At 33.7% G+C, this 72,089-nt stretch overlaps 4 protein-coding genes across 5 annotated transcripts; 3 read left to right on the forward strand and 1 right to left on the reverse strand.

The window, feature by feature from the left end:
- Positions 1 to 1,786: 1,786 nt before the first annotated feature.
- On the forward strand, positions 1,787 to 2,596 carry LOC124934655. The gene has a single exon (XM_047475178.1). The coding sequence runs from the start codon at positions 1,787 to 1,789 to the stop codon at positions 2,594 to 2,596; it is 810 nt and encodes a 269-aa protein (XP_047331134.1).
- Positions 2,597 to 30,571: 27,975 nt separating this feature from the next.
- Positions 30,572 to 32,893, forward strand: LOC124921940 (cell division control protein 45 homolog). The gene has a single exon (XM_047462646.1). It carries the CDS (start codon positions 30,806 to 30,808, stop codon positions 32,606 to 32,608), a length of 1,803 nt encoding a protein of 600 aa, XP_047318602.1. The 5' UTR covers positions 30,572 to 30,805; the 3' UTR covers positions 32,609 to 32,893.
- A 1,140-nt stretch (positions 32,894 to 34,033) lies between these two features.
- Positions 34,034 to 35,097, forward strand: LOC124922800 (E3 ubiquitin-protein ligase RNF8-like). Its single transcript, XM_047463506.1, has 2 exons — positions 34,034 to 34,071; positions 34,150 to 35,097. Exon 2 carries the CDS (start codon positions 34,315 to 34,317, stop codon positions 34,960 to 34,962), a length of 648 nt encoding a protein of 215 aa, XP_047319462.1. The 5' UTR covers positions 34,034 to 34,071; positions 34,150 to 34,314; the 3' UTR covers positions 34,963 to 35,097.
- Positions 35,098 to 41,495: 6,398 nt separating this feature from the next.
- Positions 41,496 to 43,885, reverse strand: LOC124921941 (protein XRI1-like). 2 transcript variants are annotated; one of them, XM_047462648.1, is made up of 7 exons: positions 43,678 to 43,885; positions 43,214 to 43,323; positions 42,992 to 43,125; positions 42,819 to 42,882; positions 42,634 to 42,730; positions 42,447 to 42,541; positions 41,496 to 42,255 (listed from the first exon to the last, which is right to left on the reverse strand). In XM_047462648.1, the coding sequence occupies exons 1-7, from the start codon at positions 43,695 to 43,697 to the stop codon at positions 41,972 to 41,974; spliced, it is 804 nt and encodes a 267-aa protein (XP_047318604.1). In that variant the 5' UTR covers positions 43,698 to 43,885; the 3' UTR covers positions 41,496 to 41,971. The 2 variants fall into 2 exon arrangements, with proteins under 2 accessions (XP_047318604.1, XP_047318603.1); XM_047462647.1 differs by having other exon boundaries at positions 42,992 to 43,131.
- Between the last annotated feature and the right edge of the window lie 28,204 nt (positions 43,886 to 72,089).

The following is a 72,089-nucleotide window of genomic DNA, read 5'->3' on the forward strand; positions in this document are numbered from 1 at the left end:
CAATGTAATTATTATTATTATGAAGAAGGTTCTTTTGGAAACAGGGCTCAGTTACGTTTTAACGTTTGGAAATGGAACTAGATTAACGTCTGTCTTCCAATTCTTTTATCTTCAAAACTTCTTTTATCCTCCAAATATTTTATCTTCAAAACTTTTAATTAATTTATAACTTGGTTACATTAAGAATACTTTATATTCCTCGTTAATCAATAGAGACAAGACATGTCTTCTTGAGATTCTTGAAAAATCGACGGGACTGGACATTTTTCTTGAGATTTTTGAAGAATCGATTGGAGTGGACATTTTTCTTGAGATTATCGTTAACCTCCCCAAATTTATCACCCTTGCCTATTATTAATAGACTGAACTAGAGGACTCTGTTTAAGAATTTGTTCAAAAATTGATGATGAGTTTAAGACTCTTTAAAAGAAAGAATTTGATATCTGATTTAATTTATTCTTCCGATCATCGTAAAAGTGATTTCTTAGAGTGAACTGTGATGCTATAGAAAATTACTCATTTTTAAAATTTCTTAGTTAGGTTTAGCCTTTATGAACTGTGAAGTTATAGCAGCATAATCATTATTGACTAATTGGTAACAATTAGACAAAGAAAAAAACAATAAGTCATTATTAATACCCACATACATACATACATATATATATATATATATATATATATATATATATATATATATATATATATATATATATATATATTTTTTTTTTAGTTTAAACAATAAGATCCCAAGCTTCTAAAAGAGTTCTTTATATTAGGCATAATTCCAAATGAATTTAATTGAACCTCCATGTATCGACTTTATGATTATAGGCTTTGAAGCTGAAATTGAAACTGAATCACATGCATTCTATATATTGTTTAAATTATATTAGAATGCCAATGAACAACAATTTTAATCCCAGAGTTCTCATTTCTCATGTGGATTGAAAATCCAATAAAGAAAGAAGTGAGATGTTTTTACGACTATGTGGCGTGGAAGGAAAATTTAAGTGACAATAGCCTTCACTCATTGGTTACAACGTGAGTGTGGGTTTATGGGCCCATTTGGGTGTTTATCATGGCCACAAAATCCTAAAAAAAACAAGTGACATTCAAAAAAGAAAGTGTGGAAACATTGAGTATATCTAAAAAAAACAGTTCTAAAATTAGCGGCATAAATTTGAATAGTCAACGAAATAGCATAATAGCTCCAAATTCCGAGTGGAAAGAGGGTGTAAGGAAAGCTTTATTCTTGATTTACTATATTTGTTAGACATTATTGTATTATTATTATAATAGTTCATAAAACTATTTAGATTATTTTATATAGTTTAATACTCCTTCTATCCCTTTCTTAGCTACTCAGGTGCCCAAATGGAACAAGAATTAAGAAAACTGAACATAAGCTAATAAATGAACACTGCAGTACAGACTTAAATTGATTTGATGGCATCTAGTGGAGCAAACAGTTCGCTACAGTACATAATTTAGCAACTAACATCAGTTTTAATTAACATTTTAGTCTGAAACTACAAATTTCCCTCCAAATGTCCAAAACATTTCCCTCCAAATGTCCAAAACATTTCTCTCCAATACATAAATTACAGATCATTGAAATTTCCCACCTAAATTATATTTATATAAACAGATGCCTACATTCAGCATTCATTACAAAAGGCAAAAACACATTTTGGAGTTTCAGATTACATATTACAGCATTCAATTCTCTTCACTATCTTTCTTTGCATTCAATTTCTCATCATTAACTCCAAGTTCCTGCACAAATATGACAAACAAAAAAACAAATTTAAGTGATTGTGTAAGGAACAATATTGTTCAGTTTATTTTAAGCCACTACAAGGAAGGCTCTTTGAAGTTGGGTACACTTACAAAGGCAGCAACACAATTTGGAGTTCACAGAAGAACCATCACCACAATTTGGACTCAAGCTAAAGAACAAATGGAGATGGGGTTGCCAGTTTACCTCACTAATCAAAAGCAAGGTTTAGTAAGGCAAAAACACAAACTGTTTGACCCTGAGTTGTTCAAAACAATCATGTTGAAAAGAAGATCAACCATTAGAAGGGCTGCACAAGCCCTAGGTGTTGGGAAATCAACATTTTGGAGGTGGAAACAGGCAAAACAGATCAGAACACACAGTAATGCAATTAAAATCTCACTTACCAGTGCACAGAAGTTATTGAGACTACAATTCTGCCTGCAGTCTATAGCAGTTGACACAACAATCAATAAGTTCAGATTTAAATCCATGGCACACATTGTCCACATAGATGAGAAGTGGTTTTATCTTACAAAGACTGCCCAGAATTTCTACTTATCACCTGATGAACCAGACCCTTACATGTCATGTCAAAACAAGAATTATATCATAAAGGTGATGTTTTTATGTGCTGTGTGTAGGACAATCTATGATTCACAAGGTTTATGTATTTTTTATGGAAAAATAGGGATGTATCCCTTCATTGAACAAGTTCCAGCCCAGAGGTCAAGTGTTAATAGGGCAGCAGGGACATTGGAGACTAAAGCAATTACCTCTATTACAAGAGAAGTTATGAAGGACTATATGATCTGTTAGATAAATTCATACCGGTTCGAATAAACCTAACTTAAATAAACCTTCCATGCAGGAACAAGGAACCGGACCGGATGAATAAGAGAACCAACTGAAGAAACCGAACCGGTCAAAACATCATACCGATCAAGAGTATTCGGAGCATGACCAAACAAAGGAAGGATCGGCCAAAGCTCAAAACCGGAACCATCAAACAGCCGATCAATCCACAAGACAAGTATAACCGGAAGAAGTCCGGTTACTTCACTATCAAAAGACATTCGGCCAAGTCAAGTGGCCGACCTGTACAAGAAGACATTTCGGGTATCTATTGAGAATGATACCAAAGGAACAGACTGAATACTTCCATATCCATGCAAGTCTGAGAAAAGACTGTAGGCTGCAGAAAAACCGTACTACCGAATCCTTCTACTTCGGGATAAGCCAGAAAGAAAATCTTCAAAGTACAGACAACTGTCCAAACAGACAGTGCCTACATTGAGTAAAAGACAAACCCAGCAGGTTTGCTTTACAGACCGGCAGGTCTGAAACAGGATACCAGGTCTGAGATTGACCGTCAGGTCTGAGGAGACGACCGGCAGGTCTGAGACACTGAATCACTGCACCGCTGACCAGCCAATCAGATTCAAGGCAGTGAAATATGACCGTTGGCATATTTCACCTATAAAAGGAGGCAGTTGCAGAAGAGTAAATGCGGGACATACATTGGGATAACAAGAGCTAAAAGCATTTACTACAATAACAGTGTGATATTCTAGAAAGCCTAAGTGTTGAAAGTTAAAGTGTGTTCTACAATTTCGGTGTAAATTGTAAGAGTGTTATCGAGCAGAGAATAAGTCTCGATCGGCTTGTATTTGTATTCCTTAGTGAATATCCTTCTCGCGGTTTCGAGAGGAAGGGGTGACGTAGGAGTTTTATCTCCGAACATCCATAAAACCTTTTGTGTTATTTACTTTCTGTTGGCTTCATTACATAACCGACTAACCTAACCATACCGAACATCCAGATTGCCAAAACCGACCCACCATCTCCAAATCTTCATCATCCGAAACCGACCGTGCCTATCATACAAGTGTACCGCTTCAACCTGAAAGCAAACCTCTTCCGCGCTTGAACCTAGTTCAAGGGTTTGTGACAGGTTGTGTAGTATTGAAACCCCGGTGTTAATCTCTAACCGGATTAACCACCACCCTACGAGTGAGAACCGCTAACCGGTCCAACCCCCGGTCCACCAGCGGCGACCTAGATCCTAACAATTGGTATCAGAGCAGTTAGTTTCAATACTCAAGCAAACATGTATCAGGATAGGCCTCCAATGCTAGAAGGTGATGACTTTGCCAACTGGAAGGCACGCATGCACCTGCATCTAGTCACCTTGGATGATGAAATGGAATCCGTTCTAACCGAAGGACCGATAGTCATTGATAAAGACAGAAAAGAATGGACGGCTGAAGATAGGAGAAGGAACAATCTGGATAACCATGCAAGAAACCGGATCTCCAACAGCGTAGACAGAAACACATACTGCAAGATCAGAGATTGCAAAACTGCGAAGGAGACATGGAACACGGTCATCCAGATCTTTGAAGGAAATGAAAGAACAAGGGAGAACAAAATAATGATGGCTACACAGAAGTTCGAAAGCATCAAAATGAAACCAGGAGAAACTATGAAGGAATACAGTGACCGGTTCACTGGTGTGTTAGATGAACTAGCAACTCTGGGCAAAAAGTATGAGAACAAAGAGGTAGTTATGAAGGCTTTGAGATCTCTTCCAAGTGCCTGGGATATAAAGACAATGGTAATGAGGGAATCAAAGAGCCTACGTAAGATGAAACTATACGATGTATTCGAAGATCTAAAGGCATACGAGTTCGAAATGAAATCTAGAACCGAAGAGGAAGTCTCGGCCTCAACATCAACCAGAGCACTAATCACATCTACAGAACCGACTGTACCTGCTCCTGTACCTACACCTGCACCGATACCGGCTCCTGCACCTGCACCTATCAGAACAGCCGAACAGTTTACAGAGGACGCCATGGCAATGCTTGCACAGAAGTTTGGGAGATTCATGAAAAGGAGCCAACCAACAAACAACTACTATGGTGACAAATCCAATGTAAGATGCTACAACTGTAACTGTATGGGACATTTTAAGTGGGAATGCAGGAAACCAAGAAGGGATACCCAGAAACCGGACTATCAAAATGACAGAAATAATTATCAACAAGCCGGTGAGGGAAGTGAGGTACCGAAAGCACTGATAGCCGACGATGGAGGAAGTCTATGGGCTCGTAGTGACAGTGACGATGAACTCACGTGCCTCATGGCCAATGAGGAACAGGTATTTGACTCTCCCTATGATGAATTTACTAAAAATGAGTTATATGAAGCATTGAATGACATGGTAGAAGAATATAAGAACCTATTGACCATGTTACCTAAACACCTCAACATCAAGCCCGATCCCATAGTACCTATTCCCATAGAACCAGAGGTACCTATCATCACCGAACCGGAAGTCATACAACCTGATGATACCCACACTCTAGAAACCGAGTTAGATCTTAAAATCAAACAACCCAGTGAACCGACTAGAGAACTAACCGAGGAAGAAAATGCCCGATTTCAATATACGATGGCAGCCTATAAGAGATCTAGCGATATAGTAAAGGATATGAATAAACACTATAGGCATCCTCGCTGTAAGCGTGGTCTAGGATACACAGGGAATAGCTCCAAAGACCGAAAACCCATAGAGAAAGCAAGGCTTACAAAAGGAAACCTTCCCTTTATAAAATTTCTTAAGAGCACCTGGACAGCCGAAGAAGAGGAAACCGCATATTATAGGGAAGAGAAGCTAAAATACGATTATGTTGGCCCAACCGATTCATGGCTTGACCTTGAGAAAAGGAAAGCAGAAATCCTCAAATATAAGAAAGATTTTCCTGAGCCACGTAGGTCAAACTATAGATCACCGAATCAAAGACCATCTCCATTTAGGTCATCTGAAGGAAAACCGAAATACACGAGACCGAGTGCCAAAAGGACAGTTAAAACCCTAGCAAAGAAAACTGTCCGGTTCATCAAGGTTTGGATACCTAAGGGACTAATCGCATGTGGACCCAAGTAAATGTGGGTACCAAACAGTTGTAAATATGTACATTTTGCAGGATCCAAAGAAACGGCTAGGAAACTCCGAATGGTTCTTGGACAGCGGTTGCTCCAGGCACATGACCGGAAACAGCAATCTGCTAATCGACATCAGATCAGTAACCGGTGCTCTAATTACCTTCGGTGACAACTCAAAGGGTAAAACTGTGGGCAAGGGTAAGATTGTCCATGGAAACCTAACTATTGATAATGTACTTCTAGTTGAAAACCTACGTTTTAATCTACTTAGCATTAGTCAGATGTGTGATGCTGGATACACGGTAGAATTCCTTAAACATGCTTGCTTAGTTAAGGACTCTCAAGGTATTGTACTACTAACCGGAAATAGGATAGGTAACATTTATAAGGTAGACTGGAAAACAAGAATAGAATATCCTATATGCATGATAGCTAAGACTGATCAAACCTGGCTATGGCATAAGAGACTAAACCATCTAAACATGAAAACCTTAAACTACATTCGTGGCAAAAAGCTAGTTGAAGGTATTCCCGATATAGTATTTAACCAGGATAAGGTCTGTTCAGCATGCCAGATGGGTAAACAAACTAGGTCATCTTTTAAAAGTAATGGAAATATTCAATCTAGCCGATGTCTAGATCTTCTTCACATGGATTTATTTGGACCGATTCAGGTCATTAGCCTAGGCGGTATGCTTTACACCATGGTAGTTATTGATGATTATTCTAGATATACATGGGTGATATTTCTACCATCTAAACGTGAAACTGTATCAAACCTGATCACACTTCTTAAGCGGTTGCAAAATGAAAAATCAACTCGTATCAATAGCATTCGAAGTGATCGAGGTACCGAATTTACTAATAGTACATTAACTGCATATCTTGATGAATCCGGCATTAGACACGAGTTGTCTAGCGCTAGGACTCCTCAACAAAATGGCCTGGCCGAGAGAAGAAACCGGACTCTCAAGGAAGCCGCACGGTCCATGATAGCCGACTCCGGCATTGCTCAGAAATTCTGGGCTGAGGCTATCAACACTGCATGCCATACACAAAACCGGTCTTTAATAAACAGATTTCACAACAAAACACCATATGAGGTTTATTTTAACAGAGTTCCTAAACTCAAGTACCTCAGGATTTTCGGTTGTAAATGTTATATTCACATAAATGGTAAATCCCAACTCACCGCTTTTGATGCAAAGACCGATACCGGCATCATGCTTGGATACTCGGCAGTAAGTAAAGCATATAGAGTATATAATAATAGAACTGCAACCATGGAGGAAACAATTCACGTTGTTTTCGATGAATCGGTTGAAAGCAATACTGCTTCATGCTTTGATCTACACAACAGATTGGAAAATAATGATATCCATTCTGATAGTGAGGATGAGACTCCGGTCTTCAGGCGATTTGTCCATGACCAAATGGGTATCATTGATACCCAGCCGGATCAAGCTGTTCCACAACAGGAAGCTGACACTTCGGTCCAATCCGAGGAAGTCGGTCGGTCTGACAATCTCGGTCAACCTACCGACATGTCTAGCCTTGGTCAAGTTACCGGTAATTTGGTAGACACCCCTGAACTGAATCTCAGAAGAAATAGTAAACATCCTCCTGAGCAAATTATAGGTGACCCTTCAGAACCTGTTCGAACTAGGAGTCAACTTCTGGAAGGATATTTTAACTCAGCTTTCATATCCCAGATTGAACCGAAAAGAATAGATGAAGCATTGTCAGATCCGGATTGGATCTTGGGAATGCAAGAAGAGCTAAACCAGTTCGAGAGTAGTAAAGTCTGGTACTTAGTTCCCAGACCGAAAGATCAATCGGTCATAGGAACAAGATGGGTATTCAGAAACAAACTCAATGAGGACGGTTTGGTCACGAGGAACAAAGCCAGATTAGTGGCTCAAGGTTACAAACAGGAAGAAGGCATTGATTTTGAAGAGTCATTTGCTCCTGTAGCCAGGATTGAAGCCATTAGGATTTTTCTTGCATTTGCTGCTTTCAAAAACTTCAAAGTTTTTCAAATGGATGTTAAAAGTGCATTTCTGAACGGTGATCTACGTGAAGAAGTGTACGTTGAACAGCCACCCGGCTTCAAAAATGCTGCATTTCCAAACCATGTATACCGGCTCAACAAAGCTTTATACGGTCTAAAGCAAGCACCTAGGGCCTGGTATGATACGCTAACCGCATTTTTATTAGAGCATGATTTCACCATCGGTTCGGTGGATAAAACCTTGTTTAAGTTTGAAAAGAAGGAACATATCCTACTTGTTCAAATTTATGTAGATGATATTATTTTCGGTTCCACCGATCCAAAGCTCTGTGACAAGTTCTCAAAAATGATGACTGACAAATTTGAAATGAGTATGATGGGAGAATTAAGTTTCTTCCTAGGTCTTCAGGTTAAACAACTCAAGGAAGGAACATTCATCAGTCAACCTAAATATACCAAGGAGCTTCTGAAGAAATTCGGTATGGACACATGCTCCTCGGCGGCCACTCCAATGAGTTCATCCATTAAACTGGACAGAGATGATGAAGGTCAATCAGTAGATCAGATTGCATACCGGGGCATGATCGGCTCCCTATTGTATCTGACAGCAAGTAGACCGGACATCCTGTTTGCAGTTGGTGTGTGTGGGAGATTCCAAGCAAATCCAAAGCAATCCCATTACACAGCCGCAAAGAGGATACTGAAGTATCTAAAGGGCACACCTGATGTCGGTCTGTGGTACCCAAAAGACTCATCATTTAATCTGACAAGCTATTCAGACGCAGATTATGCAGGATGCAAGATCGACAGGAAAAGCACCAGTGGAACATGTCAGTTCCTAGGTGACCGACTGGTGTCATGGCACAGCAAGAAACAGACATCGGTGGCTACATCAACCGCAGAGGCTGAATACTTGGCGGCCGGAAGCTGCTGCTCTCAACTCCTCTGGATCCAACAGCAGCTGAAGGACTTCGGTATCATAGCCGAAGAGTCACCGATCTTCTGTGACAACACAAGTGCCATTGCGATCACCTACAACCCGGTTCTCCACTCCAGAACCAAGCACATCGACATAAGACATCATTTCATCCGAGAGCATGTCACGTTGAAGCATATCCGGCTGGAATACGTACCGACCGATCAACAAGTGGCCGATATCTTCACGAAGCCGCTGCAGGAAGCTAAGTTTTCTCAATTTAGACTTACTCTCGGCTTAACCGACATTAGCCAAATCCTTCCAAAGGATAATTAAAGGGAAATCGGTTCAGACAGACAAACCGATAATTCTTCCTAAGAAGTTGAACTTTGAATCTTCGGGGTGTTTGCGGAAGAACCGCCCAGTCTATCAGAGAAAGTAAACCGACCGGCTACTTGGTGCATGCACCAAATAACCGCATCGGGATGAACAACTGATGTCTGACCGGCTCGGAAGCACGCTACCCCAGATTATTTGAATTTCAAACAGAAGAGGAATAGTTATCAGAGGTTAAAGGTATCTGTTCTGCATCATTGCCTTTTCAGAGTAAACCTGGTCGCGCCTAAAAAGACGTGAAGATCTTTTGATATCTTTCACAGTCCAGGCCTATGACCGACACCTAAACCTGCAAAACTGCCTATTTTATGCAAAGACTCTTATCCTGCGGTTAATACATATCATCTCATTTAATGCCCGGACAATAGGTTAGCCCCAAAACCAGTATTTAAAGGAAGCACTCACTCACCAAAACACTCACAAACAAAACACTATCTCTATCACTAAGGCAAAAATGTCTCTCTTCCCAAACATTCTCCAAGTCGACTTTGAATCTTGCTCCGATACCGATCATTATGAGGTGTATCGGATGATCAAACAACTGGAAGATACCGGCCTCCAGCATTTTCTGGATGCCAGGCAAACAATCTACCCTGAATCAGTGTTGGAATTTTACTACAACGCCAGGGTATACCGGGGAACACCCCACTTCGATACCCACATCCAATCAAAGGTTGGGGGTATTCTCTTTGACTTCACCGAGCAGGACTTCGCTCGGTGCTTCGATCTGCCCAAACAAGGGCTAACAGACCTAAACCCTCCGGCCGATATTAAGGCCGAGGTCTCTCTCTCCCTTGCCCGGTCAGATGAGCCTGTTGATGACCATGGCTCTAAATCTCTTTTGAGGGCTGAGTATCAGCTTCTCAATGACATAATAGGAAGAGGCATCTTTGGAAAAGATGTCACCAACACATACTGCGCGGCAACGTTCAACATGATGGCGGCCATCATCACCAGAACGCCGGTGAACTGGTCTAGGGTACTGTTTGACGTCCTTATTTGGATAATCGGCACCCGGTCAGTGGCCTTTGTTCCCCAGATAAGTCGACTTTTTGAGGAACTTGGAGTTCCAACCTGTCCCGGCGAAGGTTTGAACCATGGTCAGGTGTTCACCAGAGAAGTAATCGACTCATTCTACGATCGGTTTGAAAGAGAATGGAGGAGGAGAAACTTCAATCCCCCTCGTGATGCTAATTCCCGCGCTCGCTAAGTCACGCCTTCCTACATCCGGTCGTTTTGCAGCATGTACCGGATGTATCATTAACCAACTCAAATTTGATCATATCGGCTTCACCCATGTCTCCTTCGGTTTTATTTGTGCTTTTTCTTGACTTCATCATTTATGTATGTCATTTTCGGTATTGTCTCTACCATTTTCGGTTTCTATCTAATCAATATCGTTTATGTGTTAAATGCATTTAATGAGACAATCCCAATTAATGAGATAACTCCCAACCACCCACACATTTAATTTCCAACTAATCCAGTTACTCTCCAACAAATACTTACCTCGAGCTTTGCAAACCTGCCGCTTCCCCATGCACCTTGAAAAGGGAAAGATTCTTTTCCTTAATAAAACAAAACTGACCATCAATGCTCAGATTTTCCCTCCAAAACCGATCATATATAAGTAGCCATCCTCCTCTCATTTTATCACATCCAAAATCACTTGTATTCCTCTTGAATCTCTCTCTCTATACCATAATCATGCCAAGCCGAACTTTGGGAAACTTTCTAAGTGTCGACTTCAACTCATGTATGGCAGAATGGGACTATGACCATCCAAAGAAACACATGTTTGAAAGCCTTATCGTTACCGGTCTTCAAACCTTCCTTGACGAATCCGGTCCCATACTAACTGAGGATGTCAAGGAATTCTTCAGAAATGCCTGCAACTGGGGCGATCGCATTGTCACCACTGTAAGGAATCATACCTTCCGGCTTGATGAAGCCGAATTTGCCACCCTCTTCAATCTGCCCAAAGAAGGGTTCTCTGATTTCCCAACCATGGAGGGACTTGATGAATACTACTATGGGTTACGCTGCTCTGCCACCCTTGATCCGGTGGAAACTCATGGGTTAAAAACCCGCCTCGGTCGTAGTACTCAGCTACTTCTTGAGATTGTCACTCGGTCCATTCTGTGCCAATCTCCAAATCAGCGGTATTCAAAGAATACCTACAACATCATGACCCACATCTACCACCACACGCCCATCAATTGGTCAGCGGTCCTCTTTCAAAACTTGAGGAATATGGTGCGGACCAAGAAAGGTCTCGGCTTTGCACCTCACATCAGCAAGTTGATTCTCAAGTACCGGCCAGATTTTGGACCGGGCACACCGGCATCCCCCTCAAACACTCTTGATGCAGATGCGGTGGTGGAAAAGTATTCCAGAATGGTGCTTACTGCTTAAATGTCTATCTTTCGGTTTTCATTCTAATAAAATATCGTTTCAGTTTCAATGACCGTTTCTCTTTATTCTTTGCACATCTATCTAAGTAATCGGCTTAACCTCATTCTTATCCGGTATCATAAACTCTACTTAAAATTGTTAAACACCAATCAATCAAAATATCTGAATAGAACTAGAAACCGATCAATCATTCGGTCACATAGAAAAGAATGTGTCATCCATGACATAGGCAAAGGGTTTTGGAGGGAAATCTCCCGCTCAAAGTTGCCGCCCACCATTTCGTACGTAACCGCCCACAGTTTGGCGTCTTTTCATTTTGGAGGGAAAATTCCCACCCACTCATGATGGGACGGTTGGGCTTCCAAACCGTGCCTATAAAAGGGGCCTTCGGTCATATTTTTCATTCTCACGCAAATTCACTTTCTCTCTCTAAGCTTCCTAAACTCTCTGAAGACCGATTTCTCTCATTCTCAAACTCTTCAACATGGGTCGTGATTCGGCGTTGTTCAAACTCTACTCTCAAGTGGATTTCGAGGAAATCCGGCAGAATGGGACAACCGAAGCAAAGGAAGTTATTGACCTGCTGATCAAAACCGGTCTGGGATATTTTCTAGACGGTCCTCACGTAATTTACAGAGAGGCGGTCGAAGAGTTCTTCAAAACCGCAATCATCTCCTACGACAGGATCATCGCAACGGTTTGCGGTTCCCAAATCGAGATCACCGAAGCAGTGGTGGCCGAGAGCTTGCGTCTCCCAACTACCGGCCAGGATGCAACGGCAGAAATAGACGATGATACCTTTGAGACGGCTTGCCACCTCTTATCGGCAACCAATGAGCCGATCACTACATCCGGAAGTAAACAAATGCTGAAACCGGAATATATCCCGGCGTGTGACGTTTTCGCCAGGGCGATACTGGCAAGGGGAGGAAACTTCAGCAACCTCACCAGAGACAAAATCAAAATGATATTTCGTCTGTTGGAAGGAAAAGAGGTCAACTGGGCAAGATCAGTATTCGGCAACCTCATGGACATGGTAAGACCGGATTCAGCCCGGTCGTGGGGATATGCCGTGCAACTCGGTAAGATCTTCCTACACTTGAACCTCAACGTCGGTCCCGGTGTTGGGCTAATAAAACGCTGCATCATTCGATCGAGGCAATTTCTTCCAAGAACGCAGTCGGCCTCCAGTTCCACAGGTGGCCGAAAGAAGAAAGCCGCAAAGAAAGATGCCCCGGCAAAAGCAAAGACCGGAGGAAAGAGGAAAGAAAAGATAACTTTCGAAGACCCACCGCAACAAGCGGAAGATGAGGAGTGGGCCTCTGAGGAAACCGACCCGGAGAGGACCGAAGATGGAACGGTCCATGACGACGATCATTCGGCTCGGAGTCCGAACGATGCCGAACAAAGCGCTAATCCTGAGACCACCGAGGGTGAAGAAGGGGGTGATACAGGAGCCAATGATGAAGGCTACAACAAGGAAGAGGCCGACGAAGCCGAGGCCGAAAGACTAGCCCAAAATATCTTTCAGGGCATTAACAAGCGAGACGAGGACGTAATAGACTTATATTTGGAATGGCATGAGTACCGGTTCAGTACAAAGTATATAGATATCCTACCGAACTTCCCGCAACAGGACTGCATCGCCAGATTGGAGGAAGTAGAGGACATGATCTTACGCCTCACAAAATCCAATACCATTCAGGAGGTACAATGCCGAACTTGTCTACTGATACCGAGAAGTCATCTTCGGAAACTAAGAAGGCGCATCCGGAAAATTAAAGAGGAATATGCCGAAGGGGGATCGGTGTCTACCATAGCGCCGCGAGTATTATCAAAGCTTGAAAAGGGCAAACTGGAAATACGTCAAGAAATAGAGCGGCTGGAAGCAATATGCAACCAAAAGCAAGTACCGGTCTATACTACTCCGGTAATCGAAGAATTTCCAATTGACTGCCCAACACCTTCAAGAGAAGAAGTTGAGACACCAAGGGATATTGAGGCACCGATGCAAGAAGACGTTGAGGTACCGACTTCAAAAATTGTTGAGGTACAAATTTTAGAAGATGTCGAGGTACCAATCTCAGAAACTGCGGTAACGAACTTGGAGGATGCGGTCACATTAGAACCCCCTAATGAGAATGCTGCACTGATAGACTCCAGTGAGAGAGCCGATCCTGATCCCACCGAGCAATCAATTCCCTCTCCACCACCGGAAGCCACCGCCTCGGCCCCTCCTAAAGAACAGATTGAAGACCGGCTCCAAAAGTTTGAAGCATCTGTTTCGGGGAGGATTGATGACCAACTTAAGAAGTTTGAAATGTCCATATCAGGGCAGATTGAAGACCGGCTTCAGCAGCTTGACGCATCCATTTCAGAGCGGATCGATGACCGCGTTCAAGTACACGAAGTATCCAAGTTTCAACCGCTCAAGGATAGTTGCAATAAAATATTTGATTCGGCCCTGCAGTTCGCCGATGTGACAAAACAGCTTATGGATCAACATCAAGCACGCCTAGCAGAACTCAGCACCGGGCTGTGGGAAGAGGCCGGTGAGCGCGAAAATTGTGTTCAGCGAACCGCAGCTCTGGAGGCTATGACCTCAGACTTAAAGAAGGACTTCGAAAGGGTCGACCAGACAATCGACCGGGTCTCGGTACTGGAAAAGAAAAACGAAGATCTCGTGGCCGAGGTAAAGGCACTTACTGCACAGATGGCCGAAATCCTAAAAGCTAAGGAGAATGCGGACGCCGCGGCTCTAGAAGCTGATGCCCAAGTAGCAAAAAGGATCCAGGATGAGCTGAACGCCGAAGCCAGCAAAGATAAAGAGGCGCCGCGATCGTCTCAGCTGACCGAAGCAGAATTAGAGGCCGAAAGAATAAGAAGGGCCGAGATCTTATATCCAGGGTATGCTGCGAAAGTGGCCAGTCAGGCCGCAGCGGATGCCGAACGACTGGAAAGGGAATCACGAAGGCTGGACGGATTTGCAAAGGAACACGAGAAGAAGAAGAAGGCGGCCGCCTCAGTTTCAACACCGAAGAAGAGAAAGAGGCAGGCTCCTAAGAAGGTTCAGATTGTCGAAATGTTCAATGAAATCTCTGAACCGGTCACTACGGGTACTTCGCAGCAAGCCGACCTAGTCGAGGACGAAGACGAAGAACAGCTGCGGTACCGGTCTAAAAGACCACGATCCTCCCAACAGACCAGGCAACCGCAACCGCCACCGCAACCGAAGAAAAAGAAGAGTGCCTATGAATTCACGGACTCGAAATAGGGACTATCCTTCTTTTTCTTATTTGTCTTAGTATTTATGCTTTATCTTTTCCGGTTATCTATAAATATATAAAGTTATTTTTGAATACCGGCCTTATTTTGCATTTCTACATGATTTTGATAATTTTAAATAAAATAATCAAAAAGGGAGAAATTGTTAGATAAAAGATAGAGATTCTTCCAAAACTCCTCCCTCAAAATTTTTCGAAAATTCTCTAAGTCTTTTTCAAAAATCGGCCAAACAAAACAACCGGCCTACGGTTGCAAACTTACATGATTTTGATAATTTTAAATAAAATAATCAAAAAGGGAGAAATTGTTAGATAAATTCATACCGGTTCGAATAAACCTAACTTAAATAAACCTTCCATGCAGGAACAAGGAACCGGACCGGATGAATAAGAGAACCAACTGAAGAAACTGAACCGGTCAAAACATCATACCGATCAAGAGTATTCGGAGCATGACCAAACAAAGGAAGGATCGGCCAAAGCTCAAAACCGGAACCATCAAACAGCCGATCAATCCACAAGACAAGTATAACCGGAAGAAGTCCGGTTACTTCACTATCAAAAGACATTCGGCCAAGTCAAGTGGCCGACCTGTACAAGAAGACATTTAGGGTATCTATTGAGAATGATACCAAAGGAACAGACTGAATACTTCCATATCCATGCAAGTCTGAGGAAAGACTGTAGGCTGCAGAAAAACCGTACTACCGAATCCTTCTACTTCGGGATAAGCCAGAAAGAAAATCTTCAAAGTACAGACAACTGTCTAAACAGACAGTGCCTACATTGAGTAAAAGACAAACCCAGCAAGTTTGCCTTACAGACCGGCAGGTCTGAAACAGGATACCAGGTCTGAGATTGACCGTCAGGTCTGAGGAGACGACCGGCAGGTCTGAGACACTGAATCACTGCACCGCTGATCAGCCAATCAGATTCAAGGCAGTGAAATATGACCGTTGGCATATTTCACCTATAAAAGGAGGCAGTTGCAGAAGAGTAAATGCGGGACATACATTGGGATAACAAGAGCTAAAAGCATTTACTACAATAACAGTGTGATATTCTAGAAAGCCTAAGTGTTGAAAGTTAAAGTGTGTTCTACAATTTCGGTGTAAATTGTAAGAGTGTTATCGAGCAGAGAATAAGTCTCGATCGGCTTGTATTTGTATTCCTTAGTGAATATCCTTCTCGCGGTTTCGAGAGGAAGGGGTGACGTAGGAGTTTTATCTCCGAACATCCATAAAACCTTTTGTGTTATTTACTTTCTGTTGGCTTCATTACATAACCGACTAACTTAACCATACCGCTCCAAACCGAATCTATACTAACCATACCGAACATCCAGATTGCCAAAACCGACCCACCATCTCCAAATCTTCATCATCCGAAACCGACCGTGCCTATCATACAAGTGTACCGCTTCAACCTGAAAGCAAACCTCTTCCGCGCTTGAACCTAGTTCAAGGGTTTGTGACAGGTTGTGTAGTATTGAAACCCCGGTGTTAATCTCTAACCGGATTAACCACCACCCTATGAGTGAGAACCGCTAACCGGTCCAACCCCCGGTCCACCAGCGGCGACCTAGATCCTAACATGATCAATAGGGTAACTCTCAGAATAAAAGTATTGATTTAATTCATCATTGAGTTATGTTTTGCAATCTGGTTCACTGGAAATGTTATTGAATTATAACACTTGGTGAATAATTAAATGAATGGATGTCTTTGAAAAACAGGTTGTTCCAGATTTGAAAGCTTTGTGGCCATTGACAGAGGGAACAAATATTGTGATTCAGCAGGATAATGCCAGACCACATTTCAGTGATGATGACATTCAGTGGAGAGCAGTTGCTTCATCAGATGGATTTAATATCCATCTGATGCAACGACCTGCTCTTTCACCAGACTTGAATGTGAATGACCTAGGTTGGTTCAGGGCATTGCAATCAATACAAGAGGAGGAGGCACCTATGAATGTTGATGAATTAGTGTTAGCTGTTCTTACTTCATTTCAAAAACTTGAGCCAATGAAATTAAATTTTGTGTTTTTAAGTCTTCAGAGTTGTATGGTTTAGATTATGATGCAAAGAGGACATAACAACTATAGACTGCCACATATGAAGAAACAAACTTTTTTAAGGGAAGGAGCACTACCAGAAGATTTGGAGGTAGACAACAATTTGGTGTCATTATGTGTTGATTACTGTGTTGATGCAGGCCTTAATGAGGCCATGTTACCAGTTATCTTAGAGTTGATGAAGTTGGAGGCAGAACAAGTTTAAAGCTACTGAATTAGTAAGGTTACCAGTTTATCTTCTGGTTGTATTTTGGTTAGGGTAGTGAAAACATGTTAGGGTTTATTTTGGTTTGGGTAATGAAAATATGTTAAGGGTTTATTTTGGTTTGGGTAATGAAAATATGTTAGGGTTTATTTTGTTGTTTAGGTCTTGAATGATTATGAATCAAACAAACCATGTGAACTGAAAGACTGGCACAAGATGAATGTATATTGATAATGTAAACCACTGTGATGTTAAGAAATGTTTAATAGTGGAGTTTAGATGTGGATTCATGTTTATCTTTGTTTAACAGTTCATAATAAACACGGATCTAGGAATAGAATAATGAAAACACAACATGAAATTACTTACACGACGTAATACCTGTGGATCGGGCGATTTAGGAAGGCAACTGCGTTGGAGGAAAGATTCTAGGCGTGCTTGCCACTGTTCTTTCTCTTCCTGAGTTTCTAATGGTTTACGCATCCTCACGTAGTTCCTCGAAATCCTCCTCCTTTTGGGATTCCCAACGTTCATGGAGTAATCCTCGTCTTCGTCAAGTGGTGGTGACTGGATAAGTTTTCCGTCGCCTATTTGGACTTTTTTTTCCGTCCAATTCACCACTGACACACAGATCGAATGGTGGAGGAAGCAACGACGTTGTTTTGGTGTATGATTTAGGTGGAGGAGATGGCGGATCGGTCGCCATTTTAGAGAAACAGTAAAGGGGGCGAGTTTGAGAGAGAGAGAGAGACGGAGTATTGTTTTGGAGGCTGATGAATGAAGATAGTTTAGGAATGTTCGAGATTAGGTTACGTTAGGGATTTTTTTCACATTTTGTTTGGTTTTTTTTTATGTTTGGATTTTGGGTTTGTAAAGTTTTGGGTTGGGTTTAGTTAATTAGGTTTGGGTTTGGTTAGTGTTTTGGGTTTAGTTTTGGGTTGGGTTTTTATTGGGTTTGTTTTGGGTTGTTTTTTTAATTAATTTGTTAATTTTGTTAATTAATTTGGTAATTTTGTTAATTAATTTGTTAATTTTCTTAATATTGTGTTAAAGTTTAAAATTTTGAAGTGTAAAAGTTAGTAATGATTGGAAAGTTAAAAATGTGTAAGAAAAGTAGAATAAAGTGAAAGGTAATGATTGAGTGAGTAGCTTGTAACGGGACTAAAATTGGAGTGAGTTGAGTAGCTTTGAGTGGGACGGAGGGAGTAGTTCATTACAAATACAAAGAAAAAGAATGTTCAAATAGTTCTTGTTTAATGACTTATTTGTAATTTAATTATTTGTTGTTCTGTTTGTTTTGTAATTAAGTTGTTTTAAACTCATTTTGATATCCTTAAATATATTAATATATATTTGATATAACTTAACAATTATATATATAATTTAACTTATATATATAATTGAACTTAATTTTATCCATTCATTATATATAAAAACCATTTCATAAATTATAATTTAACAATTTCTCCTTTTTTCATTATTTAAAATAAATATTCAAAACCTGGTAGTTTTATAATCATTGGCTAATTATTCTAAACTAATTAGCTAATTTAAACTAATAATTTCTCCCTTTTTAATTATTTAAATTAAATTATCAAAACCAGGCGAGTTTATAATTAAATCAATTTATGCATTATTGTAATCTAACAATCCTAAAATATTTTTAAGGTAAGAAAACTTAGACTCGAGAAGTGGTTTCGTGAGGATGTTAGTCACTTTATGCTTGTTGTCTTCATATGCTATGTTTGTCAGCAGCCGACTGTCCATATGTCATGCATAATCTTCCACGCTGCAGCCCTGCTTTATATGTATTCATAGACAATAACAAATCTGGTACAAATTTTTCTTTGGGTCCATGGCTTATTAGTCCCTTAGAATCCATACTTTGATTATTTTGATGGAATTCCCATTGTGTGTGTATACTATATTTGGCAGATTGCTCTCTGCCTGCTGAGGATTCTTTAGCTTCAAAGGATGATTTTTGGTAAACATTTATTGACTTCCTGTCAAGTTTTTCCTTGCCATACCAATTGGCTGTCCTTCTCTCAGGATTCAGCTAGCTTGAAGTTGGCTTTACATAAATCATCTCATCCCTTGAAGTCAAATCATCATAACTTGAATCCATTTCTTTATTAGTTAAACTACTCATGACAAAACTCATTGTCTTAAGCTTGTCTTTTGTCGGGTTTAACTTTTCACAAGACTTGTCTAGGCTGGCATTGTCAAATCCTAAACCGGATTTGCATTTGGCAAGCCTCAGCAGATTAATCTGCTGTCTGACTACATCTCCAGACCTCGTCCAGGAACTGACCACATATGTCAAACGTTGGTTTTCAAAAAAAAAGTGTTTGAACCTTTTTCTTGAGCTTCTCATTCTCAGATGAGAGATCAGCCACTTTGTTTTCAAATCTTTTAGTTTAGAAGTTTGAGATGAAGAAGAGTTATCAGTTTCATATTTGAATCTCATTTCATTGAAAGAATCTGACAACTTCTTATACTCAATGACCATGTCATTAAGTGCAGTAGTTAAGTCATCTCTTATAAAAATTTTCAGAGGAGAAATCAAATACCTCAGACTCTTTCTCAGCCGTGAATCAGGTATCAACTTTATCATCACTGTCGTTGGATGATGAGTCGTCTGAATCGCTATCGGCCCATTTTCCCTTGCTTTCAGCAGCCAACAGAGCCTTCTGCTCTTTCTGGTTCTCCTTTATTTGTTTGTTGCCCTCACATAGTTGGATCAACTTCTCCCAAATTTTTTTAGCAGAGGAGCACAACTTGATCTTACTGAACATATTCTTGTCCAACACTTATATAGAATATTTTTGACAACATTATCTAAGTTATTCATCTTCTTATCTTTAGTCGTCTATTTGCATCTTGGCTTCTCAATTTTTATCGGGCCATCAATGATAACATACCACATGTCGTCGTCTTGTGAGGCCGGATGCACCTCCATGCGAATCTTCCAATCAACATATTCTTCAATGCATAACATGGGGGGATCGTTGATGAAAGACATGATGATATTTGGATGCTTGAGAATAGAAACTAGCTGCTTTGATACCACTTGTTGGGATCGGGATCGACGATGGAGACGAGAGTTTCACAAAGTTGAACGTTTACACACACTTCGTTTGATAATAACCCTATTAGAGGTTGATTATCTAGTTTCTACTCTACGCAAGCCGTCATAAAATTTTTAATGGAGTTCAAGTGTGGAAAAGTTTGTTTCGACTTGAAGCAACACAACAAAATTAGAAAGATGCAAAGGAGAGGAACACAATGCAAGAGATATGTTTATGGATGTTCGGAGTAAAAGCTCCTACGTTACCCCTTCTTCTCGACCTCGAGAAGGATATCCACTAGAAGATTTGGTTAGATACAACACTTGTACAAAACCCAGTCGAACAACCAGGACTTGGTTACTGCCTATTTTCGAACTCCTAGCACACACACTCGGTTGAGCAGAAACAAATTCTGTCAACTTACAACACTGAATACTCACACCGAATAGACAATATGTAATGCAATGTTAACACTAGCAAAATTGTAGGCTTTAAGGCTTGAGAGCTTGAGAGAATGGTAAGATGATTTTCGCAAATATAAACTAGTTGTATGAATATCTCAAGATGTGTTCAAAAAAACGTGTGTTCAGATATCTTCCAACTTTTTCTTAAGTAAGCAAATATGCAATGGTCATATTTGCTCCAACAGACACCGATCCTCTTTTGATTTGCTTGGCTTCAGAATGGTACAATGGAAATTATCTTTTTTGATCTTGTCTGTACATTGATGAGAGTAAGCCAAAATTCATTTAATGGAGCCTGTTGTACTAGGAACGTTCATTTCAGAGGATTTGAATAATCTTAGTATATGACAGTCTTCTTTAGTTCTGTCTCTGCTGTCGGCTGCCGCGTCAGACTGCTCATAACGAATGTTCAATTTAATACTGATCTCATTAAACGTTGGATACGCCTTTACAAACTACCAGACTTGCTTACGTGGCAATTTCAGTATTTTCTCAACCGGATGCGCAGGTCACCCATGTGACAGGCGGGAGTACTAACTACTATACTACAACACTTTGTTGTTATATTTAAATATATTAATATATTTGATATAACTTAACAATTATATATATATATATATAATTGAACTTAGTTTATCCATTCATTATCAAAATCATTTCATAAATTATAATCTAACCGTTTTAATTTTGTACTAATATTAAATTTATGTTTTTGCTTAAATTTTTTATAGGAACTAAATGGATGACATAAATTTTATACGACCAACTTTTCATTAATGTGCCAAAGAAGCACTTAAAATGATTATAGAAGAAATCTATGACATGCTTGACAATGACACAAATATTTATTTGGAGAGAATGAGTCATCAAGCTTATACAAACGAATTTTTATTAGTACAAATTATGCTAAAAGATTAAAAAACATGTTTATTTGACGTATGGATGTTATTGACTTTAATATGTTAGTAAACGAGTTCACTTTCAAGTATGAATTGTCTAATCAAAAGAAGGGACTTTTTCCAGAAGAATCACTCGCAATATTTTTAAGGCAAGTGAGGCAACATACAGTAACCTTGTCAAACTAGTCGATGTTCAAGAATAACACCGAGACAATCAATAGACATTTCATCATGTCTTGAAATCAATTAATCTAATGGCTAACGGACAAATCTTACTAGTGGATCAAACAATCGTTCATCCAAAATTATGAGGAGAGAAATACAACTATTTTAAAGTGAAATTCTTAAAAACTGAACTTCATCAATATTTTAACTCTAATAAATGTTTTTATTGTATAGGATTGTATACGTGCAATAGACGGTACACATATCAAATGTATGGGCTCAACGAGAAATTATCAAATATATTGGACGTAAAAGTAATTCAACTCAAAATATACTTGTAGTGTATCACTTTGATTAGTTGGTTGGGAATGATAAGTGATCCCCATTATCGTTTTCCACCTCCTTTGACAATTAAGTAATTTAAGAATATTTTATACATATTCAAGTTACAACTATTTATATTAATGATGTACATACAAATATTATCTTGTTGATGTTGGATATAAAAATAAAAGAAATTATTTAGCTCTGTGTAGACAAACTCGATATCACATGGAACAATTTCGTAAAAGTTCATCACATGATATTTAACAAGATACAATCATCTTTAAAGACTACAATTGAACGTGCATTTAAAATATGAAAAAAATGACGAATTCTAAAAAATTGTGTTGGATTTTCTATAAAAGCTCAAACACACATCGTTATAGAAACTATGTGTTTACAATTTTGCGAGACATCATATTGTTAACGAAAGTGAATATTGCGATGTTGAAGACAGAAATTATCACTCGTTGGATGAGGATAACGATTACGATTATAATGGTGATGACGATAATTGTAATGTGCAAGAAAATATTAATGATGATGAGGGTGAGAAAATGAGTTTATTTAAATATTATTTAGTTTGGATTGTGGCAACTATAGTAAACAAATAAATTAACAATATAATGATTTTCATACTATTATAATTAGTATTAAAAAAATTAAATATCATGAAAAATTATTTAAAAAATAAATTATTGTTATTGTATAATTAAATTTTATAAGTTTAATTAAATAAATAAAAATATATTTTTAAGCTATAAATAATATAATAAATATAAAATTAATATACATGTCAACCAAACATATAAATTATAAATTAAATTATAAATTAAAAGTTTTCAATTGCACTTATTTATACTAAATGCAACTAGAAATAGATTCAGAAATTATTTTTCGATTTCTCAGTCAGATTCAGACCCAACTCCGAACTCTTTTCAAAAGAATCCTTAGTTCTAGTTGGGTTTGATCTTCTTTGGTAAAGTTTGATTGATGTGTGAGTGTTAATTGTATTTGGAATCTCACTCACTAATCACTAGGTAGTTAAGTTTCTCACGAATTCAATTCTCATTATTATGAAGTCATATTAGTTTCGTTAATACAAACATATAATATAGTTGTATTTCTTTTGTTGGAATGAAACTAGCCTTATATTTATATGTTGACGTACTTTTTATAAGAATATATATATATATATATATATATATATATATATATATATATATATATATATAATATATATTATATAAAATATGATGAAAAAAAATAATTTAGCAAAAAAATATTTCCTACACCACTTTAATATATTTAACAACTTTTTAAATAGACTACTATCAATAATTAGATAGTCTCCAAAATTTCACATAATTTATTTAACTTCATTTATTAATTACTAAAATTTGACATAGGTTGTCGTACATAATTGTTTCAAATATAAGAAAAATTATATTGAAACAATCTATTGTCAATACATACAATACAATTTCATATGTATTTGTAGTTCTACTTGGATAATACTTTTTAAGAAAGATTAGAGTAATTAAAATAAACATCCTAATATTTAAACAACAATTAAAAGTATTAAACTAAAAATTTATAATTCTTAAACAAAGCAAAAACATAAAACTCTGAAAAATTAAATCGAGAAAATAGAAACATGACTATGTGTCTTGACTCTACTTCAGATTAATTAGTTTTGTAAATATATATTATCTATATATATTTAATAACGCTTAATTTGAAATGTTGAGGATGTACTTCACGCTCTCTCCAAAATAATTCTCATATCACAAGATATTTTTTCATATTTCTCTTTCTTCATTTATGAATTGTTTTTCTTTTCCTCGCTGTAAATATATTAATTAATTTTAATTTGTATATATATATTAATGTTATAATTATTATTAAAATATATTAAAATTTAATATTTTACATATACACATTAAACCAAATATTTATCTATATTAATTAAGTTTAGCATTAAATACTAATTATAAAACATTAAAACCTGCAATAAAATCAAGAATTTCAAATATATATTATATTAATTATAAAATGTAACTTTCAGTTATTCTATTATATTAACTATAAAATAGAAAAAAAAAAGTTATCATGTTTAAAATTAAATACTAACTACAAAATATTAAAACCTACAATAAAATTAATAATTTCAATTATATATTATATTAATTATAAAATTTAACTTTCAGTTATCATAATATTATATTAATTATAATATAAAACTTAACCTACAATAAAATCAAAAATTTCAAATATATATTATATTAATTATAAAATGTAACTTTCCGTTATCCCATTATATAAATTATAAAATAGAAAAACAAAAATGTAGTTATCATGTTTAGCATTAAATACTAATTATAAAACATTAAAACCTACAATAAAATTAAGAATTTCAATTATATATTATATTAATTATAAAATTTAACTTTAAGTTATTATATTATATTAATTATAATATAAAACTTAACTTTCAGTTATCATATTATAATAATTATAAAATTTAACACAAAAACAATAATTATGAAAAACATAAACATGTAACTGCAATTAAATCAATATAATAAATTAACCCAACTTTTCATATTTTTTTCCATCTAAATATTTGTTTTCCTATAAATAAATTTACATCAACAAGGTTCAATTTAAGAGAGAAGAGTGATATTCTGCTGTTTTAATTTTTTTTCTCTGAGGAATTTTATCATTTTAGGCAACTACAACAACATTCTATCTTTTGAATTTCATCTTGGTTAAAGTGAGTAATAATTAAATTATATTAACATCAATTTCTCTATCAACATCATTATTTCATTCAATAATTAAATTGGTAATATGTTATGTTTCACCAATCTATTGTTCATTGTTTTTTTTTTCAGGAATTTGATCATTTCAGGCCGCTGCAACAACGTCCTATCTTTTGAATTCCATCTTGGTTAAAGTGAGTAATAATTAAATTATATTAACATCAATTTCTCTATCAACATCATTATTTCATTCAATAATTAAATTGGTAATATGTTATGTTTCACCAATCTATTGTTCATTGTTTTTTTTCAGGAATTTGATCATTTCAGGTCGCTGCAACAACGTCCTATCTTTTGAATTCCATCTTGGTTAAAGTGAGTAATAATTAAATTATATTAACATCAATTTCTCTATCAACATCATTATTTCATTCAATAATTAAATTGGTAATATGTTATGTTTCACCAATCTATTGTTCATTGTTTTTTTTTCCAGGAATTTGATCATTTCAGGCCGCTGCAACAACGTCCTATCTTTTGATTAAATTTTATGACTAATTAATAAAATAAAAGATTTAAATACATATAATCTCTTTATTCTTAGCATAATATTTTTTTTTCTATTTTCCATTTTTTTAAATATTATTATTACTTATTACAACGTTTAATTAATTAATTTATTATTCATATTATTTTATAATATTTGTCATATTTAATATATTTTTATTATATTAATAATATTTATATTATTATTTAATCTAAATATTTTTAAAATTACTTTAGTTGAAGTTATCCAATATAATATTCATCCTTCTTTTGAGTCAAAGTAGGAGTAATGACTATATTTTATGATTTAATAAAATAAAAATAATTTTTTAGGTTAAATATATTTAATTTTTTTAAATACATATAGTTTTATTAGTTAAAAAAAGATGATCTCTATCTTTTGAGTACATGATTTTTTTTCTATTCCAAATAATTTCACATGATAAAGTTTAATGTATTTAATAATATTTATTTTTAATCACAAAAGAAATAAATAATTTTTTTGAAATATTATTATAACATTAACATTCAATTAATTATTTATTATTTCCCATTATTTTTCAATATTTATCTTTATTCTCATTTTTGATATATTCATATTATATTAATAATTTATTATTATTATTAACATATGATATATAAATACTTACTATCTTAACATATTACCAAGGATTTTCAAAAGGAAAGATGGAACCTCTAGTGCTGAAGGGACTAGATATAAAACACGATTAATTGCAAAGGGATTCAGTCAAAAGGAAGGCATAGACTACAATGAGATATTCTCACCTGTAGTCCGACACACTTCTATTAGGGTACTACTAGCTATAGTAGCACATCAGGATCTAGAACTCGAGCAATTAGACGTGAAGACGACTTTCTTACATGGTGAGATTGAGGAGGATATACTAGTGAGTCATCCTGAAGGATTTCTTGTTCCTGGTAAGGAAACATATGTTTGTAGTCTAAAAAAGTCTTTGTATGGACTTAAACAGTCTCCTCGACAGTGGTATAAGCGGTTCGATAATTTCATGATTGAACATGGTTACAATAGGAGTGCATATGATTGTTGTTTCTATCACAATAAAATCGGTGATGGTTCTTTGATTTATTTACTCTTGTATGTAGACGACATGTTAATCGCAGTCAAGAAGATGTCGGAGATTCAAAAGCTGAAAGACCTTCTCAGTTCCGAGTTTGATATGAAAGATCTAGGTGAAGCACGAAAATTTTTGAGCATGGAAATAGTAAGAGATCGAGTTCAAAAGAAGCTATTTTTTCACAGAAGAGTTATATTTTGAAAATGTTGTCTCGTTTTGGGATGAGTACAACAAAGGCTCTCAATACTCCTGCAGTTGTTACTGATCATTTGTCTGCATTCGCACCACAGTCTGAAACTGAGAAATTATATATGTCTCATGTACCGTATGCTAGTGTGGTGGGTAGTTTAATGTATGTAATGGTATGCACTAGACCTGATATTGGGTATTCAGTTAGTGTTATTAGTAGGTTTATGTCTCGACCTGGTAAGGAACACTAACAAGCGGTAAAGTGAATATTTCGTTATTTGAGAGGCACATCCGATGTTGGTCTCATTTATGGGAGTAATAATAAGTGTCTCGTAACTGGTTATTCGGACTCAGATTATGCTACATATATCGATGGTAGAAGATCAATGACCGGTTATGTTTATACCCTTGGTGACTCCGTGGTTAGTTGGAAGGCAACATTACAGTCGACTGTGACGTTGTCTACTACCGAGGTTGAGTATGACGCTAACTGAAGCAACCAAGGAGGGTATATGGTTGAAAGGATTAATTAGTGACCTTGGCATCCATCATGACCAGGCAATTATTTTTTGTGATAGTTTAAGTGCTATTTGTTTGGCGAAAGATCAAGTGCATCATGATATAACCAAACAAATTGATGTTCGCTATCATTTTCTTCGTATTGAGAGGATAATCAAGTTGAAGAATATCAGCACACATCATAATCTTACTGACATGTTCACGAAGCCGCCGGTCCCACTAGCAAATTCACTCATTGTTTGGATTTTCTTGTTGGGTGATACTAAGGCAAGGTGAAGATTTATAACGTTTTGCCTTTAGTATAAAATTAATAATTTCAGTTACATCACATTTATTCTACAGTTATGCTTATTAAGTTAGGTGTTTTACGTTTTATTTTTTTCTTCTGAATTTAGATAGCTGCAATCTTTATTTATTTGCGGTAATTTTTTTTATCTTCATCTTTGATAATAAAAAATCTTTCTTCATTTGTTTTTTCCACACTTCATTGTTCATTATTTTTTTGCATTCGCACAACAATTTCTCATATTTAAATATTTAATATGTTTACATAAAAACATTAAATATATGATTTAAATGAATGTTTTAGTAAAATAAAATTTGTATTTCTTTTCTAATTTTTCAAATTTTGATTTGACTTGTCTAGATAATAAAATTCTCAAATAGAATGTGAATTTCTTGAAATTGTTTAAGTTCAATTTTCATTTAAAATGTTTTTATTGATTTACATTTAACTTTAGATGATTTTCAGCATATTTATATGTGCAAAGTTCATCATATTTTAGAAATCAATTTCTGCTATGACAGTTTTTCCTATGTTTTTTTTTTTTTTTTTTTTTTACTGTTATCATATTAAAGTTAATATTTGGGATATATTAGAATAATTTATTTATTTTTAATTAAGGAGAACTAACATGAGAACTCACACTAATAACTCATGCTTTCATCTAAAGCGCTTTAAGATATAATCGAACCCGTGATTTTAATTATAAAATTTTAAGCCGACTCTTACCATTAGAGTTTTTTATGGTGTATATTCAATTTAATAACTTAGGAAGAATTTGTTTGATTATCTAATTATCAATATAGGTTTTAAATTGAAATAAAAGTGTGTTTGAATTAATAACTAAAATAAACATATGGTTTATTAATTAAGTGAACTTCAACAACTAGTTTAACACCTACAATTACTTCTATTAATTTATTAGAAAGTACTCTTAACAATGCATTTTCTACATTAAATTCTAAAAGATTATTCTCAATTATAACAAAATAAAGGTATATTTTAATTTATTATAATTATATTTATACATTGAATTCTTATATTACAATATGTTCCATAATGATATTTTGATGTTGTTAAATAAAATAGAGTTTATATTATTTATATTTATCAAATAAGTTTGTAGAGTTATCTGATGATAATATTCATATAAATAGAATTTATTATTTTTAGAGGTTACTAAACTTATTATTATATTAAGAACTTATATATGCTCGGTAAGAATTGAGGAAGACAAATGTTTAATTTTTTTATTTTTATATATTTTGGATATTTTGTTAAAGATGACATTAATATAAGAAATACTTAGGTTTATGGGCAATTAAATTGAAATAAAAAAAAAATCAATCATTGGATATATATATATATATATATATATATATATATATATATATATATATATATATATATTTAATTAGGTTTCCACCTTTTAATTTAATAGGGAGGGCTTTTTATTTAGATTTTTTTAATATATTATTATAAATAAAATATAATGATTTTGAAAAAAAAAAAAGAAATGACATGTATTATTATTTTGAAAACATAATTCCACCTTATAAACGTTTGAAAAAACTATAATTCTAGAAAGAAAACAAATCTTAAAACTCTATAGCTATTTTCAATGTATTCTTTAGAATGAAAATAAATATTCACTTATTTAAACTTTACAAAACAATAATACCATATTAGTAACTCGTTATTATGTATCACTTAAATGGTCATCTTTTATTCACTCAAATTAAACAACAACAAAATTTATTTTCATAATTGGAAATTTTCTTGACAAAGTAACTTAGAACTAGCTAGCATGTTTCATATGGGCAATCCTCTATTGTATTACATGGCTTGTCGAGACAGCATCTGAGTTTTGAGCCATACTTCCTACATATACAATAAAAAGTTAAAAGATATAGTAAATAAATTCACGAGTTCTATTTTTATTTGTTGAAAAAAAATATATATTATCTTTGGAGAAGAAAATAAGAAAACAAACCAAGATAGAGGACATGAGATTGAAAAAAGTCATGATGTGTTAAATGAGCACAAAAGAATGAATTAGTAGAGTAACAAGGCTAGACTATTTATACTAAAAGAAAATAGAAATAAAGGGAAAGAAATGAGAATTTTGGCATTCAATTCTAAAATCCATCTAATCACAAACTAATATTCATATATTAAGTGTCAAAATTAATTTGGTAATATATTGCATTAATATGTTATTTTCAAAAGTATTGAATTATAATTGGATTCCAAAATTTATTAGGTAATAATAATATAATATATATATATATATAAACTACGTGACTGTCGATCTGTTATAAACTGTTTATAAGTATATATATATAAGTATATATTATATATATATATATAATTAAACAACGTGACTCAGTCGAATCCTCTGTTATGAAACTGTTTATAGAAACATAAGAATGATTTCGTAAAAGACAATTCGACGAACTATTAATGAGGTTCAATCCCATGTATTCGAAATGAAATTATTTTTGTCGGAATTTGTCAATTTTTTTTTTAATTATGTGTAAATCTAACCATTCATCAACTTAGAAAAAAATAATAAGTACTGAATTATATAAATTAATGTATTTAATTTTAATTATATATTATATTTATAAAATTAAGAAAACATAAAATAAGTGTGTTATTTTAATATTTTATTTTATAATTAGATAATGTATTTTATTTTAATATTTATATAATTTATTTTATTTTAATATATAATATTTAAATTATATATTATTATTTTTAATTATATATATTATATTTATATAATAATTAATTAATTAGTTTAATCCGATGGTATTTTAAGAGAGTGAATACTAGTTTGAATATAATGGGTATATTAAAAATGGACTCTCTTATTTGCGGAACTATGTACTTAACTCACGGGAACTAGTCGCACCCTATAGGAGCAGCGAAACCTAACGTTAAAAAAATTACTCTCTTAATTATAAATCTTTATTTCCTGGTCATTACTTATTTATTTTAGTAAGTTATAATATTAAGCCTAATATTTTCTATTCTCTTCTTTTTTATGTATTGGAGTTTGATTCAAATTAAAAACATCAGAAAAAAATGGATACGTTGAGGCGCCAATATTTGGCGGCAGTTCAAAAATTTGTAATTTCAATTTTGAGATTTAAATAAACATGTGGATTTCAAGACCGTGTTTTTTTCTTTGTCTATCATTTCTCTCTCTACCCAAATCGGCTCAAGGCTCAAGCAGAAGCTGGCCTCTTGTATTGAATATTGATTAATTCCCAGGTACTTCAATTTCTTCTGTCCACAGATTCGACAGATTTACATAAATTCATAGATTCAAAACGTCATATTTTGTGAGATTCGAACATCTAATTCATATGTTAATCGCTTTTATGAGTTCAATCTGTAAAAGACAAAGCGTTAGAAGAAGTCTGAGTGATTTTTGAGTTATTATTATTATGGTGAGGGAGCTAAGCGTTGAGTCATTCTATACCCGACTACGTCAATCCGCTTTAGCATCTTCTTCTTCCACACCTCTCCTAATTTTTCCATCTACATCTGATGTTGATTCCCTTTGTGCATTAAAGATTGTTGGCCGTGTTCTTGAGTCTGATTCTGTTCGGTATGCTTGTTACCCTGTTTCCACCTTTAAGGAAATTGACAAGTACACAGGTCCTAGTTTGTCTAATTCCACGAATGATCCTGTTACTATCCTTCTTATAAATTGGGGATGTCAACGGGATCTGAGGAAGATTCTAAATTTAGGGTCTTCGGCTCTTGTTTTTGTGATTGACAGTCACCGTCCTATTCATTTGCATAATCTCAGTGATCAGAATGATCGTGTGTTTGTTCTCTATACTCGTGAGGATGAGGAACAGGCTGATTTGGCATGTGTTATGAAAGTACCTGTTTCTGCTTTGGCAAATGCAAGTGACTTAAACAGTGATGATGAGGGTGAGTGTGGGTCAGAGAGTGAAGATGATAGTGATAGTGAAGAGGAAGAGCAAGATGATGATGATGACAGGTCACAGAAGAGGAGGAAAGTGTCGGGAGAGAAAGAGGAGGATCCTGTCAAGCAATTCAGGAAACTAAAGAAGAATTATTATCACATGGGTACCTTTCATGGGAAGCCTTCTGGTTGTTTGATGTATTCTCTTGCCCATTCACTGAGGAAGAACACCAATGAACTTCTATGGCTGTCTTGTGTAGCTTTAACCGATCAATTTGTTCACGAAAGGTTAACAAATGAGAGATATGAAGCTGGGGTAATGGAGCTTGAGCACCACATTAATAGCTCTGAGAATCTGAGTGCTGCTACTACATCAGTTACACTGAAAGATGGAATGAAGGTTGTGGCACCCGATACTTCCAGGATTTCATACGACGATGAGCCAAAACTCATGCTGTTGCAGGAGTGGAACTTGTTTGATTCAATGTTGTGCTCATCTTACATAGCAACCAGATTAAAGACTTGGAGTGATAACGGCACAAAAAAGCTGATGTTACTCCTGGCTAGAATGGGATTCCCACTTGACGAATGTAAACAGAAGTTTCAGTACATGAACATAGACATGAAAAAGAAGATGAAAGAGGAGTTTGATGGTTTCTTACCCGAGTACGGTTTATCAGATTTCTATTATAGAGGCTTCTGTCTCCTATATGGGTATAGTTCAAGAATCTCAGCAGCTGACGTTGTTTATGGTGTAACCGCGCTACTAGAGTCGTTTGTAGAATCTGATGGCTCTTGTGCTTCTGAGCAGTTTTTGGCTGCTTATGATGCATTGTCCTTGACCAAGCTTCAGAAATTGGAAACTGGAATGAAGCATGCCATCAAGATTCAAAGAGCAATTCTCAGACAAGGAAGTGCTGCCATAACAAAGAAGGGATCAATAAGAAGTGGCACTAAATTTAGGTGGGTTAAACTTGAAGATTCAGTAGACACTAAGCTATTGTGTTACCCACAGTCTTTAACCAAGTTTGGGTACTTTGTGATGGATGCTTTACGTGAAAAAGGAGCTAGAATGAAGCCTCTAGTCTGCATTTGCTACTCACAAGAGCGCCACAAGGTATTGATTGTTGGATTAAGTGGGAAGCCCCAGCTTGGAGCCAATAAAGGAAATGGGTTTGGATTTGCTTTCAGAATTGCTGCGGAGGAGACTGGAGCTGACTTCTTTCACGACCTGTTTGAATCATCTTGGATAATTTTAGAAGACATTGCTGTAAATTCATTTATGATCAGGTTAACAGAGAAATTGTGGTGAAGTAGTTCATCCATTCCACATGTCTCTTTAACTTTTAAACAGGTAACTTTGCTGCTAAGTAATCTGATTCCACTTGCCACCAAAAACAGGTAACTTTGCTGAATCCTGAAAGGCAATTCATAGTTTGATGATCAATTATCTCCTATGTTGAATGCTGCTTCAGATGACGCCTTATGAATCCTGATGAGATACATTTTAGAATTTGATTCAAGAACTAGTATTTATTTGTTGACATTGTAATTGTAGTATTTGCTGGAGTGAAATGTTCTGGGGTTTTATTTGAAATAAAATATGTGTTGTTACAGAGTTGGTCTTTTTGGCTCAATTTGAAGTGTTCATTGACAGTTGAAACCTACTAAGTTTGGAGTGAAACCAAAGTAAGATTTTGTTAGTCACATAGTATTCCATAAAAGAAATCACTTGGTCGCATGTTTTTGTGTTTAGGTTTAGCCTTTAAATTTGTCACTTGATATATATTATCTATTTTATTAAAATATCGGTTTGACATAACCAATTAAAATAATTTAAGTGTCAAAAAATTGTTTAATTTTCGATTTTTATTAAAAAAATATCGGTTCAACATGTTTATTCTATATATTAAAAATGAGAAATGATTGGGAGAGTGAATTTGAGGGAGAGATGATGTGGCTGATTAGGCAAAAAAATAACAAAATTTCTCTTTATCCTCACCTTTTATCATTTTTCCAACTATAATGAACATATCTTTCTCTCCTCCATTCTCTTCCTCAAATTCCCCCCTATCACTCCTCAAAACTAAAAATGATTGGGAGAGGAAATTTGCGGGAGAGAATAAGAGAGCTATCACTCCTCAAAACGATAAATGATTGAGAGAGAAAATTTGCGGGAGGGAATGATGTGACGCAATTTGATAAGCAAAAAAAATAACAAAATTTTTCTATCTTCTCTTTCCTCACCTTTTATCCTTTTTCTAACATTGATCATTGATATAGTGACAATCATTCTCTCCCCTATTCCTTCCCTCCTATCTCTCCTCATTCAAAATATATAAATTCTAACATGTTTACCAATATGTCTCATAATCTTTAAATATATATAAAAATTTAATATCCTTTCTTATCTTTTAATTAACCGAGTAACCGAATAGTTCATTTATTAAGTATATTGTGGACACTTAGAACCAATTTCTAAATCAAATATTATATTATTTCCCAATAATATTATTAATGTGAATATTAAATTTTTAATCAAAAAAATGAATTCACAGAGAAACATTTATTAGAGGATGGCAATTACTCACCACAAGTCTAGAGATTCAAAATGAAAAGAAGGAAGAAGAAGAACTCTACAACCCTCCTCTTCCATTGTTCTGCAGAGATAGATCAGACAGAAAGATACAAAACCCGAAAGACTGCAAAATGGAGATTTGATCAGGATTGAAAAGAAGATCTTTTAATACCCTTTTCCGGACAGGGACAGTGTATGTATGTGACACTTTTCCCCTAATCTCCTCTCCTTTTTACTCACTTTTCTGGTCATTGCTGATGATGATGATAGTACAGGGCAACTTTCATCAATCAGATCGGGCCCCTCATATCGATTTCTCAACGAATCTATCTCATCATTAAGGAATATGGAATCCGATGACAATTCGCCATCATATATTTCTTGAAGGTATTATTGGGTAGCATTATATCGCTCTAGTTTGGAAATTATTGTCTCATCTGATGGAAATTGGAGATGGAAATGGTTGCTGTAGCAGGCGATTGGAGAAGGAGTCTACTACTAACCTTGGAGACTTGCTGCTGTTACAAATGAATGGTCCCCGGAATTCCTTTACTGGTTTAACCTTAAACGATGTCCTAGGGCGCCCACCGCCCCTTCTCGATGTCATCCGTGAAGACGACCCAAACAAGAAGAATAAGAAGAATTGGAGTTGGAAATCCTTTACTGAAAAACCAAGGTCAAGCAAGATCAATGAGGAGTTAAATCCTCCATTACCCAGCAACCAATTAGCAAAGCCAGAAGTGGGTAAGTCGCTGATGGAGCTCATGGAAGGGGAAGAGGATGAAGAAGAGAATGGACAGAGGTTGCCGGAAGTGGGTATGCCTCTAATGGTGCTGCTTGCGGATACACAACCGGAAATGGAATTGGAAGGTCTGATACAAGACGAAGAAGAAGAAGAAGAAGAAGAAGAAATGGAAGAAGTGGAATTGAACAAATGGTGTTGTGTATGTATGGTAAGGCAGAAAGGTGCAGCTTTTATACCTTGTGGACATGCATTCTGCAGATTGTGCTCTAGAGAACTTTGGGTGAAAAGGGGTACATGCCCTCTATGCAATGTTTTCATTCTTGAAATTCTTCATATCTTTTGATCATCTTGTATTATGTTTTCATAAAAAAAAAAATGTTGTGTTTGACTTTTGTTTTGCAACCTGTCTTTAATTTTGGTTTATTCCAAGTTGCTGCCCAATAAAAAAGTGCTTGAAAGGTTGATTTCATAGAATGAATCAAAAACTCTAATGCAAACCATCCATAGTCAAGTATCATATTAAGGTTGAAAAAAAAATAGAGTTAGGCTTAGTTTAAAGTTTAAAAAATAAAATTTGGTATAGACTTAAAAAGAAAATAAATATATGGAGAGAGAATTGAAATGATGAGAGTTTGTCAACAAAATAATCACCAATGAACAATTATATTGAAATAAAAAGCTTGTTTAGTAATGGATTTTTTAAATAAAATTTGTTTTTAAAATAAATGTTTATTTATATTTATTTTGAGGAGTTAATTTTTTAAAAAAATTAAAAAGTATTAATATATAATAATAAAATAATTTTATATTTTTTAAAATAAATAATATTTTAATTAATAAATTAAATTAATACATAAAATTTTAAAAATTTAATTGAACAAGTTCTAATTCAGAAAATATTTCTTAAATTGGTAAAAAGAAATTAATGAAACCTTACAAATTCATCACCAACTTGAGAGGTTAAAAAGTAACTTTATTTAAAGTTCAATTTTTTAAATTAACTTATTTTATTCTATTATTATCAAACTAATTTAGATTATTATTTAAACTTATCTACATTATTTATTAATATTTTATTTTTTTATTAATATTATATTTTATTATTAAATAAATTTTAAATTCTAAATTTTAAATTTTTATATATTTAAATTATTATTTTTATATAATATAATAAATATTATAATCGCTTAATATTTTTAGAAATGCTTACTTAATATATAATTAATTTTAAATATTTGAATAATTATAATACAATAAGTTATTAATTAATAAAAAATATTACAATAATCTTATTTTTTTTAAATGCTCACTAAAATGATTGATTATAAATCTACATCTCACCAAAGTCCTCCAATTATGGTCCTTCTGAGTTATCCATATATTGATTTTGATATTTAACTTTTTAGTTTAACTTTTACAGTATTATTTATTAAAAGTAAATTTCACAATACAATTTTTTTTTAATTAATTTTACTTAATATAACATTTAAAATTTCATAAATATTAAAAAATAAAATAAAAATGAGAAATTAAATATAATATATTATATAAAAACAATAATTTAAATGTGTAATTATTAAATAAATTTTAATTATTTTTATTAAGTTTTAATATTAATAAAATCTATATAAAAAATAAAAATAGAAGTACTAAGATTGAATTAGGGATTGGTTGTTAAAGTATATTGGAATTTTTTTATTTATACCATATAAAAAAAAGTTAGATATAATAAAAATCATATTTATACCGTATCAAAATCTCAGTATCACATAGAGTAAAACAATAAAAAATTGTAAGAAAGAATAAATATCTTGGGAGTGTAGTCTTAAATTTATTTGAAAAATAAAATGAATTTCATAAGATTAAATAAAGAAGAAACAAATATATTGAAAATTGAGTATGAAGAAAATAAATAGGATAGAATAAAGAGAATATAAATAGTATAAGAGTTGAACTACAAATATTTTTGAAGAAAGAAATCAATTTGTTAAATTTGGTTAATCTAAATTATGAAAAATGAAAATTATGATTTAGTTATTTATAATTTTATTGATCATTATTTATTTACTTATAACTATTATATATTTTTTTAATTTAAAAATATTATTTTAGTAAAAATTTGAAAAACTCATGTTTGATATCGTACGGTATTATACCTACTGATTTTTTAGTATATCGAAAAAATTAATATTTTTAATATTTTGTGGTACGATATTTTTGATATAACAAAAAAATAGTATTTTCTCTTCCCTAACAATAAAGTTGTGAACCAAAACTAGACCATAATCTTATGTGATCAATTGTGGAGGAGAAAGAAATAAAAAAATAATATCTAACAAAATTAATAATAAATTAAAATGATCATGTCCAGGAACAAAATGATCATGTCCAGGAACAAGATAACCATGTTCGGTCTAAAATGACCATTTTGTGATCAAAATGACAGTTTCAGGAACAAAATGGACATGTTCAGAACAAATTGTTAGGTCTCGGGAACAAAAATGCCATGTTTCAGGAAATGATCATTTTCTTTTTAATTTATTATTATTTTTTACACATTATTATTATTTTTATTTCTCTCCCGTACATATGACAAGTCACTCCGAATTCGTATTCTTGCTTTCGTTATATTTTTTGTCCAAATATTTCTCCTAATTTAAATAAGAAATTATGTTAGTTTAAAAATAAATAAACAAAAATAAGTTAGTTTGAAAACCACCCAATAATAAGCCGATAAGTTCTCTAAAATAATCTTAATGTATTTAATATAGATTCATTTTTATTATTTTTACATTAGAATATATTTATTTCAATTATATATTTTATTTATTAAGATGTGAATGATTATTTCTTAGCATACTTTTTTTTTTTTGTTGGGAACATTGATAAAAAAAATGTTTAGAATTATTTCCAAATCAACATTGAAGACAATAATATTGTTTTGAAAACAATTTGAAAAAAAGAATAAAGATGCTCTTGAATTTTTTAGATTTGCAATATCAACAAATGACGTTGACATAGGTTAACACATAAATTCGTCTTTAAATATGTATGTATTTTGAAATAAGCTTTTTTTTTTTTTTAACAAAAAAATTCTTAAAATATTAAAAATTTATCTCTTTTAATATCATATCCATGTCATCTCCTTTATCAATTCAAATATAATGGGAAATTGGACTAAATGACCCTAAAGATAGGGGTATTTGCGTCCGTGGTCACTGATAATTAAATTTGATCTGGTGACCATTTTATTTTTTTTTGACGAAATTACCCTTTTCGCGTAACGCGAAGTGACTTCGCGAAACGCGAAGTGACTTCGCGAAACGCGAAGTGAATTAGGTTAATATAAATACTTAAAATTTTCATTTCCTTCATTTTGCTTCTCTCTCTTTCTCTCTCTTCTCTCTCTTCTTGTTCGTCGGCCGGCGACGGCGAAAACTTTGGCGACGGCGACGGCGAAAACTTTGGCGACGAGGACTACGATTATGCCCCATGAATCTACAAAGATAAGAAAACCTTAACCTGAATCGATGTTTATAATACAGATTTATGTTCTTATTTCAATACCTTCATTTCAAACCCTAACTCTAACCCAAATCGATTTATGTTCATGTTTCCAGCATCTCCATCTGAAAACCTTAAATCAATTAAATCTGTTCATATTGGTTCATACTGGTTCATATTGATTCATATTGATTCATTTTTTTGTTCATTTTTTGTTCATTTTATTGTTCTTATGTCGATGATGATATTTGCAGATCATATGGGTTCTGTTTCGCGAAGTGCTTCTCGTTACGCGAAGGGCTTCTCGTTACGCGAAGGGCTTCTCGTTACGCGAAGGGCTTCTCGTTACGCGAAGGGCTTCTCGTTACGCGAATGGCTTTTCGTTTCGCGAAGGGCATACTACATAAGCACTACGAATACTAAAGGGCTGATCGTCATGCAAACCGGTAATACTACATACACCCTTGGTGCTTTCATTTGAATTCTTAGTTTTAAATTGTTAAACAAACAAAAGAATTGGAATTGTACCTCTCCCAAACACAGTTAGTGTTTTTTAGTTTGTGCATTTTGATATGAATGCTTCTAATGTTCACCCCCATCATGTGTAGGGAAAAATCCCGTGAAAAGGGAAGAAATAGAGAGGGTGATAGGGAGAAATCTCGTGAGCGATCTTATGAGAAGCCAAAGGATCGTGAGGAACCGGAGGATGAAGTGGAGGGATTGTATGAACATGAATGTCGTCGACGAGGACAAAGAAAATCAGACAATCATAATAATGGGCGTGGTGGTGCGCAATATGAACAACTAGAACAAATTGACGAGGACAAAGAAAATATTAGGTGAATGATTAGGTGAATGAGAACAATTTTTCATTTCCATAATAGACTACCACCAATATCCAAAGAAAATATATATCTTATTTGTTCAAATAATAACTAGACTGGTCCTCCATTTTTTGTTTTTTTATAGCTTTATATATGATAACTCTCTAGTCTGAGTATGAATGATAAAAACATTACATTTTGGTGAGTTTTGTCTTAAATTTCTATCCCAAATGTAAATAACAAAAATATGTTTATCATTTGATTTCCTTAGGTGACAGGATGAAAGTACAATATTACATTAATAATTAGAAAAACTTTATATATATCTGATTAAAAAAATAAAACAGACAAAAGAAATGAAGCCTCATTTTAATTAGAGAATTTGAGTAAATGAAGCTTATTTTAATGTCCATTAGGATTAAGTTTAATAATGCAAATTGGATTAAAGTCCCTTAATATGAAAGGGAAGTTTATCCAAGTCCAATCTCAATTTCTCTATGTCTCCCTCTTTTCAAAATGCAATTCTATAAATAAACCCTTTAACATATAATTATAGAACACCTAAATGAAAACAACTCAATTGTATTGACTATTGAGAAAATCCTTCATCTATAACGTCGACACTTAGCCGGTTTCCGTCTTGCTGTAAGTACTTCTTCACTGAATCCAGACCCATATGACGAAACATAAAGCCCTTCGCGAAACGAGAAACCCTTCGCGAAACGAGAAGCCCTTCGCGTAACAAGAAGTACTTCGCGTAACGAGAAGTACTTCGCGTAACGAGAAGCACTTCGCGAAACAGAACCCATATGATCTGCAAATATCATCATCGACATAAGAACAATAAGATGAACAAAAAAATGAATCAATATGAACCAGTATGAACCAATATGAACAGATTTAATTGATTTAAGGTTTTCAGATGGAGATGCTGGAAACATGAACATAAATCGATTTGGGTTAGAGTTAGGTTTGAAATGAAGGTATTGAAATAAGAACATAAATCTGTATTATAAACATCGATTCAGGTTAATGTTTTCTTATCTTTGTAGATTCATGGGGCATAATCGTAGTCCTCGTCGCCAAAGTTTTCGCCGTCGCCGTCGCCAAAGTTTTCGTCGTCGCCGGCCGACGAACAAGAACAGAGAGAGAGAAGAGAGAGAAGAGAGAGAAAGAGAGAGAAGCAAAATGAAGGAAATGAAAATTTTAAGTATTTATATTAACCTAATTCACTTCGCGTTTCGCGAAGCCACTTCGCGTTACGCGAAAAGGGTAATTTCGTCCAAAAAAAATAAAGTGGTCACCAGATCAAATTTAATTATCAGTGACCACGGACGCAAATACCCCTATCTTTAGGGTCATTTAGTCCAATTTCCCAATATAATAGCCCTACTAAGGCCATCAAGTTTGAATCATCAATTCAACCAAACATCAACTCTATTATTCAATTCGTAAGTTGAATGTTAAAATCAGATATTTTACAAATCAATTGGTGATTCCTATAGTTTCCTGGACTCTCCCTAACAAACTCCTAGAATCAATCAAACCATCTCAATCAAGTTTTAAAGACCTTTTACAGAAGGCAAAAAATCTGTAATTACAATGGTCATTCTCAATCACCTAGGGGAAAAGAAGAAGACAATAGTTTGGCCATTGTCAAATGATAGGAAATACAATGGTCATTCTGCACCTAATGCCAATTTGCAAAAGAAACATGGACTAAAACAAGCATTCAAATAAAATTCCCTAATTCAAAATAATTTATCTTACAAGAATGGATGTTAAACATGAAAAAGATGAATAGACAACAGGAGCAGAAGTTGAAACATATTGTATGAATGTGCTTGGAGATTTGAAAAACAAGAAACAACCTGATCTTCATGAATCATAATCGAATTATAACACTTACAACTCAACATCACCAAGCTTTTGAACAAGGAAATCTGTAAGAAAATCAATGGAAAGGGTACCAGGCCGAAGAAAATCAAACACATCAATTCAATGAACAAACATTCATTCATGTAGATGCAGATCCCAAATTAGTGGAAAATAAGAGCTACATTGCAGCAATCTTCAGCACACATGATGCAAACTTTATCACAGGAACAGACGAAAATAATTAATGGATTAGATGTCACGCTTGCAAAAATGAAAGCAATAAAATTAACAGTTACAAGAATCGAACTACAACTTACAGAAAATTACAATACTTACAGATTGTCAAATGTCACTAGACGGCAATTGACACTCTTTAACACCTTCAATATAATCAAGTGGGTCAAAAGAGAAATATACTACAACTCACTGGACTGTCATTCAAATGAAAGAAAGAAACTATGGCCGACCCTAAGTATAGAGATGCCTGGTGCAAAAAAACTTTTGTAAACTAAAAAATTAAAACTTTACAGATATAGAGCTGCAAATAAAGATCATCAATACCATAATCTGAATTGGAAAGTTTCACTAAGAAATCAAGTTTAAGTCTTACTAATGTTATAAACAACACTGGAAAATATCCAAGGTTAACTAATCATCCAAAAACAATATATAATTTGTAAAAACTCAAATATGATTGACCAACCAAACTGTTACAATACATGGTCAAGTTTGCAACAAATAGTTATTGACTGCACCACTACTGCCAGAGCTGATAATCATCCCTATAAGAACAAAATAACTGTATTGAAGTACATATCATTTTCTTTGGTTCAAAAATTGAAGTTACATACTTCCCTTAAGCTAAATTTTCTTTCATCTTAACCATTAAACACTAAGATTCTACAGTCTCAATAAAATAGGCTAGAAAATACCACATGCTTCCTTCTTTATATGCACAATGCAGTCCAAAGATTAACAAGGCTCCCAAGATCTTCAACACATCAAATTTCCACTTCCGTCGTTGCGTTATTTGGACCGCTCATAAAAAACAAAAGAACTTTATAATTTGCCGAAACAGAGTACTTGAAAAAAGACCATCTCCTTTACATGGCCAGTTAGCATGCCTACTTCTCGAACTCAAACTCATCATCCCTTTGTCCTTGTGATGGTTATGCTGCCTTTACCTCCCTCTGTTCGGATTTTGGTTTTCCCAACGACGGGCTTTCCAGAAAAAGCTGAAGTTGGGTAGGCAGAAGAAGAATTATCAGTCCCTTGCTTGCGTTTTTCTGGTGGTGGTGGAATACGAATCCGTTGGTTTATATCCTTTAGAGTTACATCTCCATGAACACCACATGGTTTAACAAATGCAAAGGGATAAGCAACCGACGAAGTAGACTTTGGTGGAGTTCGGATGTAAGAAGACATTCTACCTAAATAAACATGTCAAAGAAATCTATATCAGGATCATTTATGCTTTGAGAACCAGATGCTTTAGGGTACCAACATATGTGCAAGCATAAATTTAAGAAAACAAGAATTTGAAAAACCTATTCATTTTGAAAAGATTCCAAGAGTTAATAGTGGAAAGGAGAGGATTGTACAAAGGGACAAGCAAGCAAACCTTTGATAATGATATTTTTAGGAATCTGAATATGTTTCCTTTGAGTGAATGCAGCTTCATTTTCTAATGAAGGGTGACACAAATCTGATAGAATCCTGATCATACAAACAAGAATAATGGATGAAGAATTAAAATGACAACCATTAAATTATAATTCACTGGATAAGAAATGAACTACTAAACATACATGTCCTCTGAACTGCAATGAATATCAGGTTCATTAAGACAATCGGCTACCCATCTTTCAGATGATGGATCCAAGGAATCACAACTTGGAATATCATCTACAATAATACAATCACCAATTTCTTGCATATTATTCAATCTGTACTAATCGAAGAAAACATATATCTAAATGACAAATGGACATACCTGCAAACTCGGAATCCCATTGCGTCATTTCGAAGAAATCATCTGTCAAAAACTCATTTCGCTCCTAAAGACATTTAATCAAAACAATGTATCAGTTTATACTTCAAAACATAAACCAACATGAATAAAGATAATACATTAGAGGTTTGATCACTTGCATGATTAGCACTGACCTTAGACTTTAGGAAATTCAAAGGCATCTCATTGCAAAGAGACCCATCAAAGACTTCATTTTCAAACTGCAGCATTCGCCGCCTCTTAACCTGTGAAGACTCCCGCCTGTACTCCAAGTCATCGTCCATATCTCCTGAAGCTAATTCAACCCTTAAGTATATTCTGTCTTATGGGTAGTCATATTAGAAAAACCATTTTGAAATGACAAAAGAAAATCCTACCACTGTCCGGAGCAGCAACATGATATGTGAGATCACCACAGGACTTCGCTGGGGTGGATTCATTATATTCCATGAAGGAGAAAGCATCTCCTTTACAGTTCCAGGGTTCACTATAACAACCAAGGACCAGAGTGAGAATGAATCTATAGATTTCAGTTCAAATCATATGAAAATGGATGGATCATCATATGATCACAACATATATAAGTGATTCAATTCACAGGGAAGAAAAAGCATAGCCAAAGAATCTAATAATGTATATTCCTTCTTATTGACCCTTGTAATTGAGGTCAAAACTAAAAGAGAAATGAAATTAACCCAGTTAAAAAGAATTTCTTTGGAGAAGAGATTCATAGACAGATATCATCCATTCCCATCAAAAGAAATTCCAGTATAACGCATTTAGAGAAACTCAGAAATAAAATCAATAAAAATGAAAGAAATTTGCAAATGGGGATTAGCACCCTTTATTTCCACAATCCATCGGATTTAGAGAGCCTGGAAGCCGTGGATAGTGTCAAAACGCCTCAAATCGCTGTACCCGTTACGAGTTGTTTTGAAAACGCTCCTCTCCTGTGTCTGTATAGAGAGATAGAGACCCGTCCCCAAACTTGTATAGTCAAGCGCCGCTCAGTGTAGAGTCACGCCCCCTCTGCCTTCTCTCTCTCTCTCTTTCTATAAATACAATCTCTTTGGTTAAGTATGGTTCATAGACATTTGTTACTTTTCTCATTTACTAATTCACTATAACAAATTGATAAAATGGAAAGGCAGCTCTTTTACATAAAATATTTATAATAATAATAATAATAATAATAATAATAATAATAATAATATATATATATATATATAATAATGTTTAAGTCGAAATCTTGAAAAGTGAATAAATTGATTCGGGTCTATCATCGAGTAGGGTTTAAATAGAAAAAAGGGGTTTACTATTTGTATTTTTTTCTCTCATTTATCTATTTATCCAGATCTAAGCTGTAGAAGCACGATGAATATTTAAAAACTGTCTCATCCTTCACGCTCTTGTTTTGAAACATAATCGATTACATCCTGGTATTGTTTTGTAAGGTGATTGTTTCAAAGATGTTTGTTGTGCTGAGACTGCGAGGGCACGACATAAAAGTATTGTTTTGTAAGGTGATTGATTCAAATATATTTGTTGTGCTGAGATTGTGAGGGCACGACAGAAAAGAGAGCACGGTTAGTACGTGACTTTCTAAGTCTTGGTAAGATTTTTGAATAAATTAATTGAGATTGGTAAAATGTCGACTAAATTCAAGGTCTCAATTTCATTATAATCAAACTAAGCTGGCTTTAGGGTTTTGATTCTTGGGTTAGAACAAGGAAGTCAGTTGAATTGGACATAGATATATCTTCGATCACCTCCTAATTTCGGAAATGAAATGATCAAATCGAATTTCTGAATGGGTAAGAAACCATTCCATACATTGGCATATTTGGTTTCTAAAGGGAAAATAGTAATATGGATATAATGTAATGAAACATGTAAAATTTGATTCTTCTATGTTTGGGGAGATAAATAATTTCAAATAGAGTTATTGATTATATATATAAATAAATGTGGGGTTATTCTATTTTGATCTCCCTTGACCAATTAGAAAGTTTTTATATTTGAAGCAAGTCCACCTTATAAAACAACTGCTCGATTTAATTAAAGGAAATTGTTTTCAAAGAGAAGGATAGGTACCAAACGTTTTAAGCTGATATCATATCATGTTCATGCATTGAAAATCTTTTTTTTAGTTATTTATAGAAGATTTGCTTACTCTTTCAAATAGATTAGGAGACTCTTTTAAAAACAGGTAACTAAAACGTGTCTCATAACCACATCAACCAGTGGCTTAAGATCAAGCGGACTAAAATATGGACCCTCGTCCATGTAAAGACGATAGTAAATTATATTGATAATCATTCATTAACAATAATAGTATAAAAAGTTTGATAATCTAAAGAATTAAAATCAAAAGACCGAGAGTGTACTAGACCAGCCATATCGATTTGGTGTATCAAGGAAACATTTACCAAAGATTAATTGCATATTTTCATTATGTTGGATATTTTCATTATGGGTGTTCCTTTTCCCTCCAAGAGTCACCCCAAATGACCACATTTTTGGTTCGACCCTCCTACTCAATTTCATCTTCATGCTTCCGAAAGAGACTATAGGGAATGTCGACAGTATTGGTGTCTCCAATTCAGTCCTCTGCTTCAACGTTACCAGTGCAATATTTCAATTTCTAGACAAGGGTTTGGATGCAAAATTTCAACTGATAAGCACTTGAATCTAGGTTGTGTAAGCTCTTTGATTTAGTCAATTTATATTAACCTTTGATTTGACCAACTTCAATTGGGATCCTTCATCCTTGGGTTTTGATGTTCAACAAGTACTTTGGCAGAAGCGGTAGAATAAACAAATGTTTCTCAATCAATCAAATATATAAGACTAGTGAGGATCTCTTCTTAAGCATCCTCAAATAGGATTTAAGGTGCACCATGACATTCATCACCATGATTATGAAAATTACCATAAATTCTTTGGCCGTGGGGGCATATTTGTCAATCCCAACGTAAATAGTTTTATCATCGGGCTCCATCTTTGTTGCATATGAAATATCAGCTTATTAGACCAACCTCAACCGAACGGCAAACGGATACCCCAACACCCTTTTTCCCCTCCAACCAAACAACAAACCCATACGCAAAATACATATTTCTTCCCCTTCTCTCTCCGAACACAACACATATATGCGTTTGAACGGTTCATATTCACATTTTTATATTAAATTATATATATATATATATATAATAATAATAATAATAATAATAATAATAATAATAATAATAATAATAATAATAATAATAATAATAATAATAATAATAATAATAATAATAACGTTTAAAGGTAACTAGCACCACATTCATCCATGTAATTATCGAGTATAATCCACGTGATTAGATACTTTCACTCTCATTTTTCTTACTTTATTTTCCTTAATTAAATTTTGTTTTCCATTTTATATATAAATATATATATAATTATTTATATTAATATTAATTCAAATTTCTCATTAATTAAATATTAATTATAAAAATTCCAACAACATCAATAAATAACATAATGAATTCTCATTAATTGAATTTAACATTAAATACTAATTATAAATCTCCAACAACATCAACGTATGTTATAACTATATGGAATTAAACCAGTTAAATCAAAATTTTCATCTTCTTTTCCACACAAATATTTTTCTCTTATAAATAATCATAGATCAATAAAGTCCAACTACAACAACCACGTCAATAAAGTACGGTATTTTTTTTCTCCTCTCTCGTACTCTCCCTTTCTTAATTAATTTTGTTTTCCCTTACTATATATATATATATATAATATTTTCTTACTATATATAATCTAAAAAAAATTATTTCCATTATTTTTTTTTGTGATGTCTTTTAACTATGTATAAGGAGCTAACATTTCTTAACTTTTCTCAAAGATATTTCTTAACTTCAATGTGTCGGTATGCTGGATTTCTCCGCGGTTTTGTTATGATTATCAATTTTTGGTTGCGAGGTTTAAGGCTTATGAAGCTTGTGAATGCCCTTCTTGTGAATTCTAAGGACTTTTTCATATATTTAGTAGATATGTGTAGAATTGTATAGGAGGAATTACAAAGTTGATGAGGTATATGAAGAAATTTTGCCTTATTAAAGAGGAAATTTTGTATCCTCATTGGTGAGGAACACTGAATGGTTAGGGTTTGGAAAAAAAATTGCAGATCAAAAAATTAGATATGAAGATATTTCGCATGAGAACAAGACTCTAGCATTTTGGTGCCTACCTCTAAAGTTTTTTATTTTGCATAACTTTTTATGTGGATCGTTATAATTTAATGTATATTTTAAGTGTATATTCTTATAATTATTGTTAAAAGCATTTTAATATTTTAGATCTAGTTTTTCATAATTTAATAATATATTTTTCTTTTCTCTTTATTGGGGTTAATATTTGTTAAATCTTTAATTTTTGGGGGGAATATATACATTTTTTTCTTTGGTTTATAATTACCATATATGTTTATACAAATTTTTTGTAGGTTCATTATTTGAAGATATGTTTATAAAATAAGTGGACTTCTCTAATAGTGTTCTCTAATGTTGTTTGTTTGGTTAGTTATATTGATATTATGTAGTATTATTATGTCTTTTTATAAATACATAAATATAAAAAATTCAAAATTATTTTGACAATTATTTCGATATATATATATATATTAAATGTATTCTAAATTAATATATATATTTTTTATTTAGCTCTTGCAAAACAAAATTGCTCGGAATAGATAATTTCCTTATTAAATAAAAAGGAAGAACCCCTCCCCAAGTCGTGCTTGCATTTTTCATTGCACACAACTTTCCCTATGTATCCATCTAAAACTCAGTTCTTTCCCTAGATAAAACTAAAAAAAAAATGAAATAGTCAGTTGATTTTATTTAAGCCTTCCTACATGAACATTTCAGAATTGATTTTTTTTATTATCAGCAAGGGCCTTGCGTAAACAGTGCATTCGACTAAAAAAATTACGAGCTTTGTTACTTGCTTTTGTTGAATGCAAATGTGTGGTTACTATCGGTCAGACACAACAATTAGATAAAACTCTTGCTATGATAAGACCATGCATTGAACATTTTCATAAACGAAATATCATGAACAATGAGAAAAAAAAATAAACATGGATTAATTCTAATTATTACTGTTTATAAATATTCAGTGGAGATCTTTTTATTAATTTTATGATGTGACCTTTTAGTTTATTACCACTAGACTAATTTGGTGGGATAAAATCAAGGTTTTAAAATACGCGGTTGGACCGCCGGTCCAACCGGTCCGACCGTGAAACGGGTGATTAACCGTACCGGTTGTTGGCTTCAATACATGAACCTTACGAACCGGTCAAAATCCGGTTGAACCGGACGGTTTGGACGGAAAAGTGATACCGAAATTTCCGGTTGGAAAGGTTTTCTCTCTCCAAACACCAAAATTTCCTCTTATCAGATCTATTCAAGATTGATCTCCTTCCTCCCCTCGGTGTCCTCCTTTGTCGTTGATTAGATCTGTTTAGCTAAGAAGTAAAATAAAAAACATGAAGATTGAGCCTTCCTTTTACCTTCACTGGAAGTAGATTAGAAGAAGAGAAGATGATACTTGGAGAAGATGATACATGCTTCGAGGAGAGATAAGACAATAATTTTAGAGAAATGATAGTTGGAGAGAGAAAATAAATTTAAGGTTAAAAATTAATCATAGTTAGGTTAAAAATTAATCATAGTTAAATTAAAAATAAAGGTATATGATTTTGTTTATTTATTACTTTTAAATAATTTTATTTATTTATTTATTTATTTATTGATTTCACCCTACAAAAATTAAACCGGTCCAACCAGTGGTTCAACCGGTTGAACCGGTCGGACCGAAGTTCGCCTAAAAAACCGGGTTGATGAACGGAACGGTTTTCAAAACCTTGGATAAAATAGAATATATAAACATTCTAAGTGAATGAATAGTAAATATGAATATACATAAACATTTGATGAAGAATCAAGTTTCAAATAAGCAAATTTGATGTCATTTAAAGAGCCGTTACCCCTCTTTATTAATCTTTATTAATTATTGAAAAAATAATTCTTCGTTCAATCAAACTTTCTTCGTTCAATCAAACGTTACAAAATCTCCCATCAATTAAATTATTCAAATCATAAACAAAATAAAAAAATATCATCTCTATTTTAATAATTTTAATATATATATATATATATATATATATATATATATAAACATAAAACATTTAACATCATTTTGACAATTATTTCGATATATATATATATATATATATATATATATATATATATATATATATATATATATATATATATATATATATATATATATATATATATATATATATATATATATAAAGTTTTTATAAATGATAATTTTATAAATTTATTTATTTATAAACCTTTCATACAATTTACTTATATTATGAAATAACTATTAATAATTATTATTTTTTTTCTCTATATATATTATATATTTTCTATTCATATAAATATATTCTTTTTTATTAAATTAAACATTTTATAAAAATTTCGTTTATATTTTTCGTACAACGTAGGTATTCTACTAGTTTAAAATAGTTTATAAAGTTTATAAATAATTTAATATTCAAAGTTTATAAATAATTTAATTTGAATATTTAACCTTTATATAATTTATTTCAAACATTGAATTTAGTCCTTTAACTTTTAATTTAAATGAATTATATATATAATTTTTATATAATTTATTTATTATTTTTATCCTATATATTTTTATTAATATTTTTTAAATATTAAAAATTTATAATAATAAACAATATTGATAAAAAAAACTAAATAATAACAAAAATAATTAGAAAAAAATAATAATTCGTTGCAAACTACGAAATTAGAAAAAGGTATTTCACAATTTTTTTATTAAAATGTAAAATAGTCTTGTAAGTTTATAAATAATTTAATTTGTATATTTAACCTTTTATATCATTTATTTCAAACATTTAATTTAGTACTTTAATTTTTAATTTAAGTAAATTTTATATATAATTTATTTATATATATAATTTTTTTTATTTTTATTCTATATATTTTTATTAATCTTTTTTAAATATTAAAAATTTATAATAATGAACAATATTAATAAAAAAACTAAACAATAACAAAAACAATTTGAAAAAAAAAATCGTTCCAAAATACGAAATTATAAAAGATATTTAAATTATTAAATCATTACTCAAAAGTAAAAATTACATTTTCCACGCTAATTAAAAATACAACATAAATAATAAAAATTAACGACAATCAATACAAATATGATTAATAATCTGGTAAATTAGAATCATTTCCTCTACTATTTTATCATAATTTTATTAAAATTTTCTTTTTTTTTTTTTTTTTTTTTTTTTTTTTCGGGAAAACGACTTAGCGTCATTTCATTAAAAATTCCCAAAAACGGGAAAAAAAACCACGAGTTTAAGAGATCATTCTAGACAGGCCTAGAATGATTTTGAAGTCGTAACATTCTGAATAAAAGCTAAAAACGTAATTGAATTATCTGTTTACAATGCTTTTAATTCTAGTGAGTTTAAAAAACGGTAAATTCCAGTTCCTGCAGATATTCCAGTTCTGCTCCGTGCTTGGAATTCCTCTCCACGTTCCCGCGAGGGCGCTGCAATCCGATACAATATCTTTCCATAACTCGTCAATGCTCCTACGGGTTCTGTCATATACCCTTGCATTCCGTTCTTGCCAAATGTTATACACCACTGCTCCAAAGCCGCACTTGAACACGCTTGTTGCAAATCTATTTCCCTTGGCTTTGAGTAGTGCCGCTTCTTTGATTTCATTCCATTCGCTCGGGAAACTGATCAGCTCCAGGCTTTTATAGAATCTGTCCCAAAGCTCCGAAGCAATACAACAGCTCCCGAATAGGTGATCTATGGTTTCTTCATTTCCTATGCATAGAAGACAGCTCGCGTCCGGGATGCTCATATACTTACTGATACGATCACGTGTGTTGAGTCTTTCCCAGAAGGCGAGCCATAGGATGAACTGGTGTCGAGGGATAATCTTCGTTGACCATACAAGAGGAGCCCATTCTACTTTCTGCGCTTTTTCCCGGATTACCTCCCATATTTTCTTCAATACCAGCTTCCCATTGTCCTCAGCTTTCCATTCATGAATATCCGGTCTGTCGTGTAGTTGTATGTTACTTATATGATCAAGTATCCTCTTTCCTTCTGGAATTCTTCTCAAGAGCAAGTTCCAATTCCCGTATTTGATGTCTCTGATTTTCGCTTTTGCGCAGTCCCTTCTGATACGAGTATTTTGAAACTGCTCCTTGTCGATGATGGGCTGGTTTTCAAACCAAGGGTCGTGCCAGAATAGAGTGCCTTTTCCGTCCCCTAGTCGGATGTCATAAAGATCTGCAATATCGCTTCTTAGTTTAAGAATCTTTTTTAGAGACCAGCTCATACCTTCGTGAATTTTGCAGGTCCAGATGCTGGTTTCGTGTTTCATAAATCTCGTATGCACCCATTTGATCCATAGTGACTCCTGATTGCGCTCCAAAGCCCACAGATGCTTGAAGGTTAGAGCCTTGTTCCACTCGATACAGTTCTTTAAGTCGATGCCTCCCTCTTCCTTCGGTTTGCAGAGAGCGGTCCATTTGACTTTCTTTCCTCCTCTTCCACTATTTCCCCAGATAAAGTTTCTCATCAGTGTGTCGAGTTCCTTCATTACCTTCTTCGGAATGACCATTTGCTGCGCCCAATAGCCAACTATGCCCATAACCACGGTTTTGATAAGTTCGATCCTCCCTGCATAAGAAAGTTTTTTCGCTGCCCAGCCAGATATCGTGTTTTTTACCTTTTCAATCAGCGGCTTGCAGTGTGAGATCTCGATCTGTTTTGCAGTTAACGGAATTCCTAAGTACCTTATGGGAAATCTGCCTTCCTTGATGCCCATGATGTTGAAGATGTCCTGTTTTGTTTCGTCCTTCACGCCTCCATAAAATGCCACACTTTTGCTTTCATTAATAGTTAAACCTGTTACCTCAGAAAAGAACGTTAGTGCAGCCCTAATAGTTTTAATGGAATCAACGTCCGCGTGCGCTAGAATGAACAAATCGTCAGCAAAGCATAAATGTGTTACCTCTTCTACCTCACAGAATGGGTGAAAGATGTATGGACGATTCTTTCGGAACATCGCGAAGATGCTCTCAAAGATCGCCATGATAGCTACGAAAAGGTAAGAAGAGAGGGGGTCCCCTTGCCTTACCCCGTTTTCACCTTTGAAATAGCCTCTGTGGACTCCATTGACGCTAACAACAAAGCAGGATGATGAAACGCATTGCATAATCCAATCGATAAAAATCATAGGAAAAGCAGAAACAACCAGAAAGTCTCGAATGGCTTCCCATCTAACAGAGTCAAAAGCTTTCTTGATATCTATTTTGAAAGCCACTCTCGGGGATATTTTCTTTTTCCCGTAGCCTTTTAATAGGCTCTGCATGAGAAGAATATTATGAGAGATTGTCCTACCGGGGATGAATGCAGATTGATTAAGATTTATTATTTTTCCTATAACATTTTTAAAACGTTTAGAAATGATTTTGGAAATTATTTTATAAATCACATTGCAGCAGGAAATTGGTCTGAAATCTTGTACTTTCTCAGGTACCGCAGTTTTGGGGATCAAGGTTAGGACCGCTGTATTCCATTGCTTTAACATCTTCCTGTTTTTGAAAAACTCCAGAACCCCATCAGTAACATCTTTACCCACAACCGACCAATTATCTTTGAAGAACTGTGCATTAAACCCATCAGGACCCGGACTTTTATTCCCATCAATACTAAACAAAGCTTCTTTAACCTCAACCTTCGTGACCACCCTTATCAACTCGCGACTATCTTCTGCAGAGATTTTCCTATCAATAATTTGATACAAGGTATTCAGGTGACTTTGATGCTGCTTTCTTGTACCCATAAGCTGCTTATAGAAATCAATAGCCAGATCTTGGACACCCTTTTGACCCTGAACATATTCACCATCATCATTCTTCAGCCTGTACACATTGTTTCTCATGTTTCTAGCCTTGCATTTTCTGTAGAAGAAAGCTGTGTTTTTGTCACCCAACGAAAGCCAGCTCTGTCTTGATTTCTGTCTAACAAAATTCTCTTCAAGCAGACTCAGCTTCCTGAAGTTTTCAAGCGCATATCTTTCTGTTTCATTGAGTTGTTCATCACTAGCATCCCTTAATAACTTTTTTTGAACCTCTTCCAGTTCTTCTCTAGCAGCCAGAACTCTATTGGAGATATTGCTGAACTTCTTCTTGTCAAAGCTTTGGAGATGATTCTTCAGGAGCTTAAGCTTCTCAGAAACCCTGTACATGTTGGAACCTCTGACATCTGTTGACCATACACTTTCGAGGATACCCTTGAATTTATCGTTATCCATCCAAAAATTGAAAAATTTAAAGGGCCTTTTGAACCTTTCTTCCTTTTCCCAGAACAATTTAATCGGGCAGTGATCAGATATACCCGGATTCAAAACATGAAGTTGACTTCTCGGAAATTGGTTAATCCAGTTCTCATTTACCAGACATCTGTCAATTCTACTTTTTCTAATTTGTTCATTCCCTCTCGTAGAAGACCAAGTGAAGAAGTTCCCAGAATTGGTAGGCTCGATACAACCCATATCTCTGATGCAGTCATTAAATTCAATCATATCCCGAGTAATTTCAGATTCTGGGCTACGATCAGATTCGTTTCTAGTTACGTTGTAATCACCGAGGACAGCCCAAGATTTATCAATACCGATCCAGTTTCTAAGACAATTCCAGAGGAGTCTTCTTTCCGTGCTTGAGTTGCTACCATAGATAATAGCAAGATTAAACACGATTCTTGTGATTCTGTCTTTGACCTCCACCAGGATTGCTTGATCATTCGAAAAAAGAGTCATCACCTCAACAACTTTGTTATCCCAAATAACCCAGATTCTGCCCGTTTTGTCATTTGAGTTATGAATGATTTCCCAGCTACTATCAATACACAGTTTGCTAACCTTCTCAACGTTCCGACTTTTGACTTTTGTCTCAAGAATACCCATAATAGTGATCTTCTGATTCTCAATGATCCTCCTAATTTCTTTACATTTTAGAGGGTCATTGAGTCCCCTTATGTTCCATGTCACTATATTCATGAATGAATATAAGTGTTGGGTTCCTGACTTTCCAGACTGTCCTGGACCTCTTCATCTGAGAAATCATAAGCATCACTTGCCTCACTATCCTCAATGGCTACAGTTTGATTACATGGAATACTATTGCCATTGAGTGAGGGTTGCCTCATGTAGATCTCATCTTCTCCCGTGATAGATTTAGTAGCTTCTGGATCCAGGATCTTTCTGCTTTGTCTTCGATTTTCATCTTGTTCTGCTTTAGTAGATTTTTTCTGACTTTGAACCTCTTCACTACTAGATTCATGTTTGTTATCGATTTTTATTCGCCCTACTTCAGAATTAAGGCTCACTGCCTTATTCAAGACCAAATTGTCTTCTTCTGCACTTGATCCTTTGATTTCACAAAACCCAAGATTTCCCAGTCCATTTTCAAGAGCTTCTTTATTACTTATTCCAAGATTCTCCTGTTCATCATCTCGAAAGGTGGCTCTGAGCCCAAGGGTCAGGTTATTTCGAATTTTGATGACATTGTTTTTTAGGTTCCTGCTTGCATTCCTAGAACTGTGAAGAGTAGACTCACGACCTATTGGAGTGCCTTCAGATCCAATTTTGCTTGTTTCATATGGGCCAAGTATTCCCCGTCCCATAGATCTTTGAATTTCAGAAACTTTGGAACTAGGACATGTAGTTACTTCAAGACCAGTTCTTTGATCAGTATTGGGATCGGTGGAGTTAGGACCAACAATAGTATCATCCACAATAATAGGACTTGTGCCAGTATTAGGACCAATATAGCCGGGATCAGCAATGGTTGCACACTTTTCATCAGGACCTGTAGTAGCAAGTCCGGTAGCTTGAGTAGTTTCATGATCAACAAGTCCAAGACCAGACTTAATATGGTCAATATGGCTAGGAATAGTAGCTTTATGAGAAGCTCTAGGACCGGTGTGTCTATGTCCAGCTTTATCAGGACCGATACCCTGACCAGGACTGACATTTTGAATAGGACCTATTCTTGAGAAAACAGAATCCCTAGGACCGGTGCCCTGAACATGACCAATATGATCAACGTTAGTAGGGCCAGCTTGTACCCTTACCCACTTCATTCTTTTTCCTATCTTCTTCCTTATCCTTATCTGTTCTTGCTTTTGGTTGCCCATCTTATCATCCTTAGTGCGTTCATTGCTGTTAAGTTCAGACCTGTTCACATTTCTCTCAGCCTGAGCCTGGTTAGAGTCATTGATATCGCTTACTTGAGTGTTGTTATTGGCCTTCGATTTTAGATTATTATTGACTGGACATTTATTCGTAGCGTGTGTGAAAGTGCTACACCATATACATCGATTTGGTTTCCATTCGTATTGTACTCCAATGTCAAATAAATTTCCCAGTCTATCTTTAAGTTCAAGCTTGATTGGAAGAGAGCTACTTGGATGGATTTCGACACTAACTCTGGCCACAGATGCACGCTCATAACCTTCCATTGCTGGGTCAAACATAAGTGGTTTGCCTATAATGCTTGAAATATAGGCCAGGCCCATCGGGTTGCACATGTGTGGTGGAACATTCTTGAGATTTACCCAGATTTGTTCAAGTTCAGGCGGTCTATGATTAGTATTAAGTTCTTCGCTCCACTTGTACAACTTGAATCTTTTTCCCCTGATAAAAGTATATTCGCTCTCTATGATCGACTTTATTTCGCTTCCATTCCTGAAGGATAGAAAGTAGAATCCGTGATCATTGATTGTGATCCTCTCTAGACCAGAGGATTCCCACTGACCCATCAACGTTCTTTTAACCTCAGCAAATGGTGCTTTCATGTTGCCCATAAAATGACCAACTATGACAAACTCCCATGCCTTGACACATTTTTCTTCAATTTCGGGTGGGAGCTCAAATCGGTGAGGATGATCAAGTGTAATTACCTTTGGGAATAAGGTGTCAATCTGGAATTTTCCCTTTTCTGGATCGCTCATGGCATTTCCATTCCACACCTTTCCTTCTTGCCAAGTTTTATTTGGGTTGCTCATGATAGTGTACACCTTTGTTTTATTACATTTCGAAATTTCCTTCATGGCGTCAACCGTCCACTTGATCACTTCATCATATTGGTCTTTGTTGAAGAGATTCCAATTCTTTAGATAGTGAGTTTTGAACTGAGCATTCAACTGATCATTTCTTTCTTGGGGCATCGTAATCTCTTGTTTATTAATTTGGAAAAATAGCTTCTTCATCTGGTTTCTCAGTCCTGCCAAATTTGCTATTTCGTTTTTCCTCATTGACCACGTTGGACCAGCAGTAAGATCCTTGTTATCATCCTGAGTATTTTCTTTGCCAGGAATTGCAGCAGTAGGAGGAGCTGAGGAGGTGACTGTTTCAGGGATGCTATCTTTCCTGACTTGTTTGTTCTTTTCGGCCCATCTAACCCTTATATTTCCCACAAAACCGTTGCCTTCAATTGTTCCGATCTTCTTTAGAATATCCCCTTTAGTGCTCTTCTCTTGTGTATCAGTTTTCCTCTTTTGAATACTATCAATTGGCATTTCAGGATCCAGATTAACGAGTGGAGAAAACGCACCCAGGTTCAATATCTCAGGGTTAGCCTCGGGTGTCACAGTTTCCTTGGGATTTACTTCAACATTCTTCTTAGAACTTGAGTTATTTGCCTTCATGTTTTTCCTTTCTTTGATTTTCGATTCATTCTTACCCTTCTTAGCTGTTTTAGAATTATTCGATCTAGTTTCTTGATCGATCTTTTCAATTTCAGCACTTGTTTTGGAAGAATTATGCCTCTTTGCTTTTGGTTTGATCTTTGTTGCCGATATCTTCTTCATGGATTTATGATATTCGAGGTCGCATATTATTGTTTCATCATAGTCAGTGCTATCGTCTGATTCCAAATCAACATCTATGCTTTGGTTCTTTTGATTCGACCGGTGGCTCATAGCTTTGTTAGTAGATTTATTATCTTGGCGATTAGGACCGGTAGAAGGTGGATATGTGATGTCAGGACCGACATTTAAAGAGATAGGACCGGCATTAGAAGAGTTAGGACTGACATTAGAGGATCTAGGACTGGCATTAGAAGAGCTAGGACCAGCATTTGAAGAGCTATGACCGACGTTTGAAGAGCTAGGACCGGCATTTGAAGAGATATGACCAATGCCATGAGTAGTTTTAGTGTATCCAGGACCGGCGTGTTCAGGATCAATGACTTGAATATTCATGTTATCCACCCTTGTTAGACCCAACTTTTTTGCAACCAAATTATCTTTTTCAGACCCAGCCAAGCGAAAACCGTTGGCTAACCCCATATTAGACCCGGCCAAGCGAAAACCGTTGGCTAATCCCTCATCAGACCCGACCAAGCGAAAACCGTTGGCTAATTCTTCTAGTTTCATACATTCTTCACCTCTTATACCCTGACTTAAATTCTGACCCAACTTATTTGTAGCTTCCATGAGATCCATACCCAGACCCAGATTGTCATTCATGATGTCATCAATCAACGAATCAATATAATTTCCAGTCAAGCTTTCACCATTGGCTATACCAATCAAGTTCAGTTCATCATCCTTTATATCTGTATTATTAGGCTTTTCTAATTTAGCTGAATTTATTTCCATGAATAGCTCTAACTCAGATCCAATTTTTTCAGTGTTTCCAGATTCTGTTAGACTATGTCCTTTAATAGTTTCAGCTAGATGTGCAGGCTGTTTAGAAGATCCTGCAATTTTAGCCTCAGTTTCAGAATCCTGGGCGCATTTAGTGTCTTCTGTCCAACCTTTTTCAAGTCTAGTACATAGTTTGGATATCTGACTTTCCATTTGATCCTTAGCAGAACAGGTAGACTTAGCATTCTGATCATTAATGGAACCCGAGACTTTTAGATTTGCAAGATTTCTCATTGTAGAACAAGACTCTGAAATTATATCATTCTTTGGACCTAATGGACTCTGAGCAGCTGATATCTCCAACCCTGTAGAGGCAATTTCAAAATGATCTATTTTGCCCAGTTTAGCATCCTCTTTAGTAGGACCGGTAAAATTTGTTTTCTGATATTTCTCTGCACCTGAATTACCCAAACTGTCATGTTTTCCTGCTTCTGAAATTGACCCCGACCTTGTAATATTCTTTGAACCTATTAATTCTCGATCAACAGTCTTATTCAGCTCTGTCATACTTACCTCAATAGGAACACCAGTACCAACTTCAGTAGGATCATTCAAAACAGACATAAATCTCAGCATAATGTTTTCACCCGATTCAGAAACAGACCCCAATTTTGAACTTTCAATAGGACCCAATAAACCTGTGCAATTTATGTCATTTTCCTGCATTATCTTAGAGTCTTTTTGACAGATTATCTCCAACATTGGGACTGAATTTTCAGCACAAGCGACCCGATTGTCATCAATTTTAACAAGACAAGATTTCAAATCCAATTTCCCAACAGAATGACCGGTCAGGTCTAGGGTACCAACCAGCGACTCTAACGGTCCATTCTGTGCAGCAAGTCCAGTAACAACAGAATTTTCTGGAATTAAAGTCCTATCATTTCTATATGCAGTACTGTCTTTTCCTATCAATTCAATCCTATCATTTCTATTATGAACATGCATATTGTTACAGTATAAATCCCCAATAGAACTATTCTCATGTAATTCATCAGCATGTGGAAAAGAACTCATACCCGATGATGTATTTGGCATAGAATCAATAGGCGCATCTTCTCCGTTGTTTAGGACTTCATCCATGATTTCTGGCTTCTACTTCCTGGGATTGTTAAGAGACCTGCGAGTTCGTCTATCAGACCTAGCCTTGCTGCTTGTCGACGGCCCCTTCAGCACCTTCTTAGGATCATCAGGGCGGACTTGAAGGACGCCCCTTGCCCGAGTAACTACACTGGACGGGCGCGTACCAGTCATTGGAAAGATCAAGCGCAAACTGCCTAATCTTCAAAGGAGCCACAGAGGTTGGAATTCTGCAGCAAAGGGTGGGCGCAAACAGCACGATTGGAAACCAATCGCACCGGAACGGGGGCTTGAAAATAATTGCTCAAACAAGAAAGGGTTTAAGCAATTTTGGAACGGTCTGTAGCTACGAAAGCTTCCTCCAGACCGAACACTTGATTCAAACGGCGATAAAGAAGTTCAATGGAGACCTACCCGCGCCTCGCGGTGTGGTTTGATGTCCCGACCGAGGTCCGAACTAACCTGTAAACGAAAAGTGAGAAGAGGAGGGCGACCGACGCCGATTTGACGTCAAGTCTCTGCAGAAGGGGGTTTGACGAAATGTTCCGGTAAACGGTAAGAGAAGATGACCGTGACCGTTCCTTGCACAACAGAACACGTTCCAAAGGGCGCACGACAACCGATCGAAGGTGCTGGAGGATGGCGGCTGACTTCCAATGTAGAAGCGCGGTCGCGGCAAGAATCCGTGTCGTTTGTGTTGTTCGTGTCGATCGTGCCGATCGTGCCGAATGTGCCGATCGTGCCGATTGTGCCGATCGTGCCGAAAACGACCTAAATATCCGATCTAGAAACTATAATCGTGATTTCTCCCGATTCCTCCGTTCAAATTGAAATTCCTTCGGTCAGATTGTAGGGGGGAAAGAGACGCACCTACTGGAGAAATTTGAGATCATTCCGACGTCAAAAGCTCCGGCGGCGTTGATGTGCCGGTCGTGCCCGATGTGAGAAAAAAATCTCCAGAGAAAATTTCTCTCTCTAAGTGCGTTTTTGTTGATAACATGTCTGATAAAAATATTGAGTCTTAATTTGTAAAGTTAATAAATATATAAGTAGTTAATGGTAAAGGTATGAGATTTTTAAAATTTTGGTATATCGAGATATATCGAAATAGTATATAAATTAAAATAATATATATATATATATATATATATATATATATATATATATATATATATATATATATATATATATATAATACTTATAAGGAAATAAAATTAAATAGATTTAATATTAATTTAATTATAGAAATATAATTTTTGAATAATATCAAAATATAATTATACTAAAATATTATTCAATATATGCAATCTCTACCTTACCGATGAGATTGTTGTTTTAAAGTTAATATGTTTTTTAGGTATCAAATGTATAATACTAATACCGTACCGAAATTAAGGTAAGATAAATGTATGTATTTTTTGTACACCGAAATTAAGGTAAGGTAAAGAAGTATGAATTTTTTGTATACCGAAATTTTCGGTAAGGTATAAAGTATAAATAAAACATTAAGGTATACCGTACCGACCCACCCCAACTTTTAACTAGAGAATTATTCTACGTTAGGGTTATTTTTAGGCACATTTCATAATATTTCTCTTTTATTTTAGTAGTTAACATTAAGTATGTCGTTATCGTTAAGTATGTGATTAAGTTTAAACGCTCAACTTATTTAAATTATTTATTGATTTTATATTTTTAATAATAATTATATATATATATAATGTTATAAATATTTTGATATATTATTTATTACCAAATATTAACCATTTATTATTTTTAATAATTATTTTTATTATAAATTATCAATTATAAATAACTCACTATTTAATTATATATTTATAACTTAAATAGTTTTTATACAAAATAATTTGATATTTTTTATTAATTTAATTTTAAATATTAATAAATTTCTTAAATTAAAAAATAATTTATTTGTATAAATAGATTGGTTTCTATAATTTTTTACTAATATATAATTTTAACAAAAATAAAGAATAGATAATTAGATAAATAATAAATAAAAGAAAGAACATCATATATATATAGTAGAAATATTATCTGATATATAGATATAAATATTTTCTTAAAAAAATATATCTATATATTTATTATAAACTGATACATATATATATGTTTATATTAAAATATAAATATTTATTATTATAATAATTTTATATATTTAAATAATTTAATAAATATATAATTAATTAATAATGATTAAAAAAATTATATGAAAAATAAAGTAAAAGAGATATAATAAAAATAATAGAATAAAGAGAAAAAAAAGTGATGCAAGAGGAAAAATTGATAACAGTTTAAGTTAGAAGAGAAAATACATTTAAAAAAGAAATTGTCTTAATTATAATTTTTTAAAATATTTTATTAGTTAAAATTAATGCAACAAATTATTAGCTTCTAAGTTGAACCAAACTAACCACGCCTAATGCTCAATTAGAAATCACTTAAAAGCTCAAAAACAAGTATTTCTCAAGAAAAAAAACCGAACCAGGGGAGAATCGCGTCGGAATCACGATCATCGACACGTCTAACACGTTCAGCACAATCGACATGATCAACACAATCAACATGTTTGGCACGTTCGGCATAGTCAGAACGGTCGTGCGAAATTTAGTTGTTTGATTTGGTCATAGGTTACGTGAAACGTGATCGAATTCACGATCGTCGGCACGTTCGGCAAAATCGGCATTATCGGCACGTCTTGCATGTTCATCTGGAAATTGTTTGCTTGTGTCGTGAATCTTGGGTCGGGATATCAGAAATACGGTCGCTAGGATTGTTTGAGAACATGTTGCTTGAGTTGTGATTGCTCTCGGTCATCGATTGCTTTTTGTCGTTAGGTCGTGAAATAAGGTCACTAGTTTTCTAGTCTACAGTCATTCCTGGTCGTAGGTTATTCTTGGTTGTAAGTAAATTGAGTTTGGTATAGTTAACTGCATTCTTTATTTCATGCATTATCTAGTTCTTCTACTAAGATGGGGAGAAAAAATATGAATAAGGCAAAAGAAGTGAATGACTTCGTGAAAATCGATTCAAGCAAGAAAACGATAGATGAAATAGAACAGAAATAAAACTTTTAGAAGATTGAGAAAAAAGTGTAGAGTAAAACTGAAAGCTTGAAGTCTGAAATAAAAATGATGGAATATGGAATGTTAGATATTACGAAAGGATAAATATCTAAGGACTCAAGAATCAAATTATAAAATTGTTGTTCCAAGTAAAGAAAGGAATACTGTGCTTAGTAAGGAAAAAACACAACAAATTACTGTCCAACTCAATATTCACTATCTTCAAAATTAGAACTTACTAAAACAGGAGCAAGACAAGAAGATAATTAGCTGGTTTGTGGAAACAATGAGGGAGCTTATGAAGTGCCCAAAAACCAAGACCTACACTATCAGAAGTAATTCCAATTGGAAAGTTAATGAAGTTTGGAGGAAAAATATAGGATAGAAATCTGATGATCAGGAGAAATATAAAATCAAAACTTACTTGAGAGATTTTAAACCAAAAGTTGAGATTATTAAATCCCTTTTGAGTTTAAATTACCTGCTGAATTAGAGGAAAAATACATTAAAAAATGGGAAAATGTAGTTGTTGGGAATTGAATAAATATGAATCGTGTATCTTTCTCAATCACTAAAGATGCTTTTCTAAAGCATTGGGAGTATATGAGTCTGGAAAAAATATCAACAAATATCCATGATCTCTATTTCTTGAAATTCAAGTAGAGAACAAATCTAGAATATATTGTGAAGCTGGGACACAGTTAAATTGTATGAGGCTGAAAAAATGGTCCGAAGGTATGAACCTGCTCAACAAACTGAAGGAAACAACTCAAATTTGGTTCAAACTAAGAAACATTCCAACTCATATGTATAATGTATAAGCACGTAGCCACTTCACTAATTTTTTGGGGAAACAATTGTATATGGACCCAATAGCGGAGGAAAGCGAACACATCACATATGCTATGATAAATATTGACGTGCATCCTAGAAGCACTTTATCAACAAAGATGACAATAATTGACAGAATAGACAAACCCATAAATATTGATATTACGTATGAATAAAGGCAAAACAGATGTGTGTTCTGCAATACTTTTGAAAATTTTAGCAATAAATGTGTAAAAGTAATTGAAGAACAACATAAAGAGCTAAAAATTCAGGAGCAAAATGAGAAAACTAAAAAAATGAAGAATCAGGAAATCAGAATGATCTAAACATGGAGATGCAGAGGATGAGAATGGTAAAGAATTGAAGGAAAGGAAAGATGAAGAATTAGAGAAAGAAGAAGAAGAATCAAAAGACGAAAAATAAGGATAAGAGGAAGGAAAATGGGAAGAATCATGGAATGAAAGTAAAGGAAAATAAGAGGAAGGAAGTGATAAGAATGCAGTGGAAGAAAGCGAAGAAGAAACTAAGGTTGTTGATCCTCAAACACGTAAAATTGAAGCAAAGAAAAGTAGTGACAAAAGCTCTAAAATCCTGAAGAAGAATACATTTTATCATATTAGTACGAGTTCATACAAATAAAGATTAAACAATGGGAGCATACATGCATCATCTTCTACTTCAATTCAATCTCCCTTCATGAAAATGAGAGAGGAATGAGACGTGAAATAAGGCAATATGGTCAAAAAGGCGGACATGGAGACAATACAAGTTGGGATAGATAGATTACAATATTTGTTTATTGTAATATATGCTTATAATGTGGTTTGACTACTACCATTCAAAAACTTTTGAGTCATTTGTTTGTCATCTTACAATCAAAACTAGGATTTGTCTAGTTTTGATTATTGACCCTCCCACTTTTTGGCTTCTTAATAAAATAGTGTTTAACCGTTTTTCAAAAAAAACTTCTCAAGAACAAATTCACATTCACAGTTTTAAATATTTTTTAAAAATTTAAATTTAGATATCCCTGTTTTAGATGATTTATTAATTCATACAATCTAAAATCAATTTATGATGTGTATAATATAAGTCTCGAACATATATATTCAATCAAACATCAATCACATTACACAATTCAAAAATAGCCAAATCTATTTTCATAAAATGAAATATTTAACATTCTATTGATGGTCTAAGGATCTTCCTATCATTTCACTAACTCCTATAAACAACCTTGTAACCAAAACTCGTCAATTAAACTTAAATAAAGAAAATGAAATTTCCAAAAATTTAGAGATTCTTATTCTCAATATCTCTCTAATTTTTCCTCTACTCCCTTCAAATTACCCTAGAGATCAAATATATACTAGAAACCGCCTTAGACATTACTTTGGAGAGCAATCTACTAGTTCAAATTTTGATTTCCCCATTTTGTTCTAGAATATTTTAAAGGAAAAATTTAGAGTTTGTTTAATCATTTAGGCTGGAATCTTCGAGAGAATGATCTCCACGGTTAATAGATCAATTTTCGTTTAGGATCATTCGTATTTGGATCGCTGGATAGAAATTGGCATAAAATTTTATAAAAAAAATCATTTTTTTTCTTCTCCAGTTCTTGAGCTGGAAGTAGAGATGAAATGACGTCGTATGAGATCCCCTTTAACTGCCTCTAGACGCGGCTTCCGTGTCTAGGCCGTGGCTACTACTTGAGTTGATGGGAGTGAAGGAAACTGAAATTTTGGCATAATTAGAATCTCATATAGGAAGATGATGGGAATGGGGAAAGTTTCTTAGTTTATAAAAGAAACTCTCATTCCATTGATATATGCACCTAATATTTGTATCTCCTTTTCCTTATTAATTGATAGTCTTAGTGCTCAGAGACGTAGACAACAATTGGCTGTACTCCGTTATCAAATTTTTTAGTGTGTTATTTTTTTGCTTTTTTCTTTTATTGGTCAGTTTTCCACAACAAGTGGTATCAAAGTCGAAGGTTCATTCTTGTCATGGCGACTGAGTCTTTAAAAGGGGTATCAACTTCTTTGTCATCCTAGACAAGGACCCTAATGTTGAATTTGAAATTTACAGTGGAAATATTGATGGTATTAGGCATTTCGACATGTGACAATGTGATATTCTAGATTGCATTTTTCAACAGGGTCTAGATGTTGTTATTGAGGTCAAAAGACTAGATGATATAGAAGAAAAAGAATGGAGTATCATGAATCGATTGACGTGCGAAACAATTCGATTGTGCTTGTCTAAAGAGTAGAAGAATGTCGTCAAGAGAAAAACTTCTACACATAAACTATGGAAAGCATTGGAGGACAAATTTCTGAAGAAGAGTGGTAAGAATAAGCTCCTTATGAAAAATTGTTTGTTCCAGTTTGATTACCAGTTAGGTACCACCATGAATGAACACATCACTAAGTTTAATAAATTAATATCAGATATTTTAAATATTGATGTAAAATTTGAGAATAAGGATTTGACTTTGATGTTGTTATCGTCCCTTTCTTTTCTGATGAATTTGAACATTTAGAAACAACATTATTTTATGGGAAGAGAAATGTATCTGTTGATACTATAAATTTTTCTTTTATATAGTCACAAATTAAGAAAGCATGACAAAATGAAAACAAAATAGCTATAGAATATGAAGCATTGATAGTAAGGAGCCGTCGGCAAAACAAATGAAATCAAAAGAGAGAGGAGGAAGCTCCAAAAGAAGAGTTGTCAAAGATGAATGTGTTTTCTATCGTGAGAAATAATATTATAAGAAAATTGCCCAAAGCTAAAGAAGAATGAGAATGATCATGAAAATGCAAATGTTGCAGAAAAAAAGCGATGTAGATTCAGACTTCTCATTGATGATGTCACACACAACATCACATTTTGATGCGTGGATTTTTGACTCAGCCTGCATGTGAGTGTAAAATTCTTAAAGTGGTCTCTAGAGCACTAGTGATATTGAAAACCATCAGAAAAAGTAATAATCTGTATTACTATCAAGATAGTATAGTTAATGGGACAACAATAGTTGTATCAACTTTCTGTAGTAGAAAGAAATCAGATGCAACAAAGCTATGACATATGCATTTAGGACATGCTGGTGAGAAATCTATGCGAACTCTTGTCAAACAATGATTGTTAAAAGGTACAAAATTTATAAATTAGATTTTTTTGAACATTTTGTTATTTGAAAATAAATACGAGTAAAATTTGGCACTACTATCTATAACACCAAGGGTATTTTGGACTTTGTGCACTTATATGTTTGGGGACCTGCCAAAATCCCATTTGTTGGAGGTAAAACATTATTTTGTTATTTTTATTGACGGTTTTTCAAAAGAGTATGGGCGTTTATTACGAAGAAACAAATGTGAAGTGTTTGAGATTTTCTTTAGATGGAAAACTCAAGTTGAAAATCAGATAGGAATAAAATATCAAAATTTTCCAAACTGATAATAGTGGAGAATACAAAAACGATATATTCCAGAAATTATGAAAAGAGTGTGACATAGTTCGACACTTCATAGTAAAAAACCATTACAAAAGAATGGAGTATCAGAACATATGAACATTATATTAGTGGAGAAAGTTTTTTTTATGTTATTTAATGCTAGGTTAGACAGGAAATTTTGGGCAAAAGTTGTGTGACTTATGATAAATATTTGGTAAATCGCCTACCATCATTTGCACTTGGTGACAAGACTCTATTAGAGGTATAGTTTGGAAAACGTGCAACTGATTATGATTCTTTGCATATTTTTGGGTTCTACGACATATTATCATTTTGTTGAATCAAAGTTAGATCCACGAGTAAAGAATGCCCTCTTTATAGGATTTAATATTTGAGTTAAAAAATATAGCCTCTGGTGTTTGGATGTAAAGAAAACAATTATCAGTAGATATGTTACTTTTGACGAATTTTCAATATTGAATAAAGTAGCACTATACAAGAATGATTGTACTCCACAGTATGTGGAGTTTGAGTAAATAAAGATAAGCCCAATTATAAGCGACTCTCCGATGAAAGACGAAGAGTCAGATGAGAAAGAGGTTCCGACCCAAGAACCTTCAAAACAACATGAATAAATTGTTATGAATAGAACAAGACGATTTATTAAAATTCTAGCTCGGTTTGTTGACATAACGGTAGTCTATGAAATTCCAGTCGTAGATAATGTTCCATCCACTTTTTTGAATTCTATTTGAAGTATTGAAAGTGGAAAATAGAAAGGTGCTATGAAGATGAAAGGTAATATCTTCAGAAGAATGAGACATAGAAGTTGACGCATCTACAAAAGGGAAGAAGGATATTGATTGTAAATAAATCTTTGCAAAGAAAGAAGGATTTCTTGAAAAAATGATGTTCGTTACAAGGCAAGATTGGTAGCTAAATGTTATGCTCAGAAGGAATGAGTTGATTATAATGATGTATTTTCTCCTAATGTTAAACACTCTTCCATTATAATTTTGTTGGCCTTATTAGTGCAAATGAATTTGGAGCTAACTCAACTAAATATGAAGACCGCATTCCTACACGATCATTTAAAGGAGAAAATCTACATGTATCAACTAGATGGATACAATGTTACTAATAAATAAAATTGAGTTGGCAAGTTAAACAAATCATTGTACGGGTTAATACAATCATTGAGACAATGGTACAAACAATTCGATTAGTTTATTATGGACCACAAGTACAAAAGAAGCAAATACGATCATTGTGCGTATTTGCGCAAACTGCAAGATGAGTCTTATATCTATCTACACTTATACGTTGATGATATATTAATAAAATCAAAAAGCCAAGATGAAATTGATAAATTGAAGGCTCAATTATGTAAAGAGTTTGAGATGAAAGATTTGGGAGAAACCAAAAAAATTCTCGGTATGAAGATAAGCATGGATAAAAAAGAGGGAAGTTTTGCATAACACAAAAACAATATATGAAGAAGGTAATACAACAATTTGACATTAATAAAATGCAAAACATGTAAGTACTCCACTTCCTCCTCATTTGAAACATAACTACCGATTATCTTTAAAGGCAGATATAAAATGAAAATACATAGAAAAAGTCTCATATGCAAATGCAGTTAGAAACTTGATGTATGGAATGGTATGTACAAGACCTAATATTTTACATACAGTTGGTGTTGTGAGCCGGTACATGCATGATCTAGGTAAGGATCACTAGCAAGAGGTAAAAGGTATTCTACGATATATTCAAGATACTATAGATATTGGTTTAATATTTGAGCATGGTAGATCATTTGGTCAACGTGTAGTTGAATATTGTGATTCTAACTATACAAGTGACTCAAAAAAACGACTATCAAATAAATGACTATTTATTTTATTTTCAATTAAGGAGAACTAGCATGACACACCACAACCATGGTCCCCATTTCAACACCAAGCACTTCTAGATGGAATTAAACCCGTGACCTTCCCGTAGGAGCATTGACGAGTTATGGAAAGATATTGTATCGGATTGCAGCGCCCTCGCGGGAACGTGGAGAGGAATTCCAAGCACGGAGCAGAACTGGAATATCTGCAGGAACTGGAATTTACCGTTTTTTAAACTCACTAGAATTAAAAGCATTGTAAACAGATAATTCAATTACGTTTTTAGCTTTTATTCAGAATGTTACGACTTCAAAATCATTCTAGGCCTGTCTAGAATGATCTCTTAAACTCGTGGTTTTTTTTTCCCGTTTTTGGGAATTTTTAATGAAATGACGCTAAGTCGTTTTCCCGAAAAACCCGTGACCTTTTAGTCTCTTAAGCCGACTCTTACTATTAGACTACCTTGGTGGGTTAACAACTTACTATTCACACTAGTAAAAAAGATAGCAATAACGACAGTAAATATTGTCGTTATTAATCATTTCCTGTCGCTAAAGGTTTATAGGGACAATATTTGAACCCGTCGCAGCTGTAGCTATTGCTTCCGTCACCATTATTTTTCCACATGTTCTGTTACCGTCGCTAAAATATGACAACGAGATAAAAGTACTGTTGCTAAAAGCCTGTTCTTTTAAAAAATATTTTCTACCCAATTCAATTTGTTTCTTCATTCACAAATTCTATTTGATTCTTTTTTTTTACTAAATTTCATTCTTTTACTAAATGTCAAACTCTATTTAATGTAATAATAGTATAAAAAATTATCAATATTTAATTAGACACATATAATTGAATAATTACACAAAATTCTTATCTAATCACATAAATTTTTATGCCAAAATTCTATTTAACAACAAATTATATCCTACATGTATTGTTATATTATTTGTAAAGAGATTCAATGGAGTGACTTGAGCCAATAAAATAAAGCCAAAAATAATAAATACAATCATTGGTAATAAATTTTGTGGATATTAATTTTGACTTTTCAATCTAGTTAATTCAAATATCAAGATCCAAAAAATAATCTTAAAACTACAAATAAAAATTGTTTAAAGCCTTACCAAGTTCAGAGAATCATGAGAAAAAAAACCTGTAACACATCAATTTAATAAGAATATTATTTAGCCTTACCAAGATAGAAATTTTGTCATAATCCCAATGAAGCTAAAAGAAACGATATTAAAAGGAAAAATACATTAAAAATATTAATAATTAAGATCACCAAATATCTTTCACTTGTTCAATTAAAACACATGAAAATCTTTCTCACACAATAATCAAAAGAGTGTTCAATCATAAAAATTCTACAAAACTATCTCAATAAAAAACTCTCACCATATACCCCAAAAGAACAAAAAACAAGAATTATATATTTTGTACCAAAAACAAATGGCTTCAAATACACTAATAACTACAAAACTCATAAATGAATCAATCAATAATCTCTCAAATTTACTTTTCATTTTCCATCAAGTATTAAGAAATGATAAAACGTAGTCAATTTTTTGTACCTGTATGAAGTATTGATCTTAGCACTCTCTTGTATTCTTCATCCAACAAGACCACATCAGTTCTTGGAGTTGTATCTGAATTTTAATTCAAAAATGTTCATTAAATGTAAATTTATTAGACCTTCTGTCAATAAATTTTTAAATTGGTATGTGAATAATTTCTATTTCCAAATTTAATTTATCAAGATTAATATCATGATGTATATATGATAGAAAAAAGTGATTTTAAATGGTGCAGTTTAAGTTAAAATCAATATGCATAATGTTTAACCAAATATAGTGAAATTAAGCCTATGTATAAATACTTGTTGCATCCATATGAGAAACTTTCAATAAATACTAAAATATGTGTCGAAAAGTTATTTTTTTTTTAAAAATGATATTATTTTTGAATCATTTATTCACAAGGAAATGGAGCTAAATCATATATACCCAATTTTGAAACTCTTACAAATGATTCAAATTTGTAAACCATCTGCTCATAGCATCTAAATTCCTTTAAAATTCTAGAAAGTTACTCAAAATAAAATAAAAACTAAACAAATCAAAAGGAAATCAAATAAACATATTACCCATTATTTAACTATGGTAAATATAGTTGGCCAACTTCCAGCAACACAAACATTTATTTGGACAATTTTAAACTATGGAACTCAAACATCTAAATATATTAGTTCAACAAAAGTATATTGGAATATGATACTATATTTCATAGAGACAAAAGCTTAATTAATTATCCATTATTATCACCCAATCAATTTAGTGTAGGGGATGCCATATGATTAAGGAAATATTATCAGTTTATCAGTTTCAAAATTCGTTGAAGTGATACTTACATTTTCTTTATGAGTTTCAAAATTCGTTGAAGTGAGACAAATTTATCCAGTGATTGTATTCTTTTTGATATAAGTAAATATGTACACTATCGAGAACTTACCCAAGATATTGTGCCGGACAATGATGACCAAGAAGTCATCAAAACTTTCTACAACTTGTACCTGAAAAACACAAAAAGAATGCTATAACTCAAAATTTCAGCATAAACATAGTTTGTAGAATCTTAATATCTATGGTTAATGCTTCACTCTAGCAATATCTAATCCAAACAATTTTTTACAGATTAATAATTACCATGAACTATGTTATTTTCTGTATATGATGATTAATTTTATCTTAAATACATCTTTATAAGTTTTGTCATCTGTAGGATAAAGGAGAATCACATAATTGGTTTAACTACACCCTATAATAATTCAAGATCAATTGTTAGTAATTCACCAATCATATCAATATATGTTATACTATTTCTTACCAAGTAATTCTAGCACAAATTCAACTAGTTTTTAACTAAATAAAATTACAAGGAAAAAAAGACAAATCTATTAGGTCAGATTAAATATACAGATGTAAAATTAATGAAATGTGGAGACAATATTGTGATGTGAAAATTGTGCTTGGTTGTCAGTATATGACTTGTACCTGACAAATCGATGTCACAAAGAAGAAATTGATTGGAAGAATGAAACAAAAGAGAGAAATTGATGCTTTGTGGACATTACAGACTTCCAAAGAACTACCTCATCGACAACATAGAAGACACCTCGACTTTGTGTTGTCTAAAATTGATAAAATAAAATAGTTAATTCTACTCCAAACTAAATATGAAGCATAAACATATAAACACGTCAGTAACTTTTTTTGACTGTGAAAATAGTTTCATGGAATATCAACGAGATAGAAATTTTTCAGTCAACTTTCATATGAAATGTAAATGAGAATCTTGAGATGAAAGTATTGCAATGGCATAAAATTAATATATAACCTAAGTATGTGTAGATCTTCAAAAGATTTACATTCACCTGCAATTAAACAAATGTCTTTCAAGTTAGTAGTAAATCATAGTCTTTGATAATAGGCTACATAATTGAAATAAAGAAACAACTTGGTTCTTTTATTTGATTGAGATTTTTTTTATCAAGATCAGTTGATCAATATAGTGAAGAAAAAGATAATGACAAGACATTGTTATACAAGTAATAAGTAATTGAAACATTAAGGTAAAGGAAAAATGAGAACATTCAGTAATTATTAAAATAGTTCAAATGTATTTTTCTGAGGGGCATTGTGTCGAACAAGTGGCGTGCTTCAAAAGAATAGTTACTCTTCTACTTATGTTAATTGAAAAGTATCAACCATTCATTATCGATATTAGCAAGAGACAAATCAAATGAAATACAGATGTATTAATTCAATATTAGATTTGATTTAGAAAGAATTAAACATAAAGATCTACACCAAAGAAGAACGAATGTTCATTGTTAACACTTACACATAGGTATATAATATATTGTTAACACTTACACATAGCTATATAATATATTGAAATCTAAAATGGTTACGTTCAAACTCTTTTCACCAAGATATACATCTACAACAAATGCATGTTCAGCCAATATTTTATTAA

This window comes from Impatiens glandulifera, chromosome 1 (assembly GCF_907164915.1).
Source record: "Impatiens glandulifera chromosome 1, dImpGla2.1, whole genome shotgun sequence".
Taxonomy (NCBI): domain Eukaryota; kingdom Viridiplantae; phylum Streptophyta; class Magnoliopsida; order Ericales; family Balsaminaceae; genus Impatiens; species Impatiens glandulifera.

What these genes read in the sequence shown, in the direction of transcription:
- LOC124934655 (XM_047475178.1), top strand. Translation starts at nt 1,787, where the DNA reads ATGACAAACAAAAAAACAAATTTAAGTGATTGTGTAAGGAACAATATT.
- LOC124921940 (XM_047462646.1), top strand. Translation starts at nt 30,806, where the DNA reads ATGGTGAGGGAGCTAAGCGTTGAGTCATTCTATACCCGACTACGTCAA.
- LOC124922800 (XM_047463506.1), top strand. Translation starts at nt 34,315, where the DNA reads ATGGAAATTGGAGATGGAAATGGTTGCTGTAGCAGGCGATTGGAGAAG.
- LOC124921941 (XM_047462647.1), bottom strand. Translation starts at nt 43,697, where the DNA reads ATGGATTGTGGAAATAAAGG. An exon ending in ATGGATTGTGGAAATAAAGG is followed by an intron (nt 43,324 to 43,677) that starts GTGCTAATCCCC and finishes TGGTTGTTATAG; the next exon opens with TGAACCCTGGAACTGTAAAG. An exon ending in ATGGGATTCCGAGTTTGCAG is followed by an intron (nt 42,731 to 42,818) that starts GTATGTCCATTT and finishes GTATTATTGTAG; the next exon opens with ATGATATTCCAAGTTGTGAT.